This window comes from Ruditapes philippinarum, unplaced genomic scaffold (assembly GCF_026571515.1).
Source record: "Ruditapes philippinarum isolate M1 unplaced genomic scaffold, ASM2657151v2 ctg2338_1_1_1_1, whole genome shotgun sequence".
Classification (NCBI taxonomy): Eukaryota; Metazoa; Mollusca; class Bivalvia; order Venerida; family Veneridae; genus Ruditapes; species Ruditapes philippinarum.
In genome coordinates, this window is record NW_026862802.1 from 58,027 (window position 1) to 130,115 (window position 72,089).

At 32.4% G+C, this 72,089-nt stretch overlaps 4 protein-coding genes across 7 annotated transcripts; 2 read left to right on the forward strand and 2 right to left on the reverse strand.

Moving 5' to 3' along the window:
- Positions 1-3,720: 3,720 nt before the first annotated feature.
- LOC132720261 (calponin homology domain-containing protein DDB_G0272472-like) lies at positions 3,721-28,360 on the reverse strand. 4 transcript variants are annotated; one of them, XM_060704351.1, is made up of 9 exons: positions 28,250-28,360; positions 25,017-25,328; positions 19,786-19,871; positions 15,776-15,859; positions 14,680-14,790; positions 13,605-13,712; positions 12,778-12,853; positions 10,197-10,214; positions 3,721-7,015 (listed from the first exon to the last, which is right to left on the reverse strand). In XM_060704351.1, the coding sequence occupies exons 2-9, from the start codon at positions 25,189-25,191 to the stop codon at positions 6,768-6,770; spliced, it is 906 nt and encodes a 301-aa protein (XP_060560334.1). In that variant the 5' UTR covers positions 25,192-25,328; positions 28,250-28,360; the 3' UTR covers positions 3,721-6,767. The 4 variants fall into 4 exon arrangements, with proteins under 4 accessions (XP_060560334.1, XP_060560333.1, XP_060560335.1 ...); XM_060704350.1 differs by lacking the exon at positions 10,197-10,214 and adding an exon at positions 11,034-11,063; XM_060704353.1 differs by lacking the exon at positions 10,197-10,214 and adding an exon at positions 9,453-9,480 and having other exon boundaries at positions 6,880-7,015.
- Positions 28,361-35,798: 7,438 nt separating this feature from the next.
- LOC132720262 (kynurenine 3-monooxygenase-like) lies at positions 35,799-47,692 on the forward strand. Its single transcript, XM_060704354.1, has 14 exons — positions 35,799-36,105; positions 38,738-38,807; positions 39,197-39,384; positions 40,301-40,349; positions 40,483-40,570; positions 42,172-42,340; positions 42,597-42,790; positions 43,201-43,258; positions 44,378-44,467; positions 44,966-45,023; positions 45,385-45,467; positions 46,322-46,423; positions 46,919-46,978; positions 47,267-47,692. The coding sequence occupies exons 1-14, from the start codon at positions 36,073-36,075 to the stop codon at positions 47,408-47,410; spliced, it is 1,386 nt and encodes a 461-aa protein (XP_060560337.1). The 5' UTR covers positions 35,799-36,072; the 3' UTR covers positions 47,411-47,692.
- A 1,480-nt stretch (positions 47,693-49,172) lies between these two features.
- On the forward strand, positions 49,173-54,694 carry LOC132720264 (uncharacterized). The gene has a single exon (XM_060704355.1). The coding sequence runs from the start codon at positions 49,190-49,192 to the stop codon at positions 51,407-51,409; it is 2,220 nt and encodes a 739-aa protein (XP_060560338.1). The 5' UTR covers positions 49,173-49,189; the 3' UTR covers positions 51,410-54,694.
- A 3,008-nt stretch (positions 54,695-57,702) lies between these two features.
- On the reverse strand, positions 57,703-69,525 carry LOC132720266 (legumain-like). The gene is made up of 11 exons (XM_060704357.1): positions 69,377-69,525; positions 69,045-69,126; positions 68,486-68,562; positions 66,784-66,859; positions 66,213-66,275; positions 64,932-65,001; positions 64,438-64,556; positions 63,737-63,922; positions 62,982-63,098; positions 60,027-60,200; positions 57,703-59,421 (listed from the first exon to the last, which is right to left on the reverse strand). Exons 1-11 carry the CDS (start codon positions 69,523-69,525, stop codon positions 59,299-59,301), a joined length of 1,236 nt encoding a protein of 411 aa, XP_060560340.1. The 3' UTR covers positions 57,703-59,298.
- Between the last annotated feature and the right edge of the window lie 2,564 nt (positions 69,526-72,089).

The window sequence follows — 72,089 nt, forward strand, 5'->3', positions numbered from 1 at the left end:
GCTTTAAACCTATGATTCTGAAAAGCCTGTTTCATTTGTGTAAAAATGTCAGAACATAAATATACATGTATTCAAACATATACGGTAACTACATTTAATCAATGAGACACAAAATTCTTTTAAGGGCTAATGAGGAGATATTTATAAACCATATGTCTGTCCTGCTCTTTAAATATAAAATTAAAAATTTTCGCCTTGTGTATTTTCAAGACAGAATGGAAGTACAATTCAGACTTGTATAAAAATAGAAACAATAAAAAATTATATAGATCACTCATGGAATGTGAACAACTTATGATATATGCTAAAGTTTGGAGATAAAGTCACAATAGTAATATACATTTACAATATCATTAAATTTCTTTTAGAACAATAAAACAGTAACAAAATGTCTATAAACATCTGTGTATTATGTTTATCATTACTGATTACAGTATAAAAGATGTTGGAACTATTTTGAAGTAACAAGATTTTCTAAATCATAAAAAAGATTGCCTTACCAATTTGCAATGAAAGCAATAATAAATTTTAAGCAAGGGGAACTACTCATACAGTCATGTTCAATCTCTATTTAAGTTACTTCCCTTTATATATATAGCTATATATTAACGTTATTTCATGACTTCCACATATTTACCAAGTAACTTGTATAATAAATGACCGATTTCTATTGACATAGAGTGTCAGGGTAAATAGAGCCAAGAACATGTATTATGGTTTAGATAAATTCAACTATACAGCACATAATTAGGATATTTTTAGCACAGATTAGGTTACTTAACATGATTAAACCCTGACCTGTCTGCACATAATCAGATTACATAAAATCCTTCAATAATCAAGACACAGTCCATAAATAACACAGTACTATTGTTTGTAAGATTTCATTCTACTACGAAAATAAAAATGTAATAAAAAAAAAACCCAAAACAAACAAAAAAAAAAACATATCTTTTGTTTTCAAGTTATCCATTTCATTTAACAATACAAACTTACAATCGAAAAGAAAAGAAAAAGTTGCATAATTATAATAAAAAACAGCATTTTTGCATATCAAAGCATTATGTAGTATTTAATACAATGTCTGCGACAAGTTTCATCAAAATCTGCAATATAAAGGCAGAAAACTATTCCAGTGATTTAAATAAAGAATCTATGAGCATGGCTTTAAAACATATACTATAAGTAACAAGGACTTTATACATATAAACTAGAAAATATTTTACCCAGGCAAGATAAATTTCATTTATGGCTAATACTGAAAGTTTATCATATAAATTATATATTTTGCATCCATATTTTATTGATATAAAAAATTTTAACTATGTACAGTAATATCAACTTAGCTTATATTAAAGGTCAGGGGTTCGCTTGTGCCAGCTGTTTTGGTAAAAATAGCTTGTATACGGAAATGGCCCAATTACAGAAAAGGAAATATTAGATAATGTTAAAAATCTAAAAACAAATAAATCACCAGGTGTAGATGAAATTGTTAATGAACAAATAAAAAATTCAATTAACTTAATGTTAAGTATATATAAGAAATTATTCAATATTGTTTTTGACAAAGGAGTAATTCCAGAAAGCTGGACAATAGGAACTATAAAACCCATATACAAAAACAAAGGAAATCCAAAATTACCAGAAAATTATCGTCCCATATCTCTTTTGAGTTGTCTCGGAAAACTTTTTACAAGCATAATAAATAATAGGTTAAATAAATTTGCAAATGACTCAAATCTTATACATGAGACACAAGCTGGTTTTCGTAAGAAACATTCGACAGTTGATAATATATTCATTCTAAAGTCCTTAATCGATATTGTCCAGTCAAGCAGACGAAAACTTTTTTGTTGTTTTGTAGACTTTAAGCAAGCATTTGACTCTGTATGGAGAATAGGACTTTGGCAAAAATTAAGACAAGAAAATATTAATGGAAAATGCTTTAACGTTATAAAAAGTTTGTATGAAAATATTAAGTCTCGAGTAAGCACAAATGAAGGAAGCACCCCCTTTTTCGATTGTTTAATTGGGTACGACAAGGGGAAAATTTATCGCCATTTTTATTTCTATATTTTTGAATGACTTGGAATACTTTTTACAAAGCAACGATATTAACGGAGTTTCAAGAGATACAATTATTGAAGGCGTACATGTCTATCTTAAACTTTTTATTTTGCTTTATGCCGACGATACAGTGATCTTCAGTGAAAATGAAATTGATCTTCAAAAGGCTTTAGATCAGTTTAAATTATATTGTGAAACGTGGAAATTAAATATTAATGTAAATAAAACCAAAGTTATGATATTTAGTAAAGGGCGTCCAAACATAAATAATGTTTTTAAAATTGGGCAACATGTCTTGGAAATTGTAAATGAATATAAATATTTAGGGATATATTTCAATAAAAGTGGTTCGTTTTATAAATCTAAAATACAAATAGCTGAACAAGCTAATAAAGCACTATTTGCATTACTGAGGAAAATTAAAACTTTGGCTTTACCATTTGACCTACAAATTGAATTATTTGAAAAAACTATCAAGCCTATTTTACTGTACGGAAGCGAAATTTTGGGGATATGGAAATGTTAATGTTTTTAGAGAGAATTCAGCTGAAATTTCTCAATATATATTTAAATTTAAAAAGTCAACCCCGTCTTATATGATATATGGTGAAACAGGTGTCCTACCACTCAGTGTGCATATCAAAACACAGAGTAATTACATTTTGGGCAAGACTTATTGAAAATATCAATAGTGATGAACCAACAAAATTATCTTCAAAGGTATATATTTCTTACGTAAATTACATATAGATAATAAAGTTAAATCACTGTGGATAGAAAATGTAAAACAATATTTATGTGAAACTGGTTTTTCTGGGATTTGGTACATAGAAAGTTTTAGCAATAGTAAGTGGTTGATAAAAACAACATTTCAAAAGTTAAAAGATATTTACTCGCAAAATTGGCGTTCTGAAACTAAATAACACTTCTGATACAAAAACGTTTACAAATATATCAAAAAGGATTTTTCTAGAAGCTGTTACATAGATAAACTACCAAGCAATTTAGCTAATAAATTATTACTATTTTTGACAAGAAATCATCGCCTTCCAATTGAAATAGGACGATGGCAGAATATAACCTATTCAAGACCGTAAATGTAATACATGTAACGATATTGGCGATGAATTTCATTATCTTTTTGTATGTCCAGAATTTGAAAAAATTATAGAAAAATATACATAGATAATTTTACATAAATAGGCAAGTATGTTTAAATTTGTAAGCCTGGTCACATCGGAAAATACAAATAAACTAAAGAATCTTAGTATTTTTTGTATGAAAATAATGCAACATTTTATTAGAACTTGATGTGTTTTACTATACAATTTTAAATCATGTCTTAAATTACTATATGCGAAAGATAACTTATGACCTTTTTTCTTTTTGTGTGTCTTTGATGATTGAATTTTGTAATAATTACTCTTTTCACTTACATATATATACCCAGCTGAATTGTATGGTTTAAATAAATATGAATGTGTTAGGCTCTGTTATTGGAAATCTCAATATCCGTTTTCTACTACATTATGTTATGTGATTCTATGTTTGTATGTATGCATTTATGTATGTCACAATTTGCTTATGTTTCCCGCTATTGTGGGACTTTTGCATATATTGAAAATAAAATCTGAAAAAAAAAAATCTGGAAAAATATATTACGGCATTTTAGGGAATATTGAGAAATATAAAAAAAGCTTAAAAGCTACATTACACAAAACTCTGAAGGTTATATATCTATGTGAACATAATGTTTTAAACAGCTTATTCTTCTCAAAGGTTAAAAAAGAAAATTCTGCAGCTTCTTGTTTTTTTTAGTCTTAAAGAAACAAGACTATTTCAGATTAGGAAATTTGGTGTTATATCAGTCCCCTAATGCCCTACTTTAACAACGTAGCTTAATTGTCACAGTTAATCATACAGTAACTATAATAAGTTATAAACAATAATTCTTCATAAAGAAAACATCATGACATGTTGATGAATGCCACGATATACAACTGAAAATATCATCATATCATGATTTTGAAATAATACTTAAAAGAATAAGTAAAGAAATATTAGTACATTTTTCTTGACTATAAATTCCTACAAATAACTTTCATTAATCTTTATTGCAAAATACAAATATATATAAAGTTCTATAATATAAATAATCTTTGCTCTTTTTAATTACCCTGTATATACACAGAGGGTTTGCTATAACATGGTAACTTATAAAATATAAAATGTATAACAGAACAGTTCTGTATAAAATATATAAAAAAATATACAAATGTAACAGATAGCATTTTATCACATGACATTGTTTGTTTCCAATTTAATATATAGAGGATATTGAATGAGTGTAAGTGCAATACTGAATTTATTGCACGAGTTGAATAAAATTATATTATGCGAGCCTCTGGCGAGCATAATATTATTTTATTCAACGAGTGCAATAAATTCAGTAATGAACTTACACGAATTTAATATTCTATTTATCACAAACCCAAAATAAAGACCGTTTAAAGTGAAATAAGAGTCATTTTTTATTGACGCGCCTATAGTATAACGCTAACAATTAGCGCGTCTTTACACTATGTTTGTATAACGCTAATGACATCACGTCAAAATATATGCACGGCCGTGCAATACCATATTTACGGAGTCGCGAAATCGGCACGGGTGTGTGATAAAACCATTTTAATGTGTTTGTAATTTTTTAATCACACACAGTGACACAATTCATTTAAAATGCCTTTCATGATTTCTTTCTGGCTTTATAATAACTTGTGACAAGAACAGTCCTACTTAAGTTGTCCTCTATATAACTGTTACTTTATATTTAAGATTTTTTTGCAGGAAACAACTTCTCATTTAAAATCTTATACATTATACAAAAGTTTTAACATCAATATGCCAGTAAAATTATTAAACAATACAAAAGTGACTGGACAGTTATATACTATTAGGGTAAGGTGGTAATATCAAATTTATAGTAGATTCATCCTTGAAATATTAATTATTAAAACTGGGTAAATATTTTCATATCATCCCTCCACAAGTTGACTTTGAATATGATATCATTTATAAGCAAATGTACTGGGAATTTTATATTGATAAAATAAATGATTCCGTAACATCAAATCAAAAATGGGCTGCATTTGATATCAAATTAACATTGGAATCAATTTAATAATGCATTGTGAGTAATATCATCAATTTTCATAATAAATTTGACTGTATACTGATGGACTTGATATCAACAATTTGACAGTATACTGATGGACTTGATATCAACAATTTGACAGTAAACTGATGGACTTGATATCAACAATTTGACAGTATACTGATGGACTTGATATCAACAATTTGACAGTATACTGATGGACTTGATATCAACAATTTGACAGTAAACTGATGGGCTTGATATCAACAATTTGACTGTATACTGATGGACTCGATATCAACAATTTGACAGTAAACTGATGGACTCGATATCAACAATTTGACAGTAAACTGATGGACTTGATATCAACAATTTGACAGTATACTGATGGACTTGATATCAACAATCTGACTGTATACTGATGGACTTGATATCAACAATCTGACTGTATACTGATGGATTTGATATCAACAATCTGACTGTATAGTGATGGACTTGATATCAACAATCTGACTGTATAGTGATGGACTTGATATCAACAATCTGACTGTATACTGATGGACTTGATATCAACAATTTGACAGTAAACTGATGGACTTGATATCAACAATCTGACTGTATACTGATGGACTTGATATCAACAATTTCACATTATACTGATGGATTTGATATCAACAATTTGACTGTATACCGATGGATTTGATTTCAGAAATGTGACTGTTTACTGAAGAATCTGATGTTAACAATTGTATACTGACTGATGCAGCTTATATCAATAACCTGACAGTAAACTGATGGAGTAAAAATAATTACTGACATTGTTGATAATATCAATTTGACAGAGCAATGACTGTATTTGATATCACCTGCTTTACACAAGGCTGACAGTAATAAACAGTAAATATAACAATGGATTGAAGAACCTGGTGAATCATTTTTACAATAAACAACATGCATATTTAATTAAAATAAGTAACATTTCATTTTTAAGTTTTTTTTATTACTGATGTTTGAAAGTGCACTGATTTAGCTAAACACTTACTTTGCAACAAAGGTAACCTGATTATGTGATTAAATATAAATTAAATGATATAAAACACAAAGAATGATTATGATGGAAAAAACAAAAACAACAAAAAAAAAATAAAGAAAAAAATTAAAACTGATATTTTTTTAGATACTTTCGAGTATTACAGTCAAACTTGTTGATTTAGAACTTTTTAAAGACATTGGGTAAAAAAAGTGGTCTTAGTTGACAGGTGGTCTGTTCTAGTGCTGGTTCACATACAGACATATAGGCAGGATGGATTTATTTAAAGTTTAAACATCTAATAACATCTACTCTGCCTACATAATTCATATGTCTATAATATAAAAACTGTTGCAAACATCTAAGAATACATCAAGTTTACCCATTAAATTCTACTGAGCCTGGATACATTAACTTTTTTATATATATTTTTGATAGGAAAAAGAAAGCGAATAAATATAAAGAAAGTCAGTGATAATTACTAAACTCATGATGATGATTTCTATCACAATGTTGCTGTCAAGAGTCAAAGAAGTCGTCTTGTTGGGAACCGTGAGTTCCGTTAGACGTGATATGTGACGCACTCGGTGGTTTTCTATTAAAAGCATTATCAAAACTATCAACTGTCCTGCTGCTGATACCTCGAGTTAAACCTTCTTTTGTTTGTTTTTTAGGGCTAGATCTTCCGGAATATATTCTTTCACCAGAATCTCCAGATTGCCCATCTTCATCGTTGTTGTTGTTGTCACCATTAAGCCAGGAATCAGCTGAAAATAAAACATATTGTATAATTAGTGAATATACATGTATTACAACAGAAGTGGGTTTTTTGCTAATGAAATAAACTCACACGTCATCTATAAAATGTACATAAAAAGATCAAAAGTCAGTTTTTTAATTAGACATTAAAATATCTGAAATTTTGAATATTTTCTAAGTGGTAAATTTTTACATATATTTCATAAACTGCCTTTTCAAAAATTCAAAATATTTTCATATCTTTGATAAAATTTGCACTAATGAAGTTATAAATCTTTCTGGTATTTTTTTTTTTTTTTGCAATTGAAAATTTAACTAAAATTTTATTTAAAATAGAATACATAAATTTTCAGGGACAAAAAATTATATTTTTCAAATAATACTAAAATAAATATGTAGATAACTTACAGAGAAATGTCAAAATAGTACAAATCTAATTCTAAACAATACATCTTATTTATACATAAATCAAAATAAATAAATAGTGACAAAATGTTTCCATTATATTCCACAGCAGTATTATAATACATTAATGACAATAAAGAAGTGATTCTAGCACAGTTCAAAACACAAGATTTAGTATCCGTGTTTTATAAAAAATATGATGCAATAAACTGTACACCAAACATTATAGATATGTGCTAAAACCAATCTTAACTCAAAAGTGTGCCAAAGATTTAAACCCATAACCTGTTGAATGTCCTAAATGGACTTGTCTGGCAACTGGTGAATTTCTTAAAATTTAATCAGTTCGATTTTATTAATAATTTTTGGGATATCATGATAAAAATTTAAGGTTGTCTTACTGTAATGCTTTCCCGCCAAAAAATGTCTAACATCAGCCGATATCGTAGTAAAATCAGTCATTTCCGGATTGCTATTTTTCACAATTTTTGGTATTCAGTAATTTTTTTGATGTTTATTACCAGAATTTAGTACATAGGGAGAAAGGATGAGTGATTGTAAATAATCTAATGACTAATATTTTTAAAAAAAATAACGTCCCGGAAATAGCCAATTAGTTACGATATTGGCAAATGTTTGATTTTTTTTGGCAGGAAAGCATAACAGCCAACATTATGGAGCCCATATAGACTGCCAGGATGTTCAGGCTTGCCTGGCTCTGTACGCTATACAAAGGCTAAATGACATTTGGTTCCAGCAGGGTAAGGGTTAAATCTATCATCATAGGCAGAAAATAAAAGAAACATTCAGTTATTGTTGATACAGTTTGTCATAATTTGATAGTTTCTATGACAATATGTATGCCAATTTTGGTGTGGAAAGGCAGTCTCTTTTTGAGATCACAAACTTGTAAATTATAATGTGCACTTTCCCTTTGAAAACATGTATACATTCTGAATCCTTAACCTGTGTTCACTTTTTGTGTTGCCCTGCACTAAATTTGAGTCTTAGTATAATGGGAAGACATTTAATTTGAATGATCATAATAAATTTGTCTTTATACAGACCCCACAATTATCATTAGATCAGCAGTTAAAAAACTTTGTATTAGAAAATGAACTTAACGCCACCATTTCCAGGATTTCGTTAATGACTGTGAATATTTCTCTCACTCTCTTGTAAACCTTTACCCACAATGCCATTGTTAGTTAATTAACACACCATACAACTTAATGAAATAATCAACAACCATTTTTTTAAATGTTTCATGAATATAACAAACGCCAGTCATATAATTTTATTAAGCCCCAAAATATTACAAGATTGCCTAATAAGCAGAACCTCAGTCATTTACATGTATATTCAGAATTATTAATCATCTGAAATGATTGAACAAACTTCATAGAAGAAATATAAAATATTTATCAGATTGCTCATTCTCTGCAATGAGAACCACAGGCAAAAGTATCGGACCTGGGAAGAAAAAATATGACCAGATTGATAAAAAAAACCTGTGTTCATCTTAAAAGTGTCAAAAAAAAACAAAAACAAATGTATATAATGACCCCCTTTAAAAATATACTATAAGTTAACTTATAGTATATTTTTAAAGGGGGTCATTATATACATTTTTTTTTGGTTTTTGACACTTTTAAGATGAACACAGGTTTTTTTTATCAATCTGGTCATATTTTTTCTTCCCAGGCCCGATACTTTTGCCTGTGATGAGAACATTGCAAAACATTTAAAACATATAGATATGACTTTGTGCATGACTGAAGCAAATATATGCAACAAGTTTATTGGCAAACACAATAAATTATGTATCTTATGCGATGCTTTAAAACCTAAAATTTGAAAAATTCCAAGGTCATTGTCATTTAGGCTTTTTTTAAGCTTAATGGATTGTTATTTTTTAAATATGGTGATACAGTTCTACAAAATTAACAAATGCTCATCCCAACCAGTAACCATATTAAGTGAAACTATCAATTTAAACATTGACTGTCAACAATATTGCACATAATAATACATTTATACCATATGTTCGGGAGTACGTCTTACTTATCTGAAATAATTCGTCAACATAAATTCATGTTCTAACAATTAAGATTGTTCCAATACCTGACCATCAATATTACAGTGTTTCTAACTTTCAAGAATTTGACAAAATAATTTACTTTTTTCAGCACATTTTAGAGTCTAGTCATACTGTATGAATATACTGAGCTGGCTTGGCTAATGTCTGTTACTACAGCTCAGAGTTATGCAACCCTTAAATTACCCCCAAACACATGTCACAGCAGAATGTTTCAACATGTTATTGTGTGTTATGTGTAAAACACTTCCCAGAGAACAGTCTGCAAAATTTGTACCAGTTCATAGAAAGTTTAATGATTAATAAAAATTTAGTATCAGAAGTAGAATGATGTAACTTTGGACTTCTTCAGACTTTTATCTTTTGATCTAGATAATACAATGTCATTTGAATAGTTACTTAAAACTGCACCATATAATGCATATATAATGATATGATGTGTGTCCTATAATTTGATTAATCATAGTTTGAGTGTTACTATAGTAGTTAGATAGGTATTATGACATTTTAGAAACAATTTCAACTTTGTTCTAAATGGACACTTAAGCAACTACTTTTCAAATGGTGAAAGATGAAAATACAATGTTTTATCAGGTATGATTGAATAAAGAAACTATGTATGTATGTATACCACCAAGACAAACCAACATGACACTGCATATCTTAAACACTTGTTTTGTATTTACTTTTAAGGTTATCTCCAACTATAGTAAAGGAATAAAACAATTCTCTACAGAAATCAGTCTACTTTTATTTAAATAAAAAACATTAATCAATTAGATAATAACTTTTTTTTATAGATATTTCAAAATCAATCAGAAACTTATTTAGAATTTAATGATAAAAGCTTTTTGTTTAGACAGAAAGCTTATATTTGATATATTTTATTCGCAGGTAAGTTTCTTTATCATTTTTACATGAAAATTTTGTGAATAACTGTAAAAGAGAATGTCATTGTAAATTATTGTTAAAACAGGATTTAGCCATACAGTTGTATGTCTCTAGACAAGTAAAGAAAAATGAGAAATCTAAAGAGAGTAAACAAATACAAAAGTATGTACAGTCTATAATGCCATATGCATACACAAATTTCCAAATTTTACATTCTGCACTGAAGCTCTCAGGGTACATTTTAAATGCTTTTCTTATACTTGTTCACATTTTTAGAAATAATTTCTTACAATAATCAAAGTCTATTGAATGCAAAAATCCTCTCACCTTAATATAATAATTGTCAATCTAATGATAGTACTATAAATTCCATTTTCATAAACACAGATTGTAAAGTATGCTTAATGCTTTATAAATAGAGATAATTCCCTTATCTATTAGCTACAAATTGGCAAAAAATATCCTAAACTATCAAACAAAATTCTAGCTATGAAAAAAAAATTGGAAAAAAACAAACTCTCTGATCACAAATCACCAAAGTTTCTACTTTGTGAAAATATATTTCAAAAAAATTTACTACAATCTAATGTGATTTCATTTGACAACTGAAACCTCTGGCCTCTAAATCTTACTTTCAATCCAGGAGTCTATCTCCATTTCCACTGTAATCACCCAAACATCATAATCAATTCAAGTTTGTTTTCATATTTTATAGGCTGTTACATTGTATACATGAGCCACTATTTCTGTCATTAACCAGCAGGCAGTTATGTAACTACTACTATACAACTTTTCCTGGATTTTGTACCTGGTACTTACTTCTTTTTTTTTTGCAAGTAACTCCCAACTTTGTTATAAAAATCTTTTGAGACAATGGTTTAAGACAAAGTATTTGAGGTATTGCTGTAAGCTAAACTTATGTCACAGAAAAAAACATGTGAGGTAGTTTTGGCAATGAAGCAGTTTCCATCAACCATGGTAACAGTATCTTTAAAATTACCCAAAGTTAACGCAAAACAGAATGATAATTGGATGGAACTACTTTTGTCATGATTCAAAAATTGCTTATTGTCATTCTCTTTTAAAGCCAAAATCCTGATGCAATTTCCATTGTATATATCAAAACAGCATAGCCTTCACCATTTCATTTTACATTGTTATTTAAGATTCTTTTAACCCTTTACCACATATATACGCGAAACAACGCACTTTCGACCCCCCCTTTTTTGGGCCTCAAATAGGAAAAAAATGTCCTATTTGGGCCCCAAACATAAGTTTTCGTTTGAGAAATGTTGCTAAAAAAAATGAGCACTTTTTCGGCGCCGCCCCCCATCCAAAAGATACATCAGGGGGTTGCCAGAAGGGGGATGTGCCCCCTTCTGTTAGGGGGGTTTGAAGGGGGCGGAGACCCCCTCATCGCCAAGAAAATTTTGGACTTGTGAGAGGCTAAAAATGACCCCAGGTCGATCATAATGTAACGTTTAACCAACGCTGAAAAGCCTTTGACTCTATCTCAATCCCTTGAGAAGTTGCAGCACTTTGAAATAAATTTTGATGGAAAAAATCGAGGCAAAATAGTGATTTTTGGCAATTTTCAGATGCCCCCTCGTTGCCATGGTAACAGGAAATTTAAGACTGAGCATGTCGTTACAAAGGCAATGGTCCAGTCAACATTTGTGCCAAGTTTGATTAGTATTGAAGCATTTTTCATAGTTTCATAGCAGTTTGAACTTGTAACAGGAGGCTTTTCAGTGAAAACGGCCATTTTTCACAATATGCTCATGGGGGAAAGGGTTAAGTAACCTCATTTTTTCTTGACAGAAACAGCGCCGGCAGTGCTTTGATACTAGTAGACTTGTTATGCCACTAGCAGACCAAGAGTTTATGTTGAAAACTAAAAACAATGTCTTATTTGTTTTCATAGCAATCATTGCACATGTCATATATTTATAACTAATCAAGTTTTTATATCTTTTACATATAGTTAATAGCTTCAGAAAAATGTTACAAATGTAATGTACCAGTCAAATGAATGTTTCTCCTCCTGCCCCACTCCAGGGAAAATAGCTAGACTTTTGTCTTTTAAGTTGGAAATATCAACCGCTATTTCAGTGTAAATATAAAAACACAGCCTGACTTGACAGTGCCGAGGCAAAACAGAAAGTAAAAAAGTCTGCCCATTTCGCACATACTGCCAATAATATGGAGGGGAGAGGTGTTGGGCTTCAAATGACTGATACATTATATTTTTTATCAGCTCTCTTCTTCAATTCATAATTTTTTCATAGACTATAAATTTATAAGGAGGGCAGTACTATGATAACTGGAAGAGAGAAAAGGTTGCCTGAGAATAGAGAGAGAAATAAATTAACTTACCATCTTCTGCATTATAATCCTCGTCTTTCTCTACATCTATATCTAGTTCATGATCTAAATCATTCATTTTCTTAACCTGAAATTATAAAACATCAAATACTTTATGAACAATAAATACTTTGACCTTTTATTTTGTACCTGTATTGCATCGAGAAAACTTAAAACTGTACTTCAGTCATACATTAGTATGTATTTGCAATTGATTAATTCAATTTTATTTTATCCCTTACCCCACTCACGGCTTGTAATTAAAGCCGTGTCTTGCTGAATATCTTAAGTGGATTTTCCCATCTTAAAAATTTTTAGGTAAAATTTCACAATATATGGGCCGCGTCACGACAAAACCAACATAATGGGTTTGCGACCAGCATGGATCCAGACCAGCCTGCGCATCCGCGCAGTCTGATCAGGATCCATGCTGTTCGCCATCACTTTCTATACTTGAAATAGGGTTGGTAAGCTAACTGCATGGATCCTGATCAGACTGTGCAGATGCGCAGGCTTGTCTGGATCCATGCTGGTCGCAAACGCACTATGTTGGTTTTGTCATGACGCGGCTCATATATAGGCCTACTGACTATATAGTGAACAGTGTAGACCATGATCAGATGGCATAGATGTGCTGGCTGCTATTGGTCTGCACTGGTTCGGATAGGTATAATCAGATTTTATTAAGTATGTCCATCACTTACGAGTCTTTTTCATAGGATTACCATTCAACATGAAAATACAAGCAAGCCTGGCTTTATAATTGCGGTATATAACCGCTGCTATTACTAACCAGCATTCAAAAAAAGGTTATGCAGAGAGTAAAAGTAAGTGTTAACCTTTTCTCTTGCTCGTCTAGCTCTTTCTTCTCGTATTCTTTGTTTCTCTTGTATATCCTTCAGTTTTGCTTCTCGAGTCTTTCCAGCAGAGCTCAAAGACTCATTTATCTAAAAAATAATGTGACTCCTTAAAATTATTAGTACTAACCAATTACAAAGTGAGTAAAAGTAATTTCAATTGCTTGTCATAGTTATCCCATTATCTCCATGGACTTCTCTATTTTGCATCAGGAAAAACACTCATCACTTTTAGTGAAAATTTAAAAAAAAAATTACTGACTTATTAGCAAACAGGACAGCTGGCACTACAGATGACAAGGTTAGTGCCAGCAGATTTTGGTCTGCACTGGTCGCATTTGTATATTCAGCTGCCACTGTTAAATAAGTATTACTGCTGATTTGTCTCCCTTTGAAAAGGGATATTTATATAAAAATTCTTAATAAATAGAGTCTGGTGAAACTGTATGAATGATGTACACTAGCCCGGTTGTATATTAGTAGTTCATTATAACATCACAGTGACCAAAAGGCTTCATTAATAGGAAAGGAAATATCAAGTAGTTCATTTCAGAATTCATCCAAAATTTTGATGAAAAATTTACTGTATTCAAAACAATACATAACACTACAAATGTTGTGTATAAACTATATATTGATATTCATTTTTTCAATGACCACTTAGCTCTGTAACTTTAATTCAATGGAGCAATTAAAAGGGGAAAAACTTTCTAAAACTCTTTGCTATGTAATAGTATTAATAATATTTATTCCTGACTTTTTGAAAGTATGACACTAAAAATTCTTGTTGGTAATACATGTGAGCCGCGTCATGACAAAACCAATATAATGGGTTTGCGACCAGCATGGATCCAGACCAGCTGCACATCCACGCAGTCTGGTCAGGATCCATGCTGTTCGCTATCAGTTTCTCTACTTGTTATAGGGTTTGTAAGCAACCAGCATGGATCCTGATCAGACTGCGCGAAGGCGCATGCTGGTCTGGATCTATGCTGGTCGCAAACCTGCTATGTTAGTTTTGTCATGACGCGGCTCATATAGTTAAATCAATCTGTACCTTTCCTTCCACCTCTTTCTGTTGAATTTCTTTATCATATCTTTGAGCATCTAAAATTTGTTGTCGCCGTCTTGATGCCTTCAAGGACGCGCTTTGCTTCCTCTTAATTTGCTAAAATAATATTGACCTCATTGAAAGATGAGTGATCTCACTTTAATTCATCATATGTATGTCATAAAGTTTATGGTATCACATAAATTGTAAGTAATTTCTGTATCATTTCAAAGTTCAACAAGCTGTTTCATCAATTGTCTGCCAATCATTTTAATCAATGAAATACATCCCTTGATAAGTAATTAAGTTATAACAATATGATACATGAATATGAAAGCTTAATGAACATAAACCTTTTATTGTTGAACAAGCAATGTGTTCAAGTCCTGATTATAATCATTTGAAACCCCAAACCCCTGCCCCACTTTCAAAATGTTACAATAGATCAAGTTTCAATTTTACATTAATGTTTTTTTATTATTTAGTTTTAAATCACATAAACACAGTAACAGTCACATGCAGTCCTTTAAGCTTTACTAATTCAGAAGTACCTCCGGTTCTCCTTAACTTTGGGCATTATCACAGACGGGATCGGGCACATAAAGGTGTTAAGATGAAAGAATCCAAAGTCTTTGACAAAATTTGGACCAACAGAAGTAAAGGTCAAGAGATTTGAAGTCAAGGACACTAATCACTTGTTTATAAATGCCCAATTTATAAACTGATGTTTTGAGTTAACTTTAACAAGAAGATATTGGTCAAAGTGTTGGCATAGTAAATAAGATGTCTCTGAACCTAGGTACTGTAACTGTAGACTTACTGAGTTTTCTCAAATGAAACGGATACAGACAAAGTACTGAGAGGACTCAAAAGTAATTGAATAAACAATGATCTGTGGCTAAACAATGAATATTTAATTTGCCTAGATACAACAACAGACTTTAAAACAAACAATATAACCACATAACCAGAAATGATAATTTATGCAGGTTTTTTCACTCTTTAATTTACACTTAAAACCAATGATCTGCATATTTGAATTTGAAACATTGTTTAAAATTGCTAGAACCTGGGCAACTGGTTATTTTAAGAAATTACTTACAGCTTCTCGTTTTTCATCCGCTATTCTCTGTTTCTCAGCCAATTCTTCTGCCGTCAACTTTGGAACATTTAATGGATCTAGACGCTGTAAAAAACACAAACGTAAAGCTGTTACTTAACAATTAAAACATTTAATTATATGGACATAAGTATAAAGCAAACTAGTCAACCCTCATTATCTGAATTTCTTTTTTGGATCATGCAATGAGAGTTAACTGGCAACTTGCCAGCATAACAAATTACCCTTATATGCTCCTGTGTGTAATAAATTTAATTTCTCAATTCCTAGCTTGCATTTTCATATAAGCAAATCAAGTTCAAGTCTGTTAACCAGTTAACCAGTCAATATGAGGTAACTGCAGTACAAAAGGTTTTATAAAGTCAATGACAATAGCCAATTAGCAGTATATACCTGGTGGGGGGTGGGGGGTGTCTAAGACACCATATGTAAAGTTCACATGTCATAAATAGCATCCACTGAGAATATTTGCCTTACCAATCATTAATGTCATGATTAAATGTATCTATATACTTTTGCTTGTATAAAAATGCCATCTGAAGTTTATAAATACAAACTGAAACACTTTGTGTTTTTTTCTTCTTATTTTCTAAGACTAGATTATTTGATTTCTGTGTTGGCATTCTCACTAATTAAGAAATATGTATACATATATACTGGTATATCTACTTCTCACTTTATACACATTGCAGGACCCTAGAGTCAATACATGTAGCCCAAAATAGTTATAAACAGAGAGTGGCAACTTCCTCCAGAATGGTTAAATAGCTTTTAAAAACTTATTTTATACCTTATATATCACAACCATTTATATTCATAATCCAGGTGCAAATTTCAATGGATTATGCAAAATATAACCAAACTTTTAACTTTTTATAACTTTTCTCATGAAAATACTATCCATTACTAACAGAGTAATTTAATATCTGCATGGTTAATATTAAAAGGTAAATTCAGTACATCTGCATGTATATAGTAGATACCGGGTTAAGCTGGGTTAATTCATTTACTTTCCTGAACTTGAAAACATTTTTATTTATAAAAGGAACACTTTAATAAGTTTTCATAAAAATATACACTAAATATGGAGGCTGCTTTCACCTTTTAGCAAATTTGTTGTCATAAATAGCACAGGATGATTTTCCTAAAGAGTTAAAAAAAAATTAACAGGTAACAACAAAAACAAGAGGGTCATGACAGCCCTGGATTGCTCACCTGATATACATTGCTAGAAAAATCTTTTCAGTGTTGAATACAGTATAGATGAGGTCACATTTGGTATGTCGTTTTTTATAAAAGCTGTATAATTTTCAATTTGTATATGCCTGCTATAAAATTTCTTAATGGCAAATCTAAGGATCATTCCAGCAAGGTTTAGTCGAAATGCATCAAGATGTTTTGGAGGAGTCGCTCTTAAAAAAAAAAGTTGTGGATAAGCAGGTATAATGGACACACTGCCATCATAAAATCTCACCTCTGATTGATGTGCTTAGGTGAGCTAAAAAACATATTGGCAATAGAAGATAAATTTTGATTAAACTATTGTTCTAGAATTTGCCATAGTCATGAATTTAAATTTGTCTTAAAAGGACATATGGGTACAACAGGTAAAAGGTACACAATAATATGATTGTCATCCATAATCTTTCAAAAGGCACACTGCATAGCTCTTGGTAAGAAAATTTTAATGATTTCGATCAAAAAGGGCATAGCTTTATCAACAACAAGTTGATAAAATCAAACTTAGTCTGAATTTTGATATAGCATATTGACATACCAAATATAGAACAATCAATGAAATCCTTCAAAAGTAACGCTACAGAAACCATTGATTAGGCTAACACAAATTTCACAGAAAATTTGCTCACAAAGGGGCATAATTCTTTGTATGCTGTTGATGGCCTGTGCTTTGATATAACTTATTTTCATGCCATTGCGAAATAATTACTTTTAAAAAGCATAATCACTGAAATCCTTCAATTTTTATCCTGAGGAAAATAATAATTTCACAGAAAATTTACTTATAAAGTGGCATGTCTCTATCAATAAACAGCTTATTCTAGGACAAAAACAATATTTATAACATGTTTTGATATAACATATATACATGCATAATATAAACATCACCATGAAACTCTTTCTGGAAAATTTGTAAATGACAACACAATCATGTTAATTCAATAGTTACAATGCATAATTCATTTGTCTAGTGATTACCAAGACAGACTACCTCAAATTTTTCGATGATGTTCCCTAGCATTTAGAAAAAAAACATTCATAATCTGTTTCAAATTTAGCCCACCTTTAAGTATAATTCCTTATGTATGTTCAAGTCATGGTTTGTACAACCAGATGGCAGATTAGACAAGCCGAACATAATAGCCTAAAGGAACACCATTCCGGCGGAAAAAACCCTGAAACATTAAAACAAGGCAACGCAGGAGCATTATATGCCGAAAGTTTTTTTTTGAAGAATGACAGCATTTTGTAAGCATGGTATTAAATAAAGTATACCTCCTCAAATAGCAATCCTCCTATGAAGTTTGAATACTATGGGTCAAATGGAACTTAAGTTATGCTCCAGAAACCATTTTCAGTGTTAGGGCAATAGTGACCTTGACCTTTGACCTTGTGACCCCGAAATCAATAGGGGTCTTCTACCCAATATGGGCAATCATCCTATGAAGTTTGAATACTGTGGGCAAAATGGAACTTAAGTTATGCTCCGGAAACCAAATTGCTAACGGACTGACGGACGCCAGGGGGTATAACATAATATGCCCGAAATTCTTTTGGGCATATAAAAACTGGTTGCAAAGGCTTTTTACTTTTGGTTCCAGACGGAAAGGGTTAAGAAAAAAATCTATGCCATTTTTTTCAGTTCAACATTTGGTTCAATAAAAATCCTATCAGTTTTATTCTCTAAACAATAACTATACCATTGCATGACATTGTGTTCTGAAGTAGAGCTTTCAAAAAATTTCCATTTCATTCAAAGTAAATATATTTTGCACTTATGTGCAACAGATTTTATTTGACATCAATGAAAGTTCATTAAATGTATTTTAAAATGTTACACTAGCATTGTTAAAATGTCATTTAGTACCATAGAAACATCAAAGTATTTTTATATTGACATTATAATTCACATTTGTTTGATTAACATAAACATGTCTAGTATTTTGCACTATTCTTTTAGAAAGCCAGGCACATTTTTAAATGCTTAAACAATGTATTAAAAAAATCATTCAAATCAATTTGACAATGTACTGAAATTTTATCTCTCTTTTAAACTTAATCTAACAAATCACACACTAAGATTTAAGTATCCAATAACTGTTTTAGAGTTATGTTTCAATGAAGTATTCTTTTTATAATTCACAGTATAAAATATACAATGACAGCACTGATAGATACATGATAATGTGCCATTTTGATAGATTCTTTTATTCCTAAATTGCTCTTTAAAAAAAATCTTTGAGTTAAATTGTAATAAATATCATGTCTTCATGACGAAACATTTGAAAGGATTCATTTAAACCATTGAGCCTAATTATTATTCATGGAGGTAGACAATAAAATTTAGTTCCCCCTCCTTTTTCATTAAATACAAAACTATGACTATGCAACTTTGCAAGAAAGTTCATTATTTCAACACAAGTTTATTACATTGTCTAACTCCTACTTTGTATTTTTCGATAAATTTTAAGAAAAAATTGTCATTTTTTGAACTACTAGGTCACTCATATTTTTAAAGGTGACATTCCCAGTGTATTGTTGTTCTTAAAGCAATAAAAAAAAATCATGTGACATCAAATTGAATAAAATAAGATGCAACTTGGTGAGTATAAAACTTTCCTAACAAGTATAATTAAACCATCTAAGATCTTCTTTTTTCAAAATCATAATTCCCAATACATCACAATATATCCAGGTTAAAAATAGTTAGGGAAAATTTATATCTAGATTTTATATGACCTTTGATTTCTTACCTTTAACCTCGGAGGAGGTGCTCCCAACAACTTTTGCTGTGTCTCTTTACCATCTAAATCTACTGTAAATGCTACTGACCTTGGAACTGAAAGTAGAAGGTCAAAATTGAAGGTCAAATTATTGAGGACCTGGACCTTACATTTTAACTGGTCATTTATAAATTCTTAGGGTTATTAAACTTTAAATATCATAGTTTCTGGACAGGGACAACAGCTTGTATCAGATAGGTTATTAGTTTGCATACATAAATCTGTTTTATACATGTAATGATGTAAATAAATGTAAATGCATCAAGCTTGTCAAGTCAAGCTATCATTATAAAATGGCATTATGTACCATGCCATGAGCACAGTGGCATTACCAAAAGTAATTTGTACATAAATAATTTATTTTCCCAATTTAAATTCAGAAGCTAAATTCGCCTTATAAATTATAAAATACCACAATAAGTGCGTATATACATGTATATATACACTCATTGTATATACATCACCATGTGTTTCTTATTCTTGTATATTTTGTTACCTATATTTAATTTTCCCTTTATTTTTATTATAGTAGATAGATGTTTGTTTTGTTGGGGGCAATTAGTTATCAATGTCATGTGGGAAACTGGTCAATTCTGGATTTAGAGTACCTGAGCAGGCCTCGACATTAGCGGTGATCCATTGGTCCGAGACCACTTGATTTTGGCAAGGACCACCTAATTTTAAAACCTACTGGTCTGTCGGACCACTTGAATTTTCTGGTTGATGCAAGGCTCATTTGGGAGAATTGCGATTTGGTCAAAAACATGTTATATAATTTTGTTTAAAATCTATGTCCGATGTTCATGTATATGGTTCATAAAGTTTAAACCATTTTTTTTAACATTCTGCGTAATTGTTATTTTAAAATTTTAATCCCTTTTTTTTATTATAGAAGTAACTTTTTTGTGGGGCGAATTAAAAAAGTAGTGGGACTGCGAGTACAAACAAAAACCTTCACATGACAATTGCCTCCTTGTCCAAACATGGATCATCCACAAAGGGGCAGGATGTGAAGTGGTTGCAGTCACTTGGTTCAAGTGAAATGGTTGCGAACTTGACAAAATGGCAACCGAGTCATGAAAATTTATAACGCCTGCACTATTTTATCCAGGCAAATGGGTTTGTATGTTATTTTGATTTTTTTGCCCATTCCTCAAGGTAATGTTTATGACACACTTGGTTTTATGTGTCAGCTTCCTAGCTTCTGATTTGACGAAGTTATTGAAGATATAACATACAAACCCACTTACCTGGATAAAATACCTGCCTGCGTTATAAACTTTCATAACTCCGTAACCATTTTGTCAAGTTTGCATCCAGGAGTCAAACTTACTAATTTCAGGTGACTGCATACCTAATACTCTCCCATATTAGCTTATTTGACAGGCTGTATATCATTTCTTACAATTTCTATTACACCCCATACTTTAATATCAACAAGGATACGGTCTATGGTGAAACTTCAACATGCATTTTAATCACAATTAACATTAATCTGAATAACAAAATATACAGAATTGTAATTTGATTTCTATTATGTTCTACACAAGTTGGATTCTATTTTTTACTACTCTTATCTCATTTTAATCAAAACGTTCATTTATGAGCGTGACAATAGAAGAAAGCAAAAGCTAATGTGATAATAAATGGTTAAAAACAGACTGGTAGCATTGGATATAAACAAACAAACAATACAATCTGATATAGAATGTGACCCATCCTGTAGTGCTAAGCTAACGTTAATTGAAGTTTATCTACATTACATAAAATATAAATGAATACTGGTCCCCTGGTGTTTCTTTCACACTTAAAATCAATGGTAAGATACTTACCAGGGTATTGGGGTGGAGAACTGGCAAGTACATGTACTTTTATTGTACTTATAGAAAAGGCCAACAAACTCAATTTCTGATCTCAAAAAAATAAAAAAAATAATAATAAAAATAAAATGCTTTCTGGCTTACTTTCTTTGTTTTCTTATTTAGTTTAGTTTAATCATAATATTTATTTTAAAAAAGCTTGAAGCTTAAATATTAAAACCAATTTTGAGCCTTAAATTACAGGAACTGACCAGTTTCTTTTGTTTCTCAGTTGAATATATATTAAGCATTGTTTCATATCTTTACACAGAATTTAAAACTTCAAGCAAACAATTCAGGGAATGGACAAAAAGCAAGAAACAATTTTTTTCAAACTATCATGGTTTTGCAACTGATTACTATTATGTTTAATACCAGTGTAACACAGTATAGATCTACAAGTTCAATAATACCGGAGTGTAACACAGTATATCAGTTGAATTTAAAACCTGAGAAGAAAAAATAATCTTAGATTAATATTTCTAGATTCTGAGCCAGTACTAACCTGTCTCCACAAGTAGTGTTTAATAATTGCGGAGATCAACAGGACATTAAACAGTTACATCTACAACAAAATATGTTGAAAAGTGCAAAACATAGGCTTTAAATTATTCAAGCAAAGGTCTGAAGACCATATTAATTACTTAGGGGTATTTGTTTTAAACTAGCCTGCCTGCCTCTATTCAGTGTAATTCTTTAGTTTATACAGGATTTAATAGGTAGGTACTAAAGATAAGTCCAGAACCACTTGCTGCTTTACACATTGTTCTCCCCTCCCCTTTTTTCTATCAAGAATTTATTTTAGATTGGTTGTATAGGAAGCTATAAGCTTAAAATCACCAGTACTAAAAAATCATGAAAATGAATGCAAAGTTTCCTGCTCAAGTAAAAAATAGCTTGCCCCTAATGGGATTTGAACCTACGCATCTTAGTCATTGAATTACTAGTCTGACGCACTAACCACTGAACCATACTGCCGTATACAGTGTCCTGGTATTAAGGCAAAAATATTTATCTCAGAGTTAATGGCACAGTGCCTACTATGATTTATTGTGTGATAAGCAATCCAAACTTTAAATAATAAATGACCATGCCTATTGATTTCGCTGATTTTTATACACAATACCAGGTTAAAAGGGCAGGATAGTCTGATTTAATCATATACATTATAATTGTGTTTGTAATCTTAATAGTTAAAAGTATCAGGAATAATTTATGTCGGCTGATGGCAAATCAGATATGTTGTCAATAAATAGCAACTGCTAAATTTTGTTTGTCGACAAGGAGCATCAAGTACGTTACTCTGAATCTGCAACTATATTGATAAGTCGCAGGCAGTGTATTTAATAAATGTTCCAAAATTCTGCACCAGAAATGAAAAAAATATATATGCAAATAATTAATAGTGGTCAGCTCACCAAACAATTTTATCATTTTGTTTGAGTTCATAAATAAAAGTAATGGCTAGCTTGCAGATCAAAATTGGTAAACAATTAAAACTACTGAGGAAACGGTCCTTTTGTTTGGCTCATGATTGTAGACTGACCAGTTCACAAGTTAATGTCAGCAACAGCTGTACAACTGTTTTTTACCTAACAACCTGATGGGCCTATATAAATTGCTAATGGCTGGTGGTTGGTCATTTAAAGACATTATCTAAGAAGGCTGCAACTGCATTAACGTTAACATATCAACCCCTAAAATTTGAGGAGCCGTTGTCAGATAACAATCATGACATAAGAAGTTTGAAAGGACAACATGCAATCAGCATTTAATTAAACCTGCTAAATTTATGTAATAGATTTGCCTTTCTCTGAATTTGGAACAGCTACCGTATTGTATCGGTGTGCAGGCTGGTGCAGTTCTATACCGAGGTGCCAAAGACTCACTGGTCACTTTAGTTGTCAGCAGGATAAGACCCGCTCCTCTGCATACAAATGCAAAATTAAAATTTGATAGAACTAGTACAAAGTATTGAGCTGTTTGTCAGAAACCATCTTAGATAATATACAACAATGACCATTTGCCTTTACCAACAATTATAATATCAAAGCACTGAAAGTGCTGGTGCTGCAAACCCCAAGAATGCAGCATGCAGTATATAAGTAAGCAAGCAGTTTACAATTTGGTTTGATGATATTCTGATGGTAAATATAACATAAAGAAATGAAAAATTAAAGCATGATTTTTGTTGTTCTAATCAACAAGCTTTTTTTTAGCAGAGTACCTCCCTGTTCATATCAACGTCAAACTAAATCAGTTTAACAGGATAATTTAACATGATTAAAGCTATTTTCTTTTCTTTTTATTAGAACCAAATAAAATGTTTTGGGATTCAAAACTGTCTGTAACTGAGAACTTCAAAATTTGCAAGAATCTTAATATATTTTCCTCTTAAACTAAGACTTGTACATTTCATTAACAAAATAATATTTAACATTGAAAATTCTTGTCGGCTAGTAAAATCACAAATCAATTAACCATAACGCCTTGCCAATAATTGATGTCCAAAATTTAGGGCTGTCAGTGATTTGATATATTGAAGGCTGAATATATATTGACAATATATCAATACATCAAATAAAATTGCTACATGTAGTACAATGAAAACATTTAGATATGAGATTTAAATTTAACTATTTAAACATGTATTCATGCTGTCTTAGTCATCACAAAATTCATACAAAATACTAACAGAATATTTTCTTGTTGTTATTTCACACTTAACTTCAAATTAACTGAAAATTAAATTCAGGGTTCAAGCTAGCCGAGAAGTCCTTCTGACAAAAAAGAAAAATATTTTCACATGAAAGGGAAAGATGGACTTTAAATTGTATCATAACAAATTGTGAATTAAAGATTGTTGAATATTGATGAAACATTGATATACATGTAGGGATATTCAATGTCAGCTCTACTGAATTTGCCTACATTTCTGGTCACATGGTGAACATAATCGTCAGTTAAGTTACAGTGCGGAGGCAAAGTGCAAGGAGTTTAGCAATTAATGGACGTACTAACACACAAACTGACACATTTAACATACGCATGTTAATATTTTCAACCATGTTTATCTACACTAATTACTCTGCATAGGCAATATACCAAAATTAACACAATACATAATCATTCATTTCATTAGATTTAATTTAATACAAATATACATGTAGTGTCAGTTTTTGTTTTATTTTCAATAACTATATTTACTGTGCAACAAATAATGTTATTTGGTTAATGATTCTAGCTCAAAATCTTCTGTAATCTCAGAACTTCAGTTTATCGCCATAAACATATCTCTATTTATTCAATTTGAATTATTAAAAATCTATCGACATGTCATACCTGGATTATTAGTCACTTCATCTGGTCTGTTGGCATTAGAATCTATTGTAGATTTTTTATTTATTTCACTTGGAGTATGTCCATTTTGAACAGCACCATTTTGCTGCTTTGGTTTTTCTAAGGGTCTTTGATCAGGATTAGCCCCTGGTTCAACCTGTGATGGTCCACAGCCCATCCCTCAACAGGTTATATAATTACTTCAAATTATGCAAATGAACACAACCCTGGCACAATCAATCTTTGGAACATTCACTAAACTTCTCACTATAAAGTCATCATATTTGAATCTCTGATGATAAATGTCACAATTGCCTGAAAATACAAGATTGCAATGTTAAAAATTTATAGAATACCATTAAATGCCAAGTCTAGATCATTTTACTTGGCCTGAAAAACTGCTATTCACTGGTATCTTAGAAAGATCATATACAACATAGAGAAAATAAGTGAGAAGTGAGTAAGAAGTTTGACAGTGATTTGAGCAATGTAATTTAGTGTACAAAAATCTCTTTTTAGAGACCATCTATCATTAAAGACCACTATTTCATTTACCAATGTACAAATCAATTGTAACCCTGCTAAACCCCAGGAGAGTGCAGGATATAGATTGGGGTGGGGAAAAATTTTCCTTTGTCTCTGTCCCGGCCGGCCCACACAAAGCAGTTGCTTTGCTTTGGTGCTAGTGTGGGGGAATTAAGAGGAGATTTAACTACATCTAACTGACTGCAGACCTGTACCTTTCAAGGCGTAAGAAAATCTAAAATAAACAAGAAATGTGGAACATCACATATGCCCCCCTTTCTAGCCCTCAATTGACTCACATTATTGGTAATTTTGTTGTAAAAACTTGCCATAAATGGGTACTGTGAAGTGTTCAGTTATGGATAAAAGAAATAATAATGAAGACTCTGTCATAAATAGTTTTCAAGATAATGTGTGACCTTGACCATTGACCTAGTGACCCCAAAATCAATAGGGGTCACTAACTAGTTATGACCAATCAGTATCTGAAGTATGAAGACTTTGTGATCAATAGTTTTCAAGATAATAAGCATAAACCATTCTGACATTTAAGGCCCCTGTGAGTTTGACCTTTGAACTAGTGACCCCAAAAGCAGTATGGGCCATCTACTGGTCATGACCAATCACTATGTGAAATATGTAGACTTTGTGATAATAAGCTTTCAAGATAATCACACTGAAATCACACTACCATTCAAGGACCCTGTGACCTTGACCTTTGACCTGGTGACCCAAAATCAATAGGGGTCATCTACTAGTTATGACCAATCAATATGTGAAATATGAAGACTTTGTTATAAATAGTAACCAAGATAATGAGCAGAACTCATACTACCATAATTCAAGGTCCCTGTCACTTTGACCTAGTGACCCCAAAATCAATAGGGGTCATCTACTAGTTATGACCAATCAATATGTGAAATATGAAGACTTTGTAAAAATAGTAACCAAGATAATGAGCAGAAACCATTATGACATTTAAGGCCCCTGTGACCTTGACCTTTGACCTAGTGACCCAAAAACCATTTGGGGTCATCTACTACTTATGACCAATCACAGTGTGAAATATGAAGACTTTGTGATGAATACTTTTCAAGATATTCAGCAGAAACCATTTTGACATTAAGGCCCCTGTGACCTTGACCTTTGATCTAGTGACCCCAAAATCAATAGGGGTCATCTACTAGTTATGACCAATCACTATGTGAGGTATGAAGACTTTGTGATAAATAGTTTTCAAGACAATCAGCGGAAGCCATGTGGTCTACTGACGGACAGAACGACAGAAAGACAGACCGACCGACATTAGCAAAACAATATACCCCCTCTTCTTCGAAGTGGGGCATACAAAAGCACCTTATATTTCTGAGTGGTACATGTTAAGTAATGCTCAAGTACTTGCATCGCATTATAATATTAAGAGCCATACTAAAACCAGTGGGTTTAATGACAATTTTATCTTGTAACTTTCTGGCGTGTGCCTTCCCATATGTGTACATATGATGGACTGGAAAAGTGAAAACTTCAAATACACTAAATATGTAATAAAAATCATTATACCCTATGGGCATGAAAATTGTCCAAATTAAAATATAAGACACAAACAAATGTCTTACAACCTCTTGTGCACTAGCCAGTATCCTAGAAACATTCTTACAAAATGTCCACAATGAGTGGTGGCATGGCTGAGTGGTTAACACGCCGGACTAGTAATCTCATGATCGCTAGCCGGATGGGTTCAAACCCCGTCAGGGGCAAGGTATTGTTTCCTTGAGCAAGAAACTTTACACTCATTGCTCAGTACTGGTTGGTTCCAGGAACGGATTCAAAAGTGTGTCTATAAGCTTATAGCTTCCTACATAATCAAACTAAATTAAATTCTGTATAAACAAAAATGTGCACAATCTGTCGCGAACATTCCTTTGCCTTTGGGTTTTGATATCAAAGACTCAAAGATTTACTTAATGAAGATGACCAATGGAAATTTAACAAGACATTCCAAGATCATAATTAAGTTTAAGTGACAGTGTAACAAACACAATGAAAATGAAAAAAATTAAGACATTCTTCACCCAAAATTTTTAATTCCCAAATAAATAAATATCATTTACTGTATCCAAAGAAATATGGTCTTTGTAACTTCAGTTTTTATGCTGAAATGTTATCACCAAAAGGGGAAAGAATAACTATTTGGTACAAATTAACTGTCAGTTACTGAGTTAGGGAGCGAATCAATCATATAAAACAACTTTTACGACAAGGAAAAAATTTAAATACTTGAAAGTTTCAGCCAAACGTATTGTATAGAAATCTGTTAGGTAAAATCTAAAGTAATATCTTGTTCAATTAAATCATATATTTATAAGAAAAACGTTTAAAAAATATTAAAAATACACATCACTGTCAGAGGTTTAATTAAATGTAACTTACCTTTATGATAAACAAAAACTCTACTTAAAATCACTGTTTAAATTATGATAAAAAGTATTTTTGAACATTCGATTGTTCCAATGGTACAAAAGACAAATCATTGATGAAAGAATGATACTGAAAGATAATTAATGACTGAACATTTGAATAACAACTGTCAAACTTTGAAAATAAAATCTTCATTAAAATTTCAAACCTCGGATCAGTTAATTTTATTAAGCAATATATTATTTTTTTGCGGTAGAAATAAAACTTACAATCACTAATAGAAAAAATACTACCTAGTTGATTTATCTCCTTCTTTATTGTGTGTACACAAAGTTATCACATGTTATTATGAATGGCATTTTTCAAAGCAAGGTGCCTGTGACGTCATTGTATCATGGCGACATGTAAATAAAAGGGAGAGGTTATTATAGATTTTTTCGCGTTTAAAAATTATAAAAATTATTTCATCTCAAAAGTCAAAAACATTGCGAAAATTGTTCTAGAATAAAAATAGTTCATAATATTGAATTATCATGTTAAATCAGATAAAATGATTTAATCATATAATTTATGAAGAATATGTATGGTGCCGTACCTTAACGTACACAAATGTGTACGGTACACTTTTAGGCAATTCAAGTAATATTTGCAATAAGTTCTGAAAATAACAAGCGATGTGTCCAAATGAAAACGACACAAAATTATGTGTGTGTAATTATGAACATTTATTATCTTTGTCTCTGATAAAGATCAGGGTGCCGTTAGATAAGATAAGATAAGATAATCTTTATTTAAAGTCGGTTTCATAAAAACATATAAACATTAGCTATGTAAGCTATTTTCCGACAAAACTTATTATCCTATAACAATTCAAACAAACAATCTGTATAAAAGAAAATATATAAAAGTATTAAGAAGATCAATATACATTTATGAAAGACTCTGTAAAACAGTTAAGATTTATCAGCACATATAAATATGGGTAAGAAAGCATTAAATGATTAAAAGCAAATATACATTACAATCAAACATCACATAAAATTACATCATACAAGAATTCTATTTATGTACACAACCCTAAAATCAGAAAAAGGATTAGAATTTTTTAACAATTTAAATTTTTAAAATAAATTAAAGTAACTGATTCAATTTTATTTTATTTAAATATAGTTGACCCAATTTCCAGTATGATGCTTGAGCACATATCAGTAGCAGCATCTGATATGTACTCAGTCATGAAAATATGGGTGTAACTAAAACATGTACAAGTATCATAATAATAAAACTTAAAATGTTGAAATGTTTGTGTAACAGATGCTGATCTGAGTTGGCCTAGATAAATTCATGGTCTAAGTTACTTACTTAATTAATTAGAACCAAAATAAAATAAAAGTAGAAATAAAAAGGTAAAAATAGACTTAAAGAAGCTATTGTCCCCTTTATGGGATATATGAAAAGCTGATCAGCAGCTGTCACATATACAAACACTAACATGCACTGACAAATGACTATACAAATATATATATACACACAAGAAGCACATGAAAAGCATTACATGATAAAACAGGTCTTATACAGCATTACTCTATGGCAGACAGAAATACAGGAAAAACAAAAGAAGAAACAAAAGAAGCATGCAGATTCATTTGATTCACATTTCAAAACTCAACGAAAAACATAACACTTAGGCACACATAGAACATTTGCATTTGAAGCCACTCCAGGTTTGGATAAGCCTCCGAAATTCACCGTAATCAGTTTCTGTTCTTAGTTCATTCGGGAGGCTATTCCAGACCTGGTGGCCTCATAGCGAAAAGCTTTTCTTACCATAAGTCTCTGTATTTACTCTAGGAACTTCAAGTGTGTTGTTATTTCTAAAAGAGTAATAAGAGGAATTTACTTTAATTAGTTCTTGAACATATTTTGGTGATATATTTTGCAAACATTTAAAAACTTCAATAGCTAATTGTCTTAATCTACTGATATGTAAAGTTGGCATATTAGCTTTACTTAAAAGAAATTCATATGATGAGCTGTAATCCTCAAAAACTATCTTCAATGATCTATGTTGTAACTTTTCAAGTTTTTCAGTATTTTGTTTACTACAAAAATGCCAAACTAAAGGACAATAGTTAAAATTTGTTTTATCAACAAAGACGGTCTTAAACTCTGCACTACATGTATCTCAAAACCGCTTTATGAACACGGTCACGAGTACGCCTCCTCAGTCGCAGCTAAGGCCATCCTTTCCCTCTCCGTCGTACAACCGTATAAACAGTGACCATACAGTCAAAAGAAGGTCGGTAGGCTATACTGTGCAGACAGACTTTGCAGACAAGTTAAACGTAGAGGGATTTTGCAGACAATTTAAACAAAGAAGGGTTTAGATTTTGCAGTCAATATCTAGATTATATACATGTAGCAGGTGCTAAATCTCTTGTCGTACCTTGTGTGAATGGGAAAGATACTGATTTAATTAGTTCTAGAAAGTAGTAGTATTTACAAAATGTTGAACGAACACATTTTTATGGTAATTAACGTGGATTGTAAGTGCTGTTTACAATTAGTAAATAACTTCCGTTGTGCACTTCACAATATTTTACTTTTAAAGTATTATTTTAAAATTTCCATGGAAATTCGTATTAATCTAAAAGCATGCTGTTTTAATTTTCTTCTCATTTTAAGTTCACTTTGCAAACAATTACACAATAAATAATCGTTTCCAAATAAAGTATTGCTGATTTTTTTTTTTAATAATTATTAAGTATGTATATTAAGCTTCAATAGCAGTGACTTTTTTAAGGATTATCATAATCTTACAGAAGCCTCTATTAAAGCCTTTTCTTCACATAAATTAACAATTCCTCATTTTCAGCAGGGATGACAATTGGTATCAGAGTATATGGAAACCTTAATTTACATAAAAATAAGAATTTACATATACACATTAAACTTTGAAAGGTGGAACTAACCACATATGTTATCACATTTTCTATTTGTTATTATTTCAACCAATCAAATTCGAATGGTACAAGCTTATCCTGGAATTGAAAAAAAAAGCTCAAAATAAATATGAAAGCAGAAAAAAGACATATGTATTGTACCTGTGTTCTGCATGTCATACAATCAAAAATGCTTATTTCAGCACTTTGTTATCCGCTTTTGGTAGTTTACATTGAATGCCACTCTAAAAAGTTCGATGGCTGTTTTAATGTCATATAAAATGCCAGTATTTTAAATCATGGAGCCTTATATTTTATATTAAAAAGAGAACGTTTTGTTCAATTCGGCTTTGATTAAAAAGTGATGTGTTTATTTCGTATATATCCACGTCACGGAACATGAACAGCATATCCAGTACTGCCTCCGCTAAATCAAATAAAAAAGACCCTAATAAAAACAGCCTGTCGGATCGACTTCGTTAGATTATGGTCAGACATACTGGGCTCTCTAAAATCCCTTTTAAGATTCACAATATCCTTTGTTGTAGATCCCAAATGTTTTTGTTATAAATTTTTGATGAAGGAATGAAATTCCGTAATCATATCTAAAACATGTTCAAATATTATTTCAGGCAATGTGCAAATTAGTGCAAATATACAAATTAATTACTAGTTAGAAGTTTTAGCTCAAAAAGACCCTTTCACATGTTTCACGGGTGAGCGTATTGAATGTGCACTTTATTATTCTTTTTTCATTTATTTCATATTTGAAATATAACAATACAAACATACACATTAACATTAAATATGATTTTTTTTATCAAAACTGCTTATATTAAGTTTTTTTGGATATACATGTATATGATCAGTACATGTGCTGGGATTGACAAATATACATTTTATTTGGATTTTAAAGGCGTTTTGAGCTCCACATCCCAAGTGTCTGTGGTCCTCCAGCAGAAAAACTGCATGGAAAGTCGCCATATGTCCTATACTGTGTTGGTGTGACGCTGGTCTCCAAGTAAAAGAATATGTTTGCACAATTGGCGGAACTTAATAAAAAGGAATTTTGAAAGAGGATCAGTGGTTATGAAGTTTGCATTTATTAATATTTCAAATGGTAGAATCACCATCAATTACTTCCTTTTTAACTTTTTGAAGTGGTAAAATAGCATTTAAAAAGATCGCGGCCTATACGAAATTTGAGAGAAGTGATTACAATTGATATATATATCTTGAATGTGCTTTTAAAAACGTATTCATAACGTTCAAACATAAGTATTCTATATCACAATATCATTATGAAGTTAATGTCATCATAATTTATTAATAAAATACATCATTAGTTCGAAAGATGCAAATTTATATTGTTAACGATTACGCAAGCCAATGGTACAATTTTCTGGAGTGTTCCAATCTGCCGCCGGGTTTCGGGCGGCGGCATTAATTCATCGGTGTACATAATAACACCTTTTTCAAGAAATAAGAAACTTCAACGTACCCGTTTTTATACTGCGACGCATCAGATAAATGAAAAAAATGTTAAAAAGCGACTATTAAAGTTTTGGAAGCCAGAAGCCAGTAGCCAGACCTATTTTCAGGTAACATTTTGATTAGTGACGAACAACAAAAGTTATAGATATTAGACACTATAGAAGAATGATACCATTTACGAAAGAAAATGAATGGAGGATTGGATATTTCCATATAAGCGTACGGTATTTAAATATGGTCAGAATGACAGATGGTGACCGCCCTAAACTGTTACCCTCGGGCCAGATATCCTCGTCTGTGACGCCAGTTGGTGTTTTTATTTTTTTACTTGTATATTTACATAGAAATCATGTTTTGGAACTAAAACATGTATTTTTATTTAGCACTTTTTCATCGTAGGAATGTGTCATAGGTTCGCGCTTTGTGGTTACAGCATAGCATTGTCAAACAGGAAGGCGATTTTTATTTCGATTGTTTTCTTTCATGATACAAGTTTTGGCATCACTGTCATATTGAATGCTACAGAGAGTACACATTATTTGTTTTACTCTACCAGTGGATAAACCCTTGAGCACGTGTCAGTTCAGATACCGGTTAGTTAGATTTACAAGTTTGATTTCTAAATGTGTGTTTTGCTTGTAAAGAAATGAACCCGACAGAGAATCATTTGTTTGTAAGACTTTACGTGATAAAAATGTCTGTTAAATACGGAATGCCGTTAGGGCCATTGCCTATGAATGTGTTGATCTGAAACGCGATAGTCGATAGTACGATGTTGAAAACGCGAAATCACGAAACTACGATGGTGAAAACGCCAAAGTACGATGATGAAAACGCGAAAGTACAATGATGAAAACGCGACAGTACGATACTACGATGATGAAAACGCGATAAACTATCGTGTTTTCACCATCGTACTGTTGCGTTTTCACCATCGTAGTTTCGTGATTTCGAGTTTTCATCATCGTACTGTCGTGTTTTCATCATTGTACTATCGCGTTTTCACCATCGTACCATCGCGTTTTCATCATCGCACTGTCGTGTTTTCATTATCGTACTATCGTGTTTTCATCATCGTACTATCGCGTTTTCATCATCGAACTATCGCGTTTTCATCATCGCACTATCGTGTTTTCACAATCGTAGTTTCGTGATTTCGTGTTTTCACCATCGTACTATCAACTGTCGCGCTCCAGATTAACACATTCATAGGCGATGGCCCTTACGGCATTCCGGAATGCCGTTAGGGCCATCGCCTATGAATGGTTTGATCTGAAACGCGATACTCGACAGTACGATGATGAAAACGCGAAATCACGAAACTACGATGGTGAAAACGCGACAGTACGATGGTGAAAACACGATAGTTTATCGTGTTTTCATCATCGTAGTATCGTACTGTCGCGTTTTCATCATCGTACTTTCGCGTTTTCACCATCGTAGTTTCGTGATTTCGCGTTTTCACCATCGTACTATCGACTATCGCGTTTCAGATCAACACATTCATAGGCGATGGCCCTAACGGCATTCCGTAGTTAAATGACTGATAAAGCTCATGTACAAATGGTAAATATGTCTACATATATTGCCGTACAATTTAATAGGCAAAATGGATATTATAGTTATAGACCTAACTTGTGCAATGTCGAATGGTTCTTGTATAAATAAATCACAGGATATGTCGATCTCGTATGAGGCATGTTTTTAAAAAATGAAAAAATTGAATGCCATGACATATATGTATCAAATATCCTGTAAGGCAATTTCTTATGGTTTTATATCATAAATATAATGCTCAAATGAAGATTTATCAATATTGTAAGTTCCAAAAAGCATTATTTGTAAAGATAAATACCGAATTTACATTTTCATGTTGATAAAGGGAGGTAATTAGAAATTTATTTAAGTCAAATTTTTCAATACGAAATGAATGCGTATATTTAAATGATGACATATAATGTGGACAAATATTTGCAGTCTACATATTTTACATATTCATCGAGGTGTTTGAAAATTGTTTTAAAAACAAAATTCTATACATATATAAAATTTCACTTGTGTGTGGTAACAGCCTTAATTACAACATACAGGATCCCACCTAAAAAAATAGTAAAAAAAACCCACAACCCTCCAAACAAAAAGAAACAAAACAACAGCAACTATAGACAACAACAACAACAACACCAATGTGGAAAATCGCCAAAGCGCCACAAAAACAATGACTTGATAAATGATGCATTGTCTAGAACACAGATACTTGGGGTTTGGAGCTCAAAACGCCTTTAAAATCCAAATAAAATGCATATTTGTCAATCCCAGGACATGTACTGATCATATATATCAAAAAATCTTAATATATGCCGTTTTAAAAAAAAATCATATTTCAACAACTATAATAATACACAAGATAAAAATGTTCGCCGGAAAAAATCCGCACCCCTACCGTCATAATCACCATGTATTTTATTCCATTTCCAATATTTTCACATAATCCTTTGGTCCATCGACACAGAAGATATAATTCTTCACGATGATGGTCAATTTTAAACTTCAACGGTAATATAAACAACGCAACAGCCGAAATAAACATCAATATTCTCGCCGGTTTTTTTTCAACGACAAAATCTTTCGATAAATTCAATGGACCAGACGGCTATGAACGAAGCTATCCGATTATGTGGTTCCCAAACTTAAAAGCGCTGCGCATTTTGCACACGGCAAAGCTGGGGCCACATAATCGGATAGCTTCGTTCATAGAATTTATCGAAAGATTTTGTCGTTGAAAAAAACCGGCGAGAATATTGATGTTTATTTCGGCTGTTGCGTTGTTTATATTACCGTTGAAGTTTAAAATTGACCATCATCGTGAAGAATTATATCTTCTGTGTCGATGGACCAAAGGATTATGTGAAAATATTGGAAATGGAATAAAATACATGGTGATTATGACGGTAGGGGTGCGGATTTTTTCCGGCGAACATTTTTATCTTGTGTATTATTATAGTTGTTGAAATATGATTTTTTTTTAAAACGGCATATATTAAGATTTTTTGATATATATGATCAGTACATGTCCTGGGATTGACAAATATGCATTTTATTTGGATTTTAAAGGCGTTTTGAGCTCCAAACCCCAAGTATCTGTGGTCTAGAATGAAGGCAAAAGTTACAATACCGTATATAAATAAAAATTAAAAACCATGTAACATGGAGGTAAATATACTGATTTATTCAATCTAATTAAGTAAAAGATGTTAAAGAGCACATATCATTACTGGCAAGGATATGTTTTGACCAAACATCTTATAATTGAGTTCATACAAGGTATTAATTAATTTGAGGCTAATTTATCCGAATGACCCGCAAACGCCACCATACCGCTTAAAATTATTATCCTGCATAATCCGCGGAGAAACCTTGTTTACAGCAAATACGCGTTTTTATATGAACTTTACAATTCAACTGTACGAGCTAATTGTTTTTGTTAAATCAGTATATAGAATATAATAATTTACATACAATTTTTGTGATTTTATCAGCATATACCATCAATGCACGGATAAAGGGGAGCTAAGACATAAATCAACAAATCTAAATATCATGTATTTCAATGACATGTAGGGATTTTAAAGAGGGCAAAGTGTTTGTGAACTAGTCAGGTATTTTCGGAGATTACCAGGATGAAGACTGTGATTGTTATTGGGGGAGGACTGGTAAGTATTCAATTAATTAATTGATTTATTAATCAATCGATCATTAATTTTAATATGTACATATTAACCTACCTGTATTCGTGTGTGTACAAAACTTTACATTTAACTCTTATCAGTAACGGCGTGCTGCCTTATAGTCAATCATAACGCTGTAATACAATGTCGTGTATATTTTGCACACAATATCTGAATGTTTTCTGTCTGCTTTGCATTTATGCATACGTTTCATGAAAGTAGAAAAACAACAACAATCGTTATGTACATTTAGCGAAGCATTCTGTATGCTAATTTGTATTTTTAATATTAATTAATTACGTAACGTCAAAAATAGGTATATTATTATTATCATTAGCAACGTATAACGGTTTAATTGTATAATAATGAACTTTAGCAAATTAGAATTTTATATAAAAATATGAGTATATGTATAAATATGATGCATGTATAAATAGATGATATTTTTCATTTAGAATAGACATGACCGTAAGTTTGTTATACAAGGACGTTACTTCGCCCTTCATTTTGTAACATTAACGCCTGGTCAGCGAAAATTTACGCGCAGTTGTTGAATACAAAACCGACCAAACTTGGCGATTTCAGCATGAACAAGTCACTTTAATATGTTCTTGGTGTGAAATTAAGTAATGGGAGCCCTGGTCCTGCAACATTGAAAATGGATTGTTTACTCAAAATTGCTCTTTGCTCTATATAAATACATAACCAAGGGTAATACAGAGATCTTTTTCAAGATGGACTGAATGTATGTTATATACACTGTAATAGAATGTTACAAAGTATTGTTGATTTTAATAATTTAAGCCATACTTTCTGATTTAATACTACTAGTTTCCATGATTTTAAGTGAATATGATCCTTTTAACCAAGCAGTAATTGAAAACATTGCCTATGCCATGGTTTCTATGTCTATCAGAGGACCGACACTGTTCAGTGCATTCGATCAAAGTGCTAATACAAGGCGTTATTAATACTAGAATATTATGCAAGAACACAGGTCGGCATATAACTTGATTATTACTGACCGTCCCGGCTTAGAATAGAAAAAAGATCGGTTGAAAAACAAAACGAATTTTGTCTCTTTTTCTAGCACATGCATTAATATTTGTGCTGAACAGGTGAAACACTTGTCTATCAGGACATTATATTAATACAGTAAATGTATTTTCCAAGTTTCACTTTCATTTACATGTACATGTCATATCAAAAAGGAAGTACTATGCATTAAATGAGACAATTTTAATGTCCGATTTTGAATAATCATGGCATTGATCTTTTCTCTTCTAAATAACCATACAACTTCCTGGAGCTATGTGTCTACATTGTTTTTATGTTTTAATCGTGGAATTAACTTCCTGGAGATATTGGTCTACATTGTTTTTATGTGTTAATCGTGGAATTAACAGTAATTGACAGTAAATGCGCATTCAGCGTTTTGATAGCTAGCACGTGTATGTTTATATAAAGTTTATCAACCTCTCTGAATTTTATTTATAACAAATGAGCCACATCACGACAAAACCAACATAACGGGTTTGCGACCAGCATGGATCCAGACTAGCCTGCGCATCTGCGCAGTCTGATCAGGATTCATGCTGTTCGCTTACAAACCCTATAACAAGTAGAGAAACTGATAGCGAACAACATGGATCCTGATCAGACTGCGCGGATGCGCAGGCTGGTCTGGATCCATGCTGGTAGCAAACCCATTATGTTGGTTTTGTCATGGCACGGCTGAAATTATAACAGATGAATGTCAGAAACCGTAGCCTTAAAGTGACTTAGCATGTAAGTACAAAAGTGAGTGACATTTCGGTAAATGTCGGATCAGCGAACCTTCATAAATATAAACTAACGTTTCATACGTTTTTAGACACGTGCTACATGAGAATGCATTTATTTTCTGCTGTCACTTTATATGCCCTCTCACTTGTATGTAAAACTAATATATTTACTCGTGTTGTTTACATACAGCACCATATGAACAACTTAAATATTCTTGCTAATCGTAAGTTTGGATCAAGGGCACGAGACGTATAGTTCAATACGATATGATAATGAGTATTGTTTCCAAACGCTTGTTATACGTGAATAAGTTTATTTCTAGCGCATTCATATTTATATGATTTATGCTTTTATTGTAATGCATTGATATAGAAACACACATATGCACGCACACAAGAACGCACGCACATGCGCGCGCACACACAGGCACACACACACATACACACATACGTATGTTTTTAATGAGATGCGTCAATTGTGCCAATATGGACGTAGTATGATGGCCATCACATCGGAGAAATAGACAAATTAAATTTGATTGGTACTCTTATTAATAATTATACAGGTATATAAGTATTACATCGAACTGAGAACATTTGACTGGCAAAGCACTTAAAGCTATGGATACTTTGTTATACAAATGTAAAACATATGAACCTAAACTTCTTTACCAAATTGTTCAATTTTAAGTTGTGCTTCTGAAATATGGGGTTTTATAAAGTCTTAAGAATAAGAACGAATTCGTTAGAAGTTTTGCAAACGAATTTACAAATAATTTGAATGCTAGTAATGGTTTTGTAAGATATTGATTTATTAGATTTATTTTATTAAGGTCGGTGCCTTGCAAGCATGTTTTATGGCCAAGAGGGGATACAAGGTCGATATTTACGAAATGAGATCAGGTAAGTGTTACAGTTAATTTGTCTTTAGTTAGTAAAGTGTGTTGTTTTTCATAAAAAAGTTTCCCGATCTTCCTTCGTTCCTCAGATAAACAATTATACTGCTTCTTTATTCTTTAGTCAGTTCCATTTATAAGTTTAACAAAATATTAATTTTCTGTCTCCATTTCGTTGTGACTTTATAACGTCGAAGGATAATTTAGCGTTTTTAGTTGATTATAAAATAAATTAATTTTAAACTCTCTGTCCATTATTTGAAACCAAATAGTAATTTAGTTGATGTCGCAATATTTCAAGTTTTTTTTTGCAACCAAGGTGTTCCTCTTTTTTCACGAACGATATATACGCATCAGCTCCTAGCACAAATATACAAATTATTCATATTATTTCAGATATTCGGACTATGGAGGTCGTCCGAGGGCGGAGTATAAATCTTGCATTATCAGTTCGAGGGCGGGAGGCTTTGAGGAGGGCTGGTGTAGAAGATACGATAGTAAAGTATGGTATACCAATGTACTCTAGAATGATACATGATCGGGATGGAAAACGGCGACCTATACCATACGGTAAAAAGGATCAGGTATATTCATTTTTGTATAGGGCATTCTTTGGTGGTCTCTTTGCAGTTAAGTTTATAAACACTTTTATTTTAGTTCGATTATGGTCATAACTGAGGAAACATATTCAGGACCCGTGTATCCCTCGAGTCCACTTCTGGAACCAACCAGTACTGAGCAATGATCGAGTGTAAACATTCTTGGTCAAAGAAACAACGGCTATCCTTTGACGGGCTAGACAGCGGTCCTTAGATTAATGGTCCGACGCGTTAACTACTCGGTCATGTTACCACAGTTGTATTGCTTTGAGTTTTGGACACCCACTTAAATTTAAAGGTTTCAGGGATTTCATTTTCAAAATACAGAAAGTGAGATAACAACATTATAGAGCTTGGATGTGCATATTGACCTCAATCTTACAACAAAGGCTAATCATTTTTTGTTCAAGAGGATATGGGTTACTTAATAATACAATTTTCCCCGGTTAAGCCAATTTGTACCAGAAGTTTGCCTTGTAAGTCTTTACATCCACTTGATTGCCATTAATTATAGTCTGTAGTTTTTAGAATCGATTTAATGGTTTACAATAAGTATACAATACACGTGATTTTCAATCAAGAAACATCATAGTATAATTGGTGACATGTATTTGTGCATTTTAACAAAGACTAAAAGACTACACGAGGAGCGTTTTCGTGACATGTTAGTTCTTTAAGTAAGGAGGTTATAATTAAATATCTGCTTTTAAACACAAAATGTAATTTGTCATTTTATGGCGTGAAATGGCCGTAGAAAGAGTAATCGGTAAACTATGGATCTACTCAACATACTGTATATGTTTCAAAAATCCTTTGATTATTTTTTTGAAGAGATCATTTTACAAAGTTTTCAGAAACGGATACCCGGTATTTTGATATGCATACTTTTTCTTTATTTCAGTACATTATGTCCATTGATAGAAGACACCTGAATGAAATATTACTTACAGGTAAATGAAATCTGTATAAAGTTTTTATTGCATATTTTAAATATTCAAGTAAATGAAACCTTTACATCAGTTTCTTATTTTCTGTACTCGTAATTATGACAGTTTCCTTGTTCAACAATTTTTCTATTTTCAGAGGCAGAGAAATTCTCCACCGTTACAACTCATTTTGAACACAAAGTTGTAGAATGCAACTTCAATGAAGGATCAGTGACTTTTCAGAAGTAAGATTTACTGAATAATGCTTTTCCATTTGAAAAAATATAGTGATATAGAAAATACAAAACATTTCCATAAAAGTTTATCTATAACAACAGTTATTTCTATAACAACACTAATTCTATGAAACTCAAATCACCATCATTAATAAGAAAACATACCCGTCATTGCCCCGCCTTTGTATCGTTGCCCTGCCTTACCGTTGGGTGTCGTTACGGGGGGAAGGCATTCGGAACTGCCTCGGCCATTATCTATAATAACCTCGGAAACAATACGGATTGAAAGTAGTTCTACCACGTGGTTTCAGATGTAAACAGAAACAGAGATATAATGTAAAACGAATGTATATATTTGACATCTAATGTCTGTTCCGGTACTCTTATACTTGAAAATATATCAGACAACAATTTGTGATTTAAATATGCCCACTGATGTTCAATTTTAAACAAATCCGACTAAATGTCAACAGAATGGTTTTTTTGTATTTTCGGTTTCTACAGCCATAATAATAAATATACAAATAATGTATTATTTGCTTTTGTACCTAGGAATTCACTTATTTTAGGTGGACTTTTACTACATATATTGGAAATAAACTTGTCAACAACTCCCAGCATTAAATTACTATTTGTTTACATGTTTAGTTTCTTAGCGTAGGTTAGAACGCAATACCGCATCCGTACTCGAATACTGGCGGAAAGGGCCGAGTAGTTGCGATTGGGGGGGGGGGGTGTTGGTAAGTTGCAGTGTTCAGTGAACGTCGCTCATCCTGGTTGATTTTACCTTTCATATTATAATCAACAAGACTTAATACAAATCTTCATCCTCAACGTGTAGTACGAAACTTAATTCAAGAAATTTCGTCAACAAGTTTAATTTACCAAACTTAATCACTGACCACTTAGCATAATTAACAACTTAATGTTAGTCGTAAGTCCAAATCTAATGTACAAAATCTTCTGTTCAGACTTAACCTAAGAAGCTTAATTTATCCATATTTTATAAGAATTTATGTTAATATGGTCTCTATGTAGGATTCACGTCAAAAACCTTTTGTAGGTTGAAATAAAACGATGATTTTAGTATTCTATATGTCTCTTTTTCATTTGTTTTGGGACATTATATTCTTTTTACATTTCAAACTGCATCATCAACTTTCTAACCAGTGCTGTATTATTCCATTTTTGAGCAATTGAACTCTTTTAATCTCAATAGAATTATAAAATTCTGGTTCGTCTTCATTCATGTTTAATTAAGTTAGCTCCCAAGTTTAAGAATGGATCGAGATTTGGATCAAATGGCTAAAATAGTATGTGACATATTTGTTGTAAAGAAACATGGTACTGTTGATGAATAACAAATAAGTTGAAATAACATTAATTACCGGTACCGATAAAATTGAATTTGATCAAAAATGTTGAAATACGGTGTATAATTTTGCTTTGATATTGATTCTTAATCTTACATCTTTGAGAGCACAGGGTCTGGGGCAACAAAGACCCGGGCAGCTCTAGAAATAAAAATAATGCTAGATCTTGAAAGCGATGGAGATTTCTGAGTTCATACGACCTGTTAATGAAATAGAATACCTTCATATATATATTAGGAAAGATGGTAGTGTGGTAACAGTGAAAGCCGACATGGTTATTGGCTGTGACGGGGCGTATTCCAAGGTTAGACAAGAAATGATGAAGAAAACGTTGTTAGATTACGAACAAATCTTCATTCCTCATGGCTACATGGAACTGAGTATGCCACCAGCACCTAACGATAAGGTATTACAACAAGAAATGTATATTGAGTTAATGCTTATATATACTTTTTATTTTATCATAAAATGAAAAATAAAACTGAAAACAAATTTTCTAAAGGCGATATATTTTATGTCATAGTGCAAGATCCATTTTGTTTTAAACCAGCAGACTTCTTTCTCTCTCTCCCCCCCCCCCCATTTGAACAGCTCGTTACAATATAGTTACCGTATGTAACATGTTATATATCTACGTAATTATTCTGATGTCTGTGTTTCAGTACGCTATGGAGATTAATTACTTACATATTTGGGCGAGAAACGAGTATATGATGATAGCGTTGCCTAACTACGACAAATCATTCACGGTTACCCTCTTCATGCCATTTGATATTTTCAAAACTCTCACCACAGAAACAGCTGTACTAGACTTCTTCAAGACCAACTTTGCTGACTCTATCCCGTTACTTGGAGAGTACGTTGATTGTTTCATTTATTACTTTTGTATGTCGGAAAAGTCGCTTTAAAGCACGCCCTAGCTGTTGTTTATTCTAGCTTTAAGCATGCTCAACTTTATACAATATGGTATCGTCTTGTCTTTGATCCTTCACAGAAATTATCCTTATCATACATATATAGATGCATTATCAACATTTCCTTTTGTAGTATAGGCAGAATAATGGTTTACTTTTTGTTTCACCATTTACCTCGAGAGTTTTAGCCAAACTAAGCAATAGCATTTGTTGAAATCAGCAAGAATACATTTTAATTGTTAGGTACACCTACATTTTATAACATTTTAGACAATGTCAATAAAGAAAATTGGGCGGATTCTTTCATTTGCTTTACAATATATTTATCTGGCACAATTTCATTTCATTTTAGAAAAGCTCTTGTAGAGACTGTTATTAAGAACAAGGCGTTGCCCATGGTAACGGTCAAGGTTAGTAAGATAAAAAGAAACAGTGTTTCAGTGTTTTTTTGAAATGGATTATTTAAGAAAAGTTAATTGGATAACTTGTTAAATAACATGTATTGCTGCCAGTAACCATGTCATTCTTAAGCAAGAAATCATATACTAGTACATGATGATTTTTCTTTGTTTGGGTCGTCAGACCAAACAAATAATGGTAGCGAAATTTCAGAGCCTAATGCTGTATGTAAATGCCTAAAGTAGTCCACTTTTTTGAAGCGGTTACTTCCCTTTATATGTACACTAACGCCGAAAAATTCAGGGGAGATCAATGCGTAAAGATTGTCAAATGACAGGCGCATTAATTTTCAAGCAAAGTAGTTCCCGAATGGTCGAAGATTTCTAATATTGTTACATTCTGTATACATATACATGCTTACAGTAAGCTCCATGATTATTTACATCTGTGTTAAACAACAGGTTTAGCGTCGAAATAATAAGAGTTACAAACCCTAATTTAGAATAATATGGTTTTCTTCAGGCCGTTAACATATAACTTCATCGTGGTCGTGGGGTTTGCACGCTCGCTTATGAATCGAGAGGTCTGATGTTCAAATCCCATTTGAGGCAACTCATTTTTTAAAAAAATTTTTACATCAAATAAACATTGAATTGACTATCAGTGTTGCAATTAGTCTTATAGCCAATTTACTACAGTAAAAACACTGGAAAGCATTGGTGGCACTATACAAAAACAAATTGATTTATAATCTCACAACCTTCACCTTTCTGACATTCTGAGACCCAAACAAATTCAGCGCCTTCTGTGCTTTGATTAAATGTTGTATCTGTGTTATTTTTCAACATCTTTTGAGTAACTAACTTAATGTATAATCACCATCGATAAAATGATCTTAATGTTCATGAAAAACGCACCGTTTGTTATATAATGATATTTTTTAATGTAACGTGTTAGTACATTAAAAAGAAAAAATGTGAAGTAAAATTAAGTTATAATATGATATATTGACATATTACACAACAAAAACAATTCTGTTTGAACTGTTGAAAGTAAAAGCCGAGTTTTTATATTCATTGTAATTGTATGAAATGCAAACCAATTCTCTTGATCTATGTATTTATTTTCAGTGTTCACCTTACAATGTTAAAGACAAGTTTGTAATAATGGGAGATGCTGCCCACGCAATGGTTCCTTTCTATGGTCAGGGTATGAACTGTGTAAGTTAACGCAATACTTTTCTTACATGTGATTAATTCAGACAAGTGATTACATAATTACATAATTAATAATTAACTTTAATATCTAACATGATCTAAAGCAAATATTTAAACGTTATACAGCTCATGCATGTTTGCCCAATCTAAAGAAGAAAACTATTATTTGTTTCTGAGGCATAATGTGTCTTTAATTGTGAAGTCAGATTGTTAGTCCTTCCGATCATTTATTTCAATACAGGGTTCAAGGTTGAATACCGCTTAAGTCGGTGCTAGCCGGTGCTAGGGAGCGCGAGGGATGTTGCACTTTACGGACTCTTGAACGGACTCAATAAAAAGGAGTCTGCAAATTTCAACTTTTTGATGTTTTTTTCCCATAATATCTCTCGGGGAATTTCCCCTTTGAAGTTTTTTTACTATTTTCGGACAAATCTTTCTCGATCGATTCTTTTTACCAACTTTTAAAGCTACATTCCTATTTTTTTTTCAAATATGTTTCAGGGTTTTGAAGATTGTGTTGTGTTTTGTGACCTTCTGGATAAACACGAAGGAGATTTCGGTAAGTAACACATTTGTATATATTTGATATTTCATTAATCAAACTATAATATCATACTCAATTTACATTCATTCCAACAAGCTGGGAAGACTTAAGACTTAAAGTATGTCTTCCCAGCAACAAGTGACTTTAGAAATCTACTTAGATCAGCCATCACGTGTACTTTTAATTTAATACAAGGACCAAAATGGTGTCACTTGTTGTAAAAGTAGCATCAAGGCAGTAAAAGGGTCAGAGTTATATGTTTATATGTTGATGTTTATATGTTGATAATGTTTACATCAATACATATTTTGAACTTGAACTTGAGAGTCAAATGTTGAAATAAAGCACATAATTGTTGCTTTTCTTTATGTGACAGGTGCTACATTGCATGAGTTTACGAGTTTCCGGTCAATAGACGCTAAAGCAATGTGCGATTTAGCTTTCTACAACTATATTGAGGTAATTATTATTCACTTGTTGTAATTGTTTAAAGTGAATTGGTCTATAATGGAAGATATGTAAAAAATATGCAGGTAGTATGTATCAAGTAACAGATATAACACCGAACCATGAAAGAATTAGGTATATATAGATGTTGGAAAGTGTGAGATGCATGATCCGAAATTACATATGAGTCGCGTCATGACAAAACCAGCATAATGGGTTTGCGACCAGCATGGATCCAGACCAGCCTGCGCATCCGCGCAGTCTGATCAGGATCCATGCTGTTCGCTATCAGTTTCTCTACTTGTAATAGAGTTGGTAAGCGAACAGCATGGATCCTGATCAGACTGCGCGGATGCGCAGGCTGGTCTGGATCCATGCTGGTCGCAAACGCACTATATTGGTTTTGTTGTGACGCGGCTCATATGTTCATGTAGCAGATAATAAATTGTAACAGGACAAAATATTATTATCCATCATTAGGTTTCAATGTTCATAATAAATAACTGAGAACTTTATCAATGTTTACAAGTAATATTTTATAAAAAATGTCCAAATGATACATTTCTATTGTTGTTATCAAAATTTGAAATATATAAGGAAAATTTGCCCATTGTAGACCAATTCGCTTAAAAAATGTAAACTGTTATATTCACAAACAACAATAACAACAACAACAACCAATTACCTATTGCACGATTTTATGATATTTTTGTTGATAAGATTAATTGAACTGCTCTTTTAACATAAGAAATTAACAACAAATTACCTTTAATTATTTTGAATATCCAAATTTTAATCAATTTTTTTTTGTTTGTTGCTATTTGTATGTATTCTTAGAAATCTGTTACACTTTTTTTCATTTTTAGATGCGCCAGTCAGTAAATTCTCGTTTGTTTTTAATGAGGAAGAAGCTGGATAACTTCTTATTTTGGTTGCTACCAAACACTTGGATCCCTCTTTATACAACGGTAAGAATTTTTTTGTAGATTATGTTGTACTTGACTGTTTTACATTAATGAGCCGCGTCACGACAAAACCAACATAGTGGGTTTGCGGCCAGCATGGATCCAGACCAGCCTGCGCCTCCGCGCAGTCCGATTAGGATCCATGCTGTTCGCTATCAGTTTCTCTACTGTCTGGATCTATGCTGGTCGCAAACCCATTATGTTGGTTTTGTCGTGACGCGGCTCAAATGGTTATCCATCTGCTTTTAACTATTTTCATAAAAAATGATTTTTTTACTCTGTGTCCTTCCTATTTGTTTTGCGTGCCTTTCCGATGGCCGTGTGTGACTGGACTTTGTCGGGGGACAGCATTCCGTAAATGCTCTCATTTATTGGTCTTAGTATTCTAAGTCTCTGATATTATTCTCTCCAGACATTTTTTGAATAACAATAAACTCATAAGATAAATTCTTTGTACGTATAATATGTTTTGTAATTGATATGTTGAAATATTCACAGGTGTCATTTTCAAGGAAGCGATATCATGAGTGTATCAAGAACAAGGAATGGCAGGATAGGGTATATATGTTTTTCCAATAATATTATTCTTTATTATAGAACAAAACATCATTTTTTGAAATTTACTAAATCTAAAATGCAAAAGAAACGCTTACAAATACAGTGTAATGTCAGTTGTATGCCTGTCATATTTCACTGATGATCAAAATACCTATTATATAACAAAGAATGGAATTTTAAGTTTAAAATATAGGTTTTATATGTTTCCTGTGCTTTTTGTTTTCAAGCACATTTGGAAGTCGCGAAAATGATTAAGCTGCGATAAAACTAAAGTATTGTTCATTTCAGGTTATTCAAAGGGCTTTGTACATTTCCATTCCAACGTTAGCAGTTGCTGGATATTACATGTACAAACAAGTGGAGCAGTTAGAAGTACCTTTACACGAAAAGCTTGTACAATTGGCGGAAAGATTTGTATCCAAGCTGAAATAATAATGTGAAAGTACTTTGGTGACGAATCTCCGATTAAGTCAAACGCCTACTGGGGACCTATAGACAGAGATTGTTAAGCATTGATATTATGAACGGCTTTACTTGCCTTTTACATTTAACAGTATTATCATGTTATGTATATTCTTATACATGTATCTTAACAGTATTCATTTGACAGTGTTTAAGCATATGTGTATAAACGTATTTTGGTTATGGATCTTTTTGTTAACATATTTTTTTAACTCTTCATATATGTTTAAGAATAAAACAATATGAATCTCATTTTATTATTCATATCTTCACCAGTAAATGTCAATATACACGTTTAGCTTGACTATCCTAAAAATAAAGAAAGCTATTGTACTCACCCAGGCGTCGGCGTCACACTTTCGTGCAAGTTGGTATCTCCAAAACTTATCGTAGGAATGGCTTGAAAACTCGCACACAAAAAGGAAAAATTGCTTAAATAGTGTAAGAAGAGTAGCTGGACAAACTTGAAAAAAAACCTAAAAGGCTATAACTCTAACAAAAATAATTGAACCGGACGAGACTGACGATATACACAACTAGACTAGGTAATGATCATTCCTGTAAAGTTCGGATGAAAGTGCATAAGTAGTTTCTGAAGAGTAGCCTGGACAAGCTTCAGTGAAGCTGGCAACACAAAAATCATTAGCAGGCCAAAACACCTCTTTATAGGCCCATTACTCAGTCAAAAATCTGAAGCAGAGAACCCGTGTAATATGCGCAAGTACTTGAGCTACGATCAATCCTGTTAAGTTTCATTGAAATTTCATGAGTGTTATAAGAGGAGTAATCCGGACAAACTTAAAAAAAAAAACAAAAACAAAAAACAACATTAAATAGTCATAAATCTGACAAAAATCATTGAACCGGAAAATGACGACGACATAAATAAATGTATTTGGTATTGATCAGTCCTGTAAAGTTTGAATGAAATTACAGCAGCAGTAGTTTCTGGTGGTGTGTAGTCCGGACACGCTTCTCTGTAGCTGGAAACACAACAAAGGCGATCAGTGATCACATGTGACACCTCATGTATCCAATTGCATGTCGCAGCTACTGTGTAGCAGGAGACACAAAATCGTTAACAGGGCAAAACATGTTTTTTTATTCAAGGGCTATAACTCGGGCCAAAAATCATTCAACCGAAAAAAATGTTAACAGAAACAGAGATAATGTAAGACGAATGTATATATTTGACATCCAAAACAAAAGTAATGTCTGTTTCGGTACTCTTATGATTGAAAATATTTCTTACAACAATTTGTAATTTAAATACTAAATGTCAACATGTTGGTTTTTTGTACTCCCTGTAAAGTTTGGATGAAATAGCACCAGTCTTTTTTATGAGTAGTTTGAGTTTATGTGACGGACGAACATACAGACAGACCCCTATATATGTCACCACCACTATGAAGATGCAAAACAAAAATCATTAACAGGCCAAAACATTTTTTATATTCAAGAGCAAAACTCGGCCAAAAATCATTTAGGGGGATATCCGTGTAATATGCGCAAGGAATATGAAAACGCACAGGCACAGGCACGTACACGCAATAAAGTTTTATAGTTTCATTTTGCAGGATGTTTGCGACAAATGGGACAGACTACAATAATAATAAATAATATTTTCATTGCCTATTACATTCCCTGACGGGGAGAAATCCCCTTTTCAAACAGGAAGTATCAACTTTGGTTGAGTTACAATCAAAACTTTAATACTGCAACATAAGAGCTATGAGACGTCACACGAATATGAATGATCACATATACCTTTTGATTACGATAATTTGGTGGTCAGGTATAAGTGCATTAAAGCAACAATGTACTGCAGTGGACAAACATTCACTGACATGTAATTATATTCCAAAAGATATTCCAAATGGATTCACAACTATTAGTTTGATAGATTTTATGGGAGAAAACAGAATATTTGAACTGAATAATTCATACTTTACATCTAAAAAATGGGGACAAGTAAATACAATCAAGTTACTGCAAAGTCGATATGAACCAAACTTTAACGTGAATTTTAAGGATAAATGTTTTCATGGATTGAAATCACTTCGGGAGTTACATATTAATCTACCACTACATATAGATGTAGAATCAGATGTGTTTGTTGGACTTGACAATCTTAAATTCTTAGACTTGAGTGACTGTGTACATTTAAATCTATCAAAACTTGTAGCCAGTTTTACAGGGTCAAATAAACTTCCGAACTTGGAAATTTTGAAAGCATCCAAATTGAATATCTACAATGAAGGAATTAAAATTGACACAAAATTTGCTGAGGGACTTGGTGATAAAAGAATAACATCTTTAGATTTCAGTGGTGCATCGGTCACACAAGTAAATACAACTGCTGGATTTCAATTCTTGGAAAAGTTAAGAAATGTGAATTTATCTTATTGTAAAATATCCGACATAATTATAGACAGCAAAACGGATGTCCGGAAATTAGAAAGCATCGGTATTTTAGATTTGAGTCATGCACCAATATCTTGGCTAATCCCATCTAAAAAAATAGTTAGCAAAACATGGTTTCATTCCGATTTTCCTATGAAATGGAATTATTTTCTGTTTCCTAAAATAGTAAATTCGAGTTTCTGTATTCGTGACCAAGGTTTAATTTGGATTGTAAATGGAACATACAAAGCTGATTCACCTTTTCTGTGGAAAAGCGAAGAATTTATCGTCAAAAATAATAATGTAAAATATTTAGACCTCAAAATGGAATGTTTCATTCATAAGGCTTTTACAATAAAGCACATAAATGCAGCTGGAAACCAAATGGAATTTCTCCATCCTAGTATATTTGGATGTTTCCCTAATCTTGAAAAGCTTGACTTGTCAAACAACAAGTTACATAAAATGGCAAAAGAAAACCATCTGTTGTTTCAGCAACTGTTCCAATCACTTTCTCGTCTAAAGATAATTAACTTATCATTTAATCGACTTAAAGTTATACCGGAAAAAATGTTTACTGAAAATCGTGGCCTTGAACTGATAGACTTTTCTCATAATGAACTGGAGCAAGTGACCTTCACATTAAAATATCTGTACAAACTGAAGGTTCTTAATCTTCAATATAACAGGATAAAAATCTTAAACTCTCTTTCCATCAATAACCTCAACAGTATACTCAACACACTAGGAAACACAACATGGACTTTGGATCTTGGGAATAACCCTATATCATGTTCAAAATGCGAAGCAAAACAATTTATCTACTGGTTAACACATACAAACTCTGTGAGTATTTCCACAACAAATCTTGCTTGTACTACCTTAAAGAATACAAGACGGAAAATAGATAAACGTACATTGAATGATGTCAACAACATTTGTAAACGGAGGGTCATGATTATATCAACCACTTTATCTGTGGGATTTACTATTATTATTGTTCTAATAGTCATATTGGTTGTATACAAACGTCGTAAGCGAGCTACTAAAAGAATGAAGAGAGGAGAATTAGTAAACAGGCTACAAGAAGGTCAAGGTCAAAACGAATTTGTTGCATTTCTTTCATACAGCAGTGAGGACAAAGATTTTGTTGATAACTTTTTGATTGATGACTTCAATGAAACTCTCCAACATATGACCGGTATAGACAGAAACTTGATATGTACAGGTGACCTTTATCTGAGACCAGGTTTCAGGATTTTGGACGAGATAGCATTGTGTATGGAAAGAGCATCGGCTTTCATTGTGGTTGTGTCAGATAACTACAACTCAAGTCGTTACTGTCATAATGAATTAGATATGGCTTATCGACTTCAAAAACCAATAGTCCTTTTCATTAAAGGAATGGTTGATGAGTCACTAATGACGCCAGTGATGAAATCTCTCTTCAAAAGTAACGTCAGAGTACTTTGGGCTTTTGAAAGCCAGCAATACACACTGAAGACTACATGGGACAATGTTTGTTCGTCTTTGTTTGATTTGATAATACAAAATCAAAATATTTGACTTCACGACTGATTAGGTTTTTTTCAACAGAGTATATAGAAGAAGATTGGGATAGCAATTCAACTTTATATACTGTAACTGTGGATATGACATACCGGTAGAATAAAGTTGTAATCCAAGCAGCATCTCTTATTTTATTGTTAAACAATATCTAAGTTCTTTTACTTCTTTTTTGGGCGGTAAGATGCTGGTTTAAAAAATGTTTTATTAAACTTGCAGTTGTTTTTTTGCACTAGATTTATATAGAAAATCTTAAAATTGACAATTAAATGTACTTTAATGCTTTTGAAAACTTTTACGAAGAAAGGAAAGAGCGGTTGGTAACAGTGGGGAAATACAGAAATTTGATAAAGCTAGGCTGTTTACATAATAAATAATAGAGGAGCAAACAAAAATTATCACACAAGCATGTTAGCATGTAGAAAAAAAACGTAGTCAATGTTTAAAATGAATATAGTCTTGAAAAGGAATATGTTGTTGAGGAGGACAAAATTCATTTTTTTGTTTCATAACGTTATATTGTTACCATTATTTGCTCATTACATACCTTTTTTAAGTTTTCTTTATTATGCCCCCACAATGTGGAAGCGTATAGCGTTGCACTTGTCCGTCCGTCCGTCCGTACGTCCCGAAATCTTGTGAACGCAACTCCTCTTAAACCGGATGGCAGATTTTGCTTAAACTTACAGGGATGAACAACCTTAATGTGTAGATGGTAGTAAAGGAAGGAATTTTCGCTGCGTCCAAATTTAACAGAATTATGGCCCTTTGTTGATTTTTTCACTAGATCCTATGTAGAAATTTTGTGAACGCAACTCCTCTTAAACCGGATGGCAGATTTTGCTTAAACTTACAGGGATGAACAACCTTAATGTGTAGATGGTAGTAAAGGAAGGAATTTTTGCTGCGACAAAATTTAACAGAATTATGGCCCTTTGTTGATTTTTTCACTATATACTATGTAGAAATTTTATGAACGCAACTCCTCTTAAACTGGATGGCAGATTTTGCTTAAACTTCCAGGGATGAACAACCTTAATGTGTAGATGGCAGTAAAGGAAGGAATTTTTGCTGCAACCAAATTTAACAGAATTATGGCCCTTTGTTGATTTTTTCACTATATACTCTGTAGAAATTTTGTGAACGCAACTCCTCTTAAACCGGATGGCAGATTTTGCTTAAACTTCCAGGGATTAACAACCTTAATGTGTAGATGGTAGTTAAGGAAGGAATTTTTGCTGCAACCAAATTTAACAGAATTATGGCCCTTTGTGGATTTTTAGTTTTCAACTTGTGGCACATGTAGTCCAAAAAATATTTGACCTAGAGTCATAAGATTGACAGAACAGTGGCGTGTGGGGGCATCCGTGTCCTATGGACACATTTCTAGTTGGATATAAACTGCCGCACATATCATAACAATTATCTGATTGTAAAAATACCACACTCAGTCGATCAATCTGAAATAGGATTTTGGTACTAAAATTGATAAAAATGCAGTTCTAAAAGTACTTTTTATTTCAATTATTTTTATTGTCACTCTTCTCAACCACTTGAAATTAAAAAAACTCCGTAATTCGAAATACATGTAGCACGTTTTATGACTAGATTTGAGTATGGACTTTTACAATAAAAATGTCATAAATAAAGCTGAAATGGTCGCATTCAATAGTTATAATTTAACTCCTTTGTATTGGTTATGACATTTAAGATAATAGCATTAAAATAAAAATTTAGCAAAAACGTTTGAGAAAAAAATTAAACAAAAATGCTATGTTTTATATTGTTATAATAGAACATTCCGTTCGTTCAAAACAGAGGAACATTTTTGAAAAAAAAAGAAGAAAAAAACCACATCCGTTAGTGCGCTTTCTAAATCGACAGAAATGTGCCCAGTAGACAAAGGATATCGTTCATTGCTCTGTATTTGTTTTTCGCAATTTTAGGTGTTCTTCTTTTTCATAGTTTTTCATAGTTTAGTTTTAAACTTGTATTTATTGCATTAAAATGTACTAGTATTTCATTCTTTTTGCATATTTTCGTTCAATGGCTTAAAAGTGTATAAATAAAAACTATCTAATTGTATGAATGAAAACTTTCACAAAATGAAATTCATTGAAAGTAATTATGAAATATACTGAACCAAAAAAGAAACTTATGTGCCAGTTGTTCAAGGGTACCTCTTAGATGCACACACTTATATATACATGAAGTAGCTTGTAAAACTCGTTTTGTTTGCAAAATCGGTCAGCTAATCCCCGTAAAAAAGCCCGATATGTTTATTAGTTTCAAAAGGATTGAAAAACTGTACTAACATATCTACATTCAAACTTGGAGAAAGTTTCTTTTTTTTCAGTATATTGATTTGAGTGTTAAGTCAAAATGTTAGTGTAAGTGTAAATTTTCAAACCTAATTATGTATTGTCTCTGAAACTTTTATCTGCTTCGTACTGCTGTAATGATGTGTAAATACATCTGCGGATCTTTCTAAATTCAAAATTTCACCTTTTTTATGTTTAAATGTTGAATTCTGGCAAAATAAGCCGGTGCTATGGGGCGCGGACGGTGCTATGGGGCGTGGAAGGTAGTTTGCACTTTACAGTACCATGAACAGACTCAATCAAACCGAGGACTTTCCTTCAGACATGTTATGCTTCAGAAACGAATACATTTTACTTCTTTAAAAAGGGCAAACATGAATTTTATAACATTTAAATAATGATTAATGATTTAAGAGTAAGTTAGATGCTTGTAACCTGAAGAAAATAGCGATTAATGTTAAATAATGTGTCATAAAAATAGCACAATATAAACAAAGTAGCATTTGGACTTCCATACAAAATACTAAATCACTATTAGTAGCAGCAGATGAAAGAAATTGTTTAGGTAATTGGCCAATGACTATTTTTTTTGGAAACTATAAAAGTATACCAAAATAAAAAGCTTTTAAGAAATAAAAAATGCCTTTCTGTGTCTTAATGGGATTCTTATTTTCTCTATTTTATACTGTATGTATATATATATATACACACACGCACGCACGCACACACACCATGTTTGTATTATGTATGCTGCACTGGGTGTATTTAGACATCTCCTTAGTGCGAATGCGAGAAAATACAGACAGTTTGAATGAGTATGAATCTTCTTTTTTCTAGTTTAATGTTTACAGGAGCTTTTCTTACATTGTATTGCTTTTGCATTGTGTCTATAAAGAAAGTTGAGATACATTTTTTTGGAAAAGCAATTTTCTTTCTTAGCGGTATATATGCTTTCTTATCATTTGTAAGAATTAAAAAGTGTTTGTTTGCATGTTTGTTATTGTTGTTACTGTTAATACCGTGTTTATCCGGTTACACAGTTTATACAGTCAGACCAATACGCCGGTCGATATAAAAAGCGGCCCTACAACGCGGGCATCCTGCAGCCTAGAGTTTTTTGCATAATAATGGCGGAAACATGAACTTCGTAATTACTGCATCTATGGCTTATCCGCAACAGAGTAAGACAAATGGTTAAGTGATGATTGGTTCTAGAAAATAGTGTTTTTACAAAAATTCGAAGATTTTATATATAGAAAGAACAAATCGCCAATCCCCAAAAGCGACCATAGCACGCGGACCTCTCTCGGCCATTTTTCTTGGGCTAGAGGTTTGTGTTTTATATTGCCGTAAAAACGAACGAACCTCAAAATTACTGTCATTGCTAATCTGCAACCAAATGTGTCGGATTGTTTTGTGACGGGCTCTAGAACATTTCTTTAAAAGAAAAATAGAAGAGTTTATAAATAAAGAACAAACCACCGAAAATACACCCGCAGGTAGCTCCAGAAAATGGTGTTTTTACGAACATAATTATTTAGATTTTATACACAAAAAGTTCAAATCTTCAAAAACCGACCAAGCCACGCAGACATCCCTCAGTCATTGTCTTACAGTTTAATCTTTGCGCCTTATAGTTCTGTAAAAAGGAAACTGCTAACTAATGTTCAAACCAAAATTCCACCATTACATGATGCCTCTCGTGGCTATTTTCCTAGAGTTAAGAGCTTCGTGCATCAAATTGCTGTTAAGAAGAAGCTCAAAGCTTATGAAATGGTTTATCAGAAACAAAGTCAGACAAATAGTGTTCGAGTATAATAAGAGGCTAAAAGATTTTGCCTTTATCGAAAATTCTACAACGTTAAATACAGAATGAACAATCTGTCTATCCAAAAGTCAGCCATCACACGCGGGCCTCAAGCGTCCATTTTCATTAGGTTAGGGCTTCTAGCCTTATATTGCTGTAAAAAGGAACCTCAAAACTAATTTCAATGGCAATCCACAACTGAAACAAACGAAAGATTACAAAACGGATGGCTCCAGAAAATGGTGCCTTTCACGAAAATTCTTAGACTTGTTATCAGAAAATCGACCATGCCAAGCTGACCTTTCGCGGCCATTTCGATAGGTTAAAAAGATGGCCGACTTGAAAGCATGTTTGTTATGGAGATGCATTACCTAGAAAAAGGGGAAGTGCATACGACGATCTCGCGAACGCCGTGCGATTTTAAATCTGATACCTTGGTGGTCATGAATCAAACGGTCGCAGAGGGTTTTTTGCCGCATTGATCTTACAGAAAGTTTTCAAAGGATCAGGCGGTCGCGCGTGATGTCCGGACGCCGCCCGTGCGATTCATTAATGTATCGGACCGTCGTTGCGCGGGCGTCGGACGTTAGCTTGACATTTTATATTCTTTTATAAGCTAGTTGTCAATATGCCAGCAAAAAAGGGCAGTAACTAGAGCCATCTACAGTCATGACTTCAACCACACAAACCTTCTTTTACGGTGACCTCTGTGCTTATCATTGCCATATTTTACTGCTGAAACAGTTATATTTTGCCTTTGCCTTATAATAATCCCCATAGACGTTCTTGCATTACGAATAATTTCATGTAAAATCTAAAGGAATTCACAAATGCATTTTTGAGGCAATAACAACAAACTCAAGCCGCGTTTACAACAAACCTAAGACACCCGGTCGCCGAAGGCAAAACTATGACCGCCCAGTGTCTGCTCATGAATCGTCCGGGTACTTGGTGACAATCGTTCGCCAACTGGGGTCTATTCGGGTGCCGGGTGGGCCCCGGGCGATGTCGACCCGGGTGCCTTAAAAATCAGACTATCAAAAATAAATCGCCCGATCCAAAAAAATCGCCGTTGACCGTGCGATGTATAACCGATGATAATTTTAACTCACTGACCCCAAAAATTATCGACCGCGTGCCGTTAGCTTTTAAGTTTTACCGTCCGATTTACACTGCCGCCGGTCGATATATTGCGATTCTTTGGAGAAACAGACGCCGCCGGGCGGCCGTCTGTTATTTGTGACAGAGGCATATAATCACTACTGATTGCTGAATGAAGTGTTACCAAAACCGTAAGAACGATATACAAGTTAAGTTTTATACAAGGAGCGAACCTACGCAATAGGCCATTTGTACGCATATACATGTATATCCCCATTCCACGTCATGAAAAGACATGTCACATGTTATCTAAACATACCTGTGTTAAAGTGACACAGCTGAAGTGTCATTGTATTTTATGGCCAGGATCTGACTTACCAATAAAACCCCTAAAACCTGAAACTATTTTCTCTGTTCCTCTTTTTATTTCAAATGTAAATACAGTCTACTGCCGGGTATGCAAATGAAAATTGAGTTATCAAATCGGAAGTGAAGATTGATTTTTTCAAAGAAACAGTATCCAGTCAGTTAACATATGTATTATTCAAAGACTCAAGAAATTCTTTTATTTCTATCCCTCAATTTTTTTTACCTTTTTTTACTTTTTTTGAAAAAAGTTACTCACTGGCTGAACCATCTTTTTACTTCTGTTGCTATTTGACAAATTTATTACAGTTATGGTGTCTGGAAGTCACATTTCACATTTACTGCTACTTTCTTCAGCTAACAAGCATCTTATATGTTCTTTAATCATTTTTTTAAATGTCAATAAAGTAATCTTTCTAATAAAGTTGATATTCATTTATTTCTGAGGTGTAATGTGCCTTTAAACATGGCTATATTTTAGTGACAGGTTTTGACAATGGACTGTATTGGATCAAAGATGTATACACTAAACATTTCGACAGCAGTGTGTACAGGTAGAGTAGACTGTGGCTTGAGTGTTTCATATCTCGAGTAGGGGTAAAACTCAAATACTGGAGAGAAAATATTAAGAGTTGAAACGAAATAAATATTGAGGACAAGGGGGTACGGTTAATTAGTATTCCAAACAGATATACATGTATATGATATAACAACCTTTATTACAATGGTTAAATCCATCAGTCATACAGATCATTGCTATTGCACAGTTTTTCTCTACAAAATTATCAAAATACAACAAGAAACATATTTAATTACAATATAAGATTCTGTAATTATACACCAACATGTAAGTTTATCATTTGAGCCGCGTCATGACAAAACCAACATAATGGGTTTGCGACCAGCATGGATCCAGACCAGCCTGCGCATCCGCGCTGTCTGATCAGGATCCATGCTGTTCCCTATCAGTTTCTCTACTTGATATAGGGTCTGTAAGCGAACAGCATGGATCCTGATCAGACAGCGCGGATGCGCAGGCTGGTCTGGATCCATGCTGGTCGCAAACCTGTTATGTTGGTTTTGTCATGACACGGCTCATTTTTTTTTGCTACCAAAAGTTATCATCAGCACTACATAAATACATAATGCGAGATCAATATGAAGTAAAGTGCTATTAAACATCTGGTATTAATTCCAAAGGCGTGTAGAAGTTGAAAAATCCTTCAATTATGTATCAACACAGTTCTTTCACTCTTTAAATATCCAACATAAGTCATTAAAACGTATTCTATTCAGTATTATGCCATACAAGGTGTTAGGTTTGCACTTTTTTATCACTGTTGATAGGTTTTTTCCCGAGAGAATTGAGTAGCTTGCTTAGCCCGTCACACTTATTCTTTTAACCTCACATGCATGGCCATAACATATCATAAATGAACATAGCCATTATTGTAGAAGAAAAAAAACGATATATTTCAATAAAATAGTAATTAAGTTATTGTAAAATAATGGAATGTTATAAGAATTTTACTACATTGTTCTTTCGTCATAAGTTACAACCTAGTTACAAAGAATATCAACTCTGACACTAGTAGCATAACAACAACACATTATCAGCAGTAAAAGCAACCTTTAGATATAAAAATACTGTTATAAATATACAAAATCTAGTAATAAATATCAGTTTTTACTGCTACCTATAATAATATTAGTAAAACAAATGTCTATCACAGAGAACTGTTGCACGAAATCACATTCCATGACACGTGCTAGATATTATATCTGATATATGTATATATCTGTAAACATTGAAATTTAAAAATTATTCAAAACAGAAAATCAAATTCCATGATGTAATATATGTAAAATGTTTCATTGATCTCTCCTTACAGTAACTGTAAAATAATTGACCTTCTGTAAAAAAGAAATAGGTACACGTTATAAGGAAGACTTTTGGATAAAAACGTAACAAACATTACACCTTCATTCAACATATAGAATATCATGTATACAAAAACATAAAAGTCTAATTTCCTATAGACTCTTTATAACTCAGCCTTTAATTTATTCAAGATATTTTTCCATTATATTAAGCTTGTTAATGTTTCAGATATTAAAAGATATTGTTTTTCAAAATTACTCTGGACACTTCATGGACTTAATAGTCAATAATTGGATAACAATAAATCATATAATGATGATGATGTAAACAACCATTTATATGTGCTGATTTATCATTACAGAATGTACTTTAAATGTCAGGTTGTTTATTCTTGGTCCTGCAGAAACTTGATTTAGTCTTCCAGCACAGTTGCATCAAGGCAGACCTTTTCTATGGCACTTGTTATGGTGGCAACTGGAATCCTTTCTTCACACATGTTTACAAACATGTACAACTTTCTCAGAGCATAATCATTCTGTAACACAAAATAATCACTTATTTCTTATATTCTATACCTACTAATATTTAACTAGATAAAGATTAAGTTTAATTAAAACAAATTTTGGTGAGCAAACACTATCAAACATTCAATCAATATGCAGGCTCAATGAAAGTTCACAACCTTTTGTAACTATTGAGAAGTCCTTCATTATGTTAAAGATATACTAAGCTAAACTTGTAGGTAAAAATCGAGTAAATTCTTCCTGAATATGTTTAATTTGAATATTTGAATGTACAAATTACGTTTAGGAAGTTGCATTTGTATTTACTTATCAATTGATTAGGTCTATTATAAAAACTGCCCGTTTTTTTTAATGACACTGTGAAATCATTCAGTAACTACCCGAAGTGTGTAAAATTAAAAACCTATAAGCCTCGTTACCGCCCAATGGGCAGAGTCCCCTCAGGACGGATATTTCGATCTGAACCGCAACATATGACAGATATTATAATTACATACTGGTAAGTACATGCACGAGTATTTCATAATTTTATATAAGCAAAATGACCTTATATCATAAGCATAGGTTTTGTTCTGTTTTGAGGAAGTACAACATGGTAAAATATAAAGTGACAAACCTCTGGAATATTAAGGTGATCATCACAATTTTCATCCAGGAAATCAAGAACCTGCTCATAACATTCCCAGTCCTGAATATGACTGCGTGTTTCCATCATGTTAGTAGAGGTCACATGATCATCTGTTGCTATACCAACAATCATCTTTACAGTTTTATTAACAATGTATCGCTCCTAAAAGACAAGAATATGAGCATAAATATTTTGATATGGATTTAACTCATTACAGGATTGGCGCAGTACTTCTAGACACTTGTAGAAATCTTGATCACAAAATAGAGAAATACCGTTAATTCATTATCGTACATAAAGTGGCAGAAGAGATGAATTTGACATGTTAAAGTTCATTCCATTGGGTGAAAAAAAGAGATTTTAGCATTTAATCAGTCAAGTGTCCTGTCCGGGTATATACTGGATTACGGTATATCGTGAGGTGCTCCAATCCTTTTTTTAGTCTTAACCTATTTAATACCTCCATCATTACTTGGATCCTTCATATTTACAGGACAATCAGTTTACCGGAAAAAATCTATAACACGCACTTTCTATTTCAAAGTAAATAACAACAAAACCGCCCTCAGGTAAATATTTTTGATTCAGTTCTTTATTTACTAACATGCCCTTTTGTTTACTAGTTATTTCATGACCTGGTCATGCGGGGAATAATCTGTTTTGCGCATGCCTGAATATTGAGGCCTTTAATGGGTTATTTTAGATGTTTTACTTTAAATTCTTCTCAACGTCTCTCAGGAGACAATCGTAACATATTTTAATGATTAAAAGTAATTTTAAATTTAGTTCAAACAGTATCTCGTTGTTGTCTTTTACAAAGAAAAGCAATTTAAACAAGAGCTGTCGGTAGGACAGCAACGCTCGACTAAGTGCTTGATAGTAAAAAAAATGCTTGATACAGTTACCTCCTCCTGTTTACAGGTTGGGGTAATAAAGGTGAACAAGTGTGCAAAGTTTCAAAGCCATATGTCAATGGACTTTGAAAATATTTTAACAATTACAAAAACTTTAACGTAAATTCTAAGTCAAAAAAGGGGCATAATTCTGTCAAAATGGTTGATAGAGTTACCTCCTCCTGTCTACAGGTTGGGATCATGATGGTAAACAAGTGTGAAAAGTTTCAAAGCCATATGTCAATGGACTTGGAAAAAATTTGAACTATTACAAAAACTTTAACGTAAATTCTTAGTCGAAAAAGGGGCATAATTCTGTCAAAATGCTTGATAGAGTTACCTCCTCCTGTCTACAGGTTGGGGTCATGATGGTGAACAAGTGTGCAAAGTTTCAAAGCCATATGTCAATGAACTTTGAAAATATTTTAACTATTACAAAAACTTTAACGTAAATTCTAAGTCGAAAAAGGGGCATAATTCTGTCAAAATGCTTGATAGAGTTACCTCCTCCTGTCTACAGATTGGGGTCATAATGGTGAACAAGTGTGCAAAGTTTCAAAGCCATATGTCAATGGACTTGGAAAATATTTGAATTATTACAAAAACTTTAACGTAAATTCTTAGTCGAAAAAGGGGCATAATTCTGTCAAAATGCTTGATAGAGTTACCTCCTCCTGTCTACAGGTTGGGGTCATGATGGTGAACAAGTGTGCAAAGTTTCAAAGCCATATGTCAATGGACTTTGAAAATATTTGAACTATTACAAAAACTTTAACATAAGTGGTTACGCCGACGCCGACGCTCGGGTGACTGCAATAGCTCTACTTATTCTTATCGAATAGTCGAGCTAAAAAAAAACATATAAGGAAATGGGTTACGCCCATGGGAAGAAACTCTACATGAAATGTAAATAAAATAGATTTTATGGCTTTTGCAACATGGTACATGATGACCAAAAAGAAACTGTATGACAAAGAACAGAATTCCATTTGAATATCAAAATGTTTCATACGTTTAAGGATCATGAAGAATCAATATGTTAATTGGGTTAAAAGTGTTAATTTCAAATACGCCTCTATATTGGCCTCTTCGTAACAAGCATGGCTGACATGTCTGTTTTAGAGACATACTGGGTTTTTCCAGTGTCTTAACCTTGACATTCAATAGTCGTAGTTTCCTTGATTATTTTCAATTCACGACTTCAAAATTTTCTGAAAAACAATGTCCGGTAAATTGAGCTGTCTACACGATTTGTTCTCTATTATAATGCCCTACTTTAAAGACACATTTCTACGGTCAAATGTTTAATTTCATGTTTGATAAAGGAATGTTTACGTATATTAAGAACCCACAATTATTTGGGCAAAATTCCATTCTTTTTTATTATTTTAAATAAAAGGTACAGCGAAAAAACATCATATTTTGTCCGGTAATATGCAGGATCCCAGTAATGATTTTTGGTGTTTACACCATGGCTTTGCCTGTCCCACTTGCTTTAAACAGTAAACCATCTTTGGAATAAGATATCTGATCATGATTGATTTGGTTTGATTAAAAAAAAATCTTTTAATTAACTCAACACAGCAAATATCCTGTATATGTAATAAAATACAAGTACATATACATTTGTATGTAAGCCAAAGGGTCAAAAATAGCAGCACATGTTTAGTTAACACATTGAGTGCTGGTTAAAATAAATCATTAAAAGTACATCATTTTTTTATGAAGCTTTTGAAGCTAAATGAACAAATGAACTTGGACAATATAGTTTTCCACAATGAGATATATCAATGTAAGAAATTTCAAGTTGATATATCTAATACATTGAACTTAGAGAAAAAATAAATATGAAAAAAATGCAAAGGGCAATAACTCATCAATTAAGAGATGGTGGGTTGAAGCCTTATTGATGCCATGTTCATATTTACTTATAAGACAGCAGTACCTGGAGTTGGACAAATAAGCTTCAAGCTTCTATCAAAATCCAGCTAAATTAAACTGTTTAAACTGAACTTTACAATTACAAAAAAAAACTTCATTCACATCATACCTTGTTGATAGCTTGTATTTTTGCCTCTAGTTCTTGAGCTTCTTCTTTCGACTCCACAAGGTTCAGACTGCGTCGTAGAATCTCCAGGGGAACGTCTTCAGACTTCACAGCATCTTCCTACAAGTCATGAAATTAATGCTTATTTTTAATTATCTTTATAAATGTTGCACTAAGATGGTATCAACAACAAGTTCTGTTGAAAATGGACAGTGCTTCAATTGAAAGAAATTTTCTTTTTCTTTGAGCATTGAAGCTTTCCCTCAAATATTCATCAGCTTAAGAAATTATTTTGTTGTTGCTGTTGGTTTTTAAGTTACACAAACACTTTTAAGCAACTTTGCAGCTTTACTGGAAGAGCAAGACCAAACAAGAGCTGACGGTGGGACAGCATGCTCCACTATTCTCAGTGCTTGATAGTAAAACAAAAGCCTGGATAATGTAGAATTTTTTTAGTAAGGAAAAGGTCATAATTCTGTCAAAATCCAACCTTGCATGCAAAACTTAACCAAAGTGTGATGCTAACAGCTATGCTAACTAGGCCAACGTCTGGGTATGTACAACAGCATTCCAATTCTTCTAAAAGTTGAGCTAATAAAATATTTCATGCATTATTTCAGGATCTGCTACCTCACATTTGAACTATTTCAGTAATTCTAACTACAAATGTAAATACATGTAATTGTAATTCATAAACCAATTTAAGTCCTGAAATGATTTGATATTTTGAAATTATAAAAAAAAAGTAAAAATCATACACAGGGATCTTTAGGTCTAGGGGGTGCTTTTCTGAATTTATCTCCCTTTGCTGCCTGCATTCCTTGAAACTCTGCAACAGTCATATCTCCTATACTCATGTCTCCAAACTCCTGTACATGACTTGTATTAGTCTCAGACTTTGTAATCATGAATTGTTTCTGTAAAGTTTCTGACTTCAAATCCTCCTGAGATTGTGCGAAATTAATATTGCTATTATAAAGCATATGAAACTTCATCTAAACTTCACTGTAAAATAATTTATTGCTTGTATAAATAATACGTGCAAAGTATTTAAGAAAAATATTTTACTGTTGCTTTATCAAATATAAACAGTTGGTTTTTAGATTTTCAATTTCAAAATAAATTAACGAACAAACAGTACTGTCTTTTGGTCAACATCACTGGCAGCTAAGGAACATTAGAATCATTATTGATAGATCCCTACTCTGACCTTTACTTTAACCACAAACATTGACATGTGCTCTTTTGTTAGCAAATATGTTGTGGCGAAATTCTTATTGCATCAAGTAATCTTATATTAAGAATTTAGACAGGGCTGGGTTACATGTATTGCCTTCAGCATTAAGCCACTAAAATGAAGAAAAAGTGAATCCATAAGAAGGCCCAAAATGGCAAAATTTAAAATGCTTCAAGCTCGGTTTGATTACATATTAGTCTGAGTAAAGATAATTATGAATACCTTGTCAGAATCCTCCATCCATTTAACACTATAAACATCACCGAGGTATGTCTTTCGAGTCTTGTCAAAATAACACGCATATGATGATTCATGGGCATTAGAGGCTGTTGTAACATATGCTGAAATTACATACAACATATAGAACCTATAGTTACCTTCAGTCAATATGAAATATTTACATAAAACATGACAATTTAGACAGTGATAAAATATATGTATTAAGTATTGTTTAATTGGCTTTAATTAAGCCGAATAGTTTTAAAGCATAAAGCAGATTTCTGAAAAGAAAAAAACATTGCTGTGATTTACTTTAGTATACACATCAATAGGGTATAACAATGATCAAAGCTATACATGCATCTTATTTTATATTGAATGAATAATTACATTCTTATTATGTCTTTTCTTTACAAAAGAATAGAAAGACCAAATAATTAGATGAAGAAATTGTTGATAATGCTACTGAGCTTTGTGTTCAGAAAAAGAAAACATACCATTAATATCTTTAGGTAAGAGATCATAAAATATGGATCCTGATTCACAAGCCTCTACGTAAATCACCAGCTGTAATAATTACACATGTTTATATGACAATAACATATTTTATTGTATGCTTATAAATGGAATATTGAGAAATATTGATGACAAAAATTAAATTTTTATTTTCACTGTAAAAATTTATTTTTCACTGGAATGGAGAATATTTTCCATATTTTCACTGGAGTCTTGCTAGATTAGTTTTCTTTATATTTAGCCTATACACAGAATTCTTTCAAGAGAAACAAAGCCTATAATAAACAGAAAATTCATCATTATCATATTTCACTCGAAATATTTATTTTCATATCATCCCATGAAAATAAATCACGTAATAATAGACAAAAAGCCTTTATATTCCCTAATCTGTAGGAATTTTACATTTTTCTTTTAAATAAACTATAACAACATCTCTAGAGCAATAGTACAAAATAAATACTTACAGTTGATTTTTAGATACATTTTCCATGTATGAGAATAATACATACAAGAAAGAAGCCCCTAATTCTAAAGAAGTTAATGCAGTAAAAAGTCAAATTTAATAATTGCTTTAGTTTAGATAAATAAATTCATATTATGTTATGTGGAATGATCAATTGTTAAGAAGAAATTTTGCCTGTCACAGAGAAATTTTGCCTCACTCGAAGATCAAACAACAGACCTCTGTCTTACAAATCTGAAGCGCCCCCTATTGAGCTAAGCTGGCATACTTTCAGTATTAGATACATTCATAGATATACAATCTCACTTTGGAAATGTTTTGAATGATATAAAAATATTGATTGGTAAGGTTTTAATGGTCGCATGGGTAAATTCTTTTGCCAACAGCAACTTAATTGTTAAAGCGTATAAAGCTATATGTTTGCAGTGCGTGGATTGTAATATTTGTGTTTATATTGTGATTAAAATGATTACAGTATACCTATAATGAAGAAAATTTGTCAGTATTTTTTTTTTTAAAATACGAGTTGGGCATACATGATATTATAGTAAAATCTACTAAAAACAGATGCAGAATAAAAATGTACATACAATATTTATGCAGATATTGAATGTCACATTTCTGTCAAGAAAAGACAATTAGATTATGAAAACAACAACCAGATATAGCTTTATACAAGCTTCAAGCTCACAGAGTAAAGTGACAAAATATTCAGTCAGACATCCTATACAGTAAATATTAACCTTTCTAAGATGGCCAAAGGCTTATATACTTATTTATGATAATGTTTGCTTACTTTTTTATATCTTTTTTGGTCATGCATGTACATGATGGCATCCATCAACTTTTGTGCCTTCAACTGTAACAAAATAAATTTGCATAATGCATATCTCTTTTGTAAACTAAAATAATCATGAATGTGTCAAATATGCTTAAATGTGACAATTTTATATTAATTAAAAGAATCAATGTATAAAGCTCAAATTGCAATTTTCAGTGAAGTGTCTACAATGTTTATTTGTAAATAATTATGCTTGTTTATTTCTCAAGGACAAAGCCTAACTAACAAACACAAACTCTGCCTGACTGATCATAGGCAGAAGCTTCCATAGTGTCAAATGAAGGAATAAAATAAAGACAAAAATGTTTTTCACTTACTTACTCCTTTTTGTTTTGTTATAGGGAAAAAAGAAACCAAAGGTCAAGTCCATAAGGTTTAACCTAACTGACTTAAAAGTTTCTTCCACTATTAAGCTTATATAACTGATAAGATATCATTTATTAAATTATTTCTGACTTTGTCTTTACCACAGCAAAAAGATATGTCATGTTTTAATGAAAACATGAAACACATTTAACAAATTTACCATTTTACTGCCAAAGCCCAAGATACCAGGTCCACCATGATCAACAAAGTTAACAAACACATGATCCTTGGGACCACTGAAAAATATATAATATACAATCTTGTTACACTATAAACAAATCATGTCCTTTACTAACGGAACAATTTATTATGAACTTTAAAATCTAATACTACAAAAACTGAATTTATTTAGAATTGTTACAATGTAGACAGTAGAAGAGTTTGACAATCTATGAGAGACAGATAGCTTAAAGCCCCTACACATATTTGTTGTTGTTTTTCCCTTTTTCTAAATCAAAAGTATATTGCCACTGGACATCAAATGCAAAATATTTAGTTCTTATAAACACCATGTTTACTCATAAGCCCCTTTCATCATCAATGTTTTTTAAATTTAGTGCTTCGCATATTTTGATATGGACATTTGGCCATGACCCCTAGTGGTTATGACGTAATGTACCGAAAAAATGGATAAAAACAATTTGTTTTTCCATGTAGACAGGTTTGCTGGTAATATTTTATTGATTTTGCGAGGGTATTGTCCAACAATATTGACCTGGCACTTCATTAACTTTCGTAAAGGTCATTTGAATAAACACTGACCAGTATCTATCGGATATATCTATATATTTGCTAACTTGTCAGTGAGATGTAGTGTATTGGTATAGTTGTTGGACTACGGATCTGAAAGTCTATGGTTCGATTCCTAACCAACACGATGTTGTGATTTTTCTAATTAACTTGCAAGAATTAATTTGAAATCGTTTTAGAAAACATTTTAATTAAGTGGTTTTCATACACATTTATATTTTTCATTTCATTACAGTATCTTTCAACGGTTCTCTTTGGGATATTAATGCATTAGCTGATACACGCTATAAAGGCAGTTATTAAAAATAATACAATAATAGTATACACAACAAAAAGGTTTGCAATAGTTTTAAGAGAATGGCATTTTTAAAATTTAAATAAATATTTTTTTTCAAAAATACAATGCCGATATAGGATTCGAACCTACCAGTTTACGTCTAAAATCTGCAAGTGAAACCACTTAACAAACTGCGCTAATATGGATTTTTAATTTACATTATTTTAAAAATTGGATATTTTTATTCGTACTGATTTACAAGTAGATTGTAAAATTAACAGAACATACCAACTATAGGGTCAAATGCAAGAGTGCCAGGTCAATGTTGTTGGACAATATGAGCATGCAGGTCACATGTCATATTATCCCTCCAGCTAATTAGCATATCATATTATCCCTCCAGCTAATTAGCATATAACAACATAGTTGCTCTTATGGGAATGCCAAGGTATTTATGATTTTGTAAATGTAAATGTATAATTGAAATACAATGACTTTTAATTGTTTTCCTTTATCACCAGTCATTGAATTTAGCACTGGCCCGGTGTCCCATGGCCAGTGAAAAATAGTTCGGGCCAGTGAAATTTCAAGAAAATTTAGTTAAATATATAGTAGAATATATTCAAAACTGGAATTCAGGCTAGTAAATTCAAAATCTTAAATTCATTGACTGTTTCTTTGGCTAACATTTTTGTATTTCATGTACCATAAATATGTCTAGAGGCATTAACCCAAAGGTCAGCATTTTCTAAACAGATGATTTTGGAATTAATTTTTCCTTACATTTAAAATTTGCTTTTCATGTAGATTTAAGGACAAACCTTGGATACCTTACCTGTCAATGACTTTTTTCCCATTAACTTTATCTTTCTCTCCTTTCAAAACATTTATAAATGTTTCTGGGTTCACTTCCTGCAATACCAAACATAACCATAAATTCTTGTTTAATAGATTTTTCAATGCTTAAATCTGCATTACAACAGGGCAAACTTGTAATAAAGTGTTCTTTCAAATAGAAATGAAAATAAATATTAAGACTTCCAGATACAAGGAGCATCTTCATTTGTAAGAGCATTCTCCAAAATATCTATCAAGTTGTGTTATTTCTGGACAAAATCGTTATACTTGAACATTTTCAAGTGTACATGTTTCAATACAGTGTAGTACAATATAGTGAATGACACATTTCCTTGTTTTACATCATTTTACTTCTTCATATAAAACTAATTACAAAATGTCTCCTTTCCATGCTTAAAATCATATGTTAAACAATTGATCATTGTTTATAAAACTTAACAGTGGTATATATATTGTGACAGTGATGGAAATACATGTATTCACATGTACATCCAGTTATCAGTCTCAGTATTAAATAGTTTGTATTTTATACTTACCATTTTTGTGTAATCTTTTAACACATTTTGGTAGACATTTGGGCCATCAGGTCTGTTGATGATGTTGTCCTTTACAGGATTTCTGAAGAAGAAAAAAATCTACATAAAAAACAGAAAAATTACATTTGTTACATTTGATCTTTTCTTAAAAATTCAACCATTGGATTAAAAAATATTCAGGAAAACAGCTTTTTGAATTACAACAGCTATGTACACTTTTTTAGAAAATAATTTCTTATACAATGTAGATATATAATGAAAGAGGAAGAAGTACTAGAAGTACGTAACATAAGTTTGTGTTAGCACATACATGTATTTGTATGTGGACTTACTCTCTGTTATCTGCAATATCATCATACATCATAACAACAATTCTTTCATCAGGTATACCATGACTGTGTAATATCTGGTATGCATGACAAATGTCAGCCTGAAATATGATATATATTTTTGTATAATAATTATCTGGTATGCATGACATATGTCAGCCTGAAATAACTAGAACTGCCACTATCATGGCGTGAATACCCCTGCATACCACTTTGTCAGAATCAACAGTGGCCATTTAAAGCTCAAGGACAACCTCCCTGCCAAATCTGAGGTTACTAAGCCAGTGCATTGCTAAGTTATGTATTCTACATGCTTCAAATGTGAAAATGTGAAAAACAATACACTGCGGACAGGCATTCTTAAGCAATTGAGGGGAAAACATTTTTTTTGTCAAGGTCCCTGTGACCTTGACCTTTTACCCAGTGACCTCAAAATCTAAAGGGGTCACCTTATGGTCATGATCAACATCCATGCCAAATACGAAGACTGTGGGTCAAAGGAATCTTAAGATAATGGGTGGACAATCTTTTTTAGTCAAGGCCCCTGTGACCTTGATCTTTGACCTGGTGACCTCAAAGTCAATAGGGGTCATCTACTAATCATGACTAACCTCCATGCCAAACATGAAGACTGTGGGTCAAAGGAATCTTAAGTTATTGGGCGGACAAGCTTTTTGAAGTCAAGGCCCCTGTGACCTTGACCTTTGACCTGGTGACCTCAAAGTCAATAGGCGTCATCTACTAATCATGACTAACCTCCATGCCAAATATGAAGACTGTGGGTCAAAGGAATCTTAAGTTATTGGAAGGACAAGCTTTTTGAAGTCAAGGCCCCTGTGACCTTGACCTTTGACTTGGTGACCTCAAGATCAATAGGGGTCATCTACTAATCATGACTAACCTCCATGCCAAATATGAAGACTGTAGGTCACAGGAATCTTAAGTTATTGGGCGGACAAGCTTTTTGAAGTCAAGGCCCCTGTGACCTTGACCTTTGACCTGGTGACCTCAAAATCAAAAGGGGTCATCTACTAATCATGACTAACCTCCATGCCAAATACGAAGACTGTAGATCAAAGGAATCTAAGTTATTGGGCGGACAAGCTTTTTGAAGTCAAGGCCCCTGTGACCTTGACCTTTGACTTGGTGACCTCAAGATCAATAGGGGTCATCTACTAATCATGACTAACCTCCATGCCAAATATGAAGACTGTAGGTCACAGGAATCTTAAGTTATTGGGCGGACAAGCTTTTTGAAGTCAAGGCCCCTGTGACCTTGACCTTTGACCTGGTGACCTCAAAATCAAAAGGGGTCATCTACTAATCATGACTAACCTCCATGCCAAATACGAAGACTGTAGATCAAAGGAATCTAAGTTATTGGGCGGACAAGCTTTTTGAAGTCAAGGCCCCTGTGACCTTGACCTTTGACCTGGTGACCTCAAAATCAATAGGGGTCATCTACTAATCATGACTAACCTCCATGCCAACTATGAAGACTGTGGGTCAAAGGAATCTTAAGTTATTGGGCGGACAAGCTTTTTGAAGTCAAGGCCCCTGTGACCTTGACCTTTGACCTGGTGACCTCAAAATCAATAGGGGTCATCTACTAATCATGACTAACCTCCATGCAAAATACGAAGACTGTAGGTCAAAGGAATCTTAAGGTATTGGGCAGACAAGCTTTTTGAAGTCAAGGTCCCTGTGACCTTGACCTTTGACCTGGTGACCTCAAAATCAATAGGGGTCATCTACTAATCATGACTAACCTCCATGCCAAATATGAAGACTGTGGGTCAAAGGAATCTTAAGTTATTGGTCGGACAAGAAAAAACTGACAGACGGCCGGACAGATGGACAGCCGGACTGACAAGCTGATTCCAGTATACCCCCCTTACAACTTTGTTGTGCGGGGTATAATTATACATTGTATTATATATAATTTTGTGTAAATCTGTTTGCATGGCATAATGTCAGTCTAAATTTTGCATGCATGACATAATGTCAGTCTGAAACTTGTATGCATTACATGTCAGTCTAAATCTTGTATGAATGACATGTCAGTTAAAATCTTGTATGCATGACATAACGTCAGTTTGAATCCTGTATGCATGACATAATGTAGGCATGAAATAATATACCATTACATGCATTATATCATGTGGACATGAAATTTTGCTTGTATACAGGCATGTCATCCTGAATTTCATGTGGTTATATCCTAAAATTAATATAAACAGCATCACTTATATTTTAATCACCATTAAATATAATATTAATAGGCATATACAATGTAGTTAACATGATTTGAAAAGAAGTCTGGCATTGGTGACAAATATGCATGCACTATATAAAAGTTAGAAATTATGACAAATTATGACAGCATCGTTTGTAAGGAAGTTTTATGAGAAATAAGGAAAATATTTGCTTTACAATAATATACATGTATCACATGATCTGAGTTTTAATTAAAAATGTTAAAGTATACACATCATTCAAAGCACAATTAGATATTATTTTTTGATGAGGAAGGTTTGGTCACTTACTCTATGTTTTTGATATCATCAATTATTTCATAAAACTTTTGTTTCTCTTTATTATAAATTAATTTACATGTATCATATCAACAACAACATAATATGATTAAACTGTGACTGAAAATGTACATGTATAAAAAATATCTATTATCTCACTGCTTAATCTGATAGACATATCA

Bases quoted from the DNA above. Each gene is read 5' to 3' on its own strand.
- LOC132720261 (XM_060704350.1), bottom strand. From the start codon at position 25,191: ATGGGCTGTGGACCATCACAGGTTGAACCAGGGGCTAATCCTGATCAA. The intron at 14,791-15,775 runs GTAAGTAATTTC...ATATTATTTTAG, and splicing joins CGGATGAAAAACGAGAAGCT to CAAATTAAGAGGAAGCAAAG. The intron at 12,854-13,604 runs GTTAACACTTAC...TTATAATTTCAG, and splicing joins CTAGACGAGCAAGAGAAAAG to GTTAAGAAAATGAATGATTT.
- LOC132720262 (XM_060704354.1), top strand. From the start codon at position 36,073: ATGAAGACTGTGATTGTTATTGGGGGAGGACTG. The intron at 40,571-42,171 runs GTAAGATTTACT...TATATATATTAG, and splicing joins GGATCAGTGACTTTTCAGAA to GAAAGATGGTAGTGTGGTAA. The intron at 43,259-44,377 runs GTTAGTAAGATA...ATTTATTTTCAG, and splicing joins TGCCCATGGTAACGGTCAAG to TGTTCACCTTACAATGTTAA.
- LOC132720264 (XM_060704355.1), top strand. From the start codon at position 49,190: ATGAATGATCACATATACCTTTTGATTACGATAATTTGGTGGTCAGGT.
- LOC132720266 (XM_060704357.1), bottom strand. From the start codon at position 69,525: ATGTCATGCATACCAGATAATTATTATACAAAAATATATATCATATTT. The intron at 64,557-64,931 runs GTATGTTTTCTT...ATGTAATTTCAG, and splicing joins CTTACCTAAAGATATTAATG to CATATGTTACAACAGCCTCT. The intron at 63,099-63,736 runs GTATGATTTTTA...CATGACTTGTAG, and splicing joins CTAGACCTAAAGATCCCTGT to GAAGATGCTGTGAAGTCTGA.